This window comes from Stegodyphus dumicola, chromosome X2, assembly GCF_044657685.1.
Source record: "Stegodyphus dumicola isolate Sdum_Otavi_A_Nest chromosome X2, ASM4465768v1".
Taxonomy (NCBI): domain Eukaryota; kingdom Metazoa; phylum Arthropoda; class Arachnida; order Araneae; family Eresidae; genus Stegodyphus; species Stegodyphus dumicola.
In genome coordinates this window covers 87197003-87266947 of record NC_140781.1, presented here as the reverse complement: position 1 = coordinate 87266947, position 69945 = coordinate 87197003, and the positions used below count along the sequence as shown (strand labels likewise).

General features: G+C 33.1%; 1 long non-coding RNA gene across 1 annotated transcript; it reads right to left on the bottom strand.

The window, feature by feature from the left end:
• Positions 1 to 12565: 12565 nt before the first annotated feature.
• Positions 12566 to 67847, bottom strand: LOC118204993 (uncharacterized). The gene is made up of 4 exons (XR_015038889.1): positions 67765 to 67847; positions 65126 to 65215; positions 16048 to 16154; positions 12566 to 13987 (listed from the first exon to the last, which is right to left on the bottom strand). It is a non-coding gene; the product is annotated as an uncharacterized LOC118204993 (long non-coding RNA).
• Between the last annotated feature and the right edge of the window lie 2098 nt (positions 67848 to 69945).

Below are 69945 nucleotides of genomic sequence, written 5' to 3'. Positions count from 1 at the left end.
CGACCGTTTTTTAAGAGGTAATTTTTTTTCTTCCTCCTCATCTTCAATTGTGATGACTTCAATTTCATTCCGTTGCCGGGTCGATTTTGTTTCGGGAAATAACGGTTTGGTCCAGCTCCTCTTATCATCTAAGGAAGGGATGGGTAAAGGTGGCGGAGGGTTTTCTTCTTCTTTTTCTTGAAACATCATCGGCGATTGGAAAGAAATCTCCTCTTTCAATTGTTTCCAAAGCGAGTACGAGCACCGATCGACGAGAAAGAGACTCTTCTGGGTTGTAACGATGAGATATTGCGTTTTCGGGGGAACGACATAGTTTTGAAAAGGTCTTAGAATATATTTCTTATATTTCATCCTGTCGCTGACTTTAAAACTTCTTTCCTTCAGATTGAGGGACGATGATTCGTAATAGGCGAGAGGAGCGGCTGTGGTTTGAACAATATGAACTTCGTCCTCAGCCGTCGTTCTCACTCCAAACGTAAAATATCGTTTCGTGAGAAAAATATTCTTCCACCGAAAACTCGTGCGCGGATCTGTATATCGCCGGTCTGTTTGAATGGGCCGTCTCAAAGCTCGATCCATCCGATTCCAAGAGAAGGGAGATTCCTCTTTCGTTTGTTGCGATTCGAATAAATTTCTGTATATATTCTGAACGAGCAGGTTGGAGGATTCGACATCTTGGTTGAAAGAAACGATCGCTTGATGAGGTGGTAAATGCGGAATAAATGTCGCACAATGACACGCCAAAAAAATTTTCAAGTTGGAGATTTGCTTTAGCGTCTTCAAATCCTCCCCGTTCGAAATCCGTTGAGTTGGAAAAACGTCTAATAGCGACATGGCTCCCAATGGAAAAGAAATGATCTCGCCCAGTACTCTCGTCTTTTTATATATCTATATAGACACACACAGACACACATAGAGGCTCTATGACGTCCGTTTTATTTGTTTTTTTTTGTTTCTCTCTCTCTCTTCTTTGCAAGAAATCTTATCTCCATGACCTCTTTTTCTTTTCTTAAAAAGATGAATGTGTGTGGGAATGAGGAAGTGAAAGTAATAATTTAATAAACAAAAAATTATCCAACCATGACTTTTTTTTTTCTAAGTCACCCTTTCCAATCCAAGGACGTCCAGAGATAGAGGAAGCAGGGAGAGAAGAGGAGGAGGGAAGGGAAGGTCACACTCTCTTTCTTTCTATAAATAAAAGGGGAGAGCCCCAAAGTCATATTTTTGTCCAAGTGGATCATGAGGAGGCATCCCCGGCTCACTACGTGTATTCCTTTCAAATATAAATATGTTGATCTTTCCTTTTATATCATCCAAGGAGTCGTTTACCTGAAAGCCTCCGATTTTTCAAAATGTGCGGGTTATCATACCGTGTGGAGTTATCAAAAGATGCGGGACGAATTTTTATCCGACGAAAACGTGTTGATGGCTCGTGACATTCCACCTTTGGATGCACAAATTTTGTTAATGAAACGAGCCAAATATTTTTACACGTCCCACTTTCTAACCGTCTCGCAAATGAATAGGATTATGGATCGTCTTGAGAAGACAAAAGGGATTCTCGTTCATTTTAGTGAATGGTTGCACAAATGTCTGCACGAACCTCTCTCGATCGAGAAGACTGGGAAGAATACCTATTATATTCTTCTCGAGGACTCTCCTCCTTCGTCTCATCTTAAAGAGGCTACGACTTTTGAAAAAATCCTCGAGCAAGAAAAAATAGAATGGTGGAACAACTACCCCATCCCTCTCCCCGAGCATCAAGAGGAGCCTGTTCAGAAGAAAAAGAAAAAACCTTTCCAAAAGCCTATCCTCATCCTCCTCGATAATGATGGGGATGAGGAGAAGCCTGTTCAGATTCCTCTCAGTTTGTCAAAACCCGTCGAGGATGAAAAACCTCTCCCTTCCTCAAGACCCCGAGAAGGAGAAATCTCTCCCATTGTCAAACCTCCTCGAAGATGAAAAACCTCTCCCTTTCTCAAGACCCCTCGAGAAGGAGGGACCTCTTCCTTTATCAAACCCCCGCGAAGATGAAAAACCTCTCCATTTATCAAGACCCCTCGAAAATGAGGGACCTCTCGATTTGTCAAGACCCCTCGAGGATAAGGGAACCAAAACTTCTCTCTCTTTCGAAGAGGAGGGACCTCTCAATTTGTCAAGACCCCTCGAGAATAAGGGAACCAAAACTTCTCTCTCTTTCGAAAAGGAGGGACCTCTCAATTTGTCAAGACCCCTTGAGAATAAGGGAACCGAAAATCCTCTCCCTTTCTCAAGACTTTTCGAGGAGGAGGAGAGACCGCTCCATGTCTCAAGACAGGACCCCCCTCTATCTCTTGAGGATCCGAGGGAAACGATTCCTATTGAAAAACCATCTATCGACGATCCCCAGAAAAGGTCTTCGGAGGAGATTAGACTTCCATGTAGAAAACGAATCTGCCACAATCATCATCATCATAATAATAATAATAATAATAATAATATACCCCCTTCTCAACAACAGAATCCTACAACATTTGCAGATAAATGCATTCAAACCAATCCCTTTATAGTAACCCTTTTGATTGGAGAACCCGTGCATTAGCCTCGAACAAAAATGAGATTCTAGACTGTTTCTATGACCAGAATGTTAAGCCAATAGATAGGTCTAGCTCAGAATTTTTCTTTTAAAAGAAAATAAATAAATAATCCAAAAACTATTCGTAAATATAAATGGTAAAGTCTCGAGTCGGCTGGAAAAAAATTTTCACAGCTGAGAAAAATTCTCCAACTCAAAAAAAAAAAAAAAAAAAAAAACTTTTTGTTAATTTTTATCATGTCTTAGACATGATAAAAATTAACGACCCCCTTCCCTTTTCGTCTGGGAATGTTGCCTCACTCTTTTGAAAAACAAATCGTGATTCATTCATGGAATGATTGCCATTAGAGAAAGGATGAGTCATGATCTATTTTTAGAAAGGGTGAGACATCCTTCCCAGACAAAAAGGGAGGGTCATTAATTTTTATCATGTCTAAAGACATGATAAAAATTAACCAAAAGTTTTTTTTTTTTTTTTTTTTTTTTTTTTTTAGCTCTGAGAAATTTTTTTTTCCCAGCCGATTCGAGACTTTACCATTTTTTTTAAGAATGATTTCTCCCTGATCTATTATTTCAAAATTCCAAGTTTCGCTTCAGAACCATCTATGCTGTTGAAGAAGTAACGTGATATATGTATTTTTTTTTAATGAGTTCTGTCAAGATTGAATTGTGCAGGATCGACCTTGCGAATTTCTTCTCTGTGTCTTTAAATAATAATGATACCGAACTGCTTTAGTAGCCTCTTTAAGATGAGACGAAGGAGGAGAGTCCTCGAGAAGAATATAATAGGTATTCTTCCCAGTCTTCTCGATCGAGAGAGGTTCGTGCAGACATTTGTGCAACCATTCACTAAAATGAACGAGAATCCCTTTTGTCTTCTCAAGACGATCCATAATCCTATTCATTTGCGAGACGGTTAGAAAGTGGGACGTATAAAAATATTTGGCTCGTTTCATTAACAAAATTTGTGCATCCAAAGGTGGAATGTCACGAGCCATCAACACGTTTTCGTCGGATAAAAATTCGTCCCGCATCTTTTGATAACTCCCCACGGTATGATAACCCGCACATTTTGAAAAATCGGAGGCTTTCAGGTAAACGACTCCTTGGATGATATAAAAGGAAAGATCAACATATTTATATTTGAAAGGAATACACGTAGTGAGCCGGGGATGCCTCCTCATGATCCACTTGGACAAAAATATGACTTTGGGGCTCTCCCCTTTTATTTATAGAGAGAAAGAGAGTGTGACCTTCCCTTCCCTCCTCCTCCTCTCTCCCTGCTTCCTCTATCTCTGGACGTCCTTGGATTGGAAAGGGTGACTTTGAAAAAAAAAGAAGGTCATGGTTGGATAATTTTTTTGTTTATTAAATTATTACTTTCACTTCCTCATTCCCACACACATTCATCTTTTTAAGAAATAAAAAAGAGGTCATGGAGATAAGATTTCTTGGAAAGAAGAGAGAGAGAGAAACAAAAAAAAAACAAATAAAACGGACGTCATAGAGCCTCTATGTGTGTCTGTGTGTGTCTATATAGATATATAAAAAGACGAGAGTACTGGGCGAGATCATTTCTTTTCCATTGGGAGCCATGTCGCTATTAGACGTTTTTCCAACTCAACGGATTTCGAACGGGGAGGATTTGAAGACGCTAAAGCAAATCTCCAACTTGAAAATTTTTTTGGCGTGTCATTGTGCGACATTTATTCCGCATTTACCACCTCATCAAGCGATCGTTTCTTTCAACCAAGATGTCGAATCCTCCAACCTGCTCGTTCAGAATATATACAGAAATTTATTCGAATCGCAACAAACGAAAGAGGAATCTCCCTTCTCTTGGAATCGGATGGATCGAGCTTTGAGACGGCCCATTCAAACAGACCGGCGATATACAGATCCGCGCACGAGTTTTCGGTGGAAGAATATTTTTCTCACGAAACGATATTTTACGTTTGGAGTGAGAACGACGGCTGAGGACGAAGTTCATATTGTTCAAACCACAGCCGCTCCTCTCGCCTATTACGAATCATCGTCCCTCAATCTGAAGGAAAGAAGTTTTAAAGTGAGCGACAGGATGAAATATAAGAAATATATTCTAAGACCTTTTCAAAACTATGTCGTTCCCCCGAAAACGCAATATCTCATCGTCACAACCCAGAAGAGTCTCTTTCTCGTCGATCGGTGCTCGTACTCGCTTTGGAAACAATTGAAAGAGGAGATTTCTTTCCAATCGCCGATGATGTTTCAAGGAAAAGAAGAAGAAAACCCTCCGCCACCTTTACCCATCCCTTCCTTAGATGATAAGAGGAGCTGGACCAAACCGTTATTTCCCGAAACAAAATCGACCCGGCAACGGAATGAAATTGAAGTCATCACAATTGAAGATGAGAAGGAAGAAAAAAAAATTACCTCTTAAAAAACGGTCGACTTACCGGAACCTACCTGGCGTGCAAGATCCGCTTCAGAACCCAGAAGCTTCTTCTTCTTCTTCTTCTTCTTCCCCGACTTGTTCCAACAGGCAGCCTCTTTCGGACTCCTCACAGACAGAACCTCTTCCAGTATCCTCTTCTTCTTCTTCTTCTTCTCTAACCTGTCCCAACATCGTAGAGGTAGAATGTCAGACGGGTCCACAAGCTTCAAAAAGTCCCGACATCGTAGAGGTAGAATGTCAGCCGGGTCCACAAGTTCCAACGGGTCCAGAAATCATGGAGGTAGAATTTCAGCCGGGTTCACAAGTTCCAACGGGTCCAGAAATTATGGAGGTAGAATCGCAGCCGGGTCCAGACATCCTAGATCCCTCCACTCATCCCAAAGAGACTCCAAGTGTTTCAAGACAGCCTTGTGAGGATCCAGCCCTTCCCGTATGGAATGATTATATGGACTTACAAAATTTGGTGCAACAGGAAGGAGAAGAAAATAATCATACGGATGGGTGGGTCAAAGACTGTTTAGATCATTTAACCTCGAATGAAATTGAACTGTTATGGAATTGCATTTCTGAAATCACATCGGAAATGAGATAAAAACCAAAACAAAAAAAAAACTTTTTTAATAACAAATTGGAGGAGGATCATGATGTCAATTAAAAAATATATTATATAGAGTCCAATCTTGGTGGTTCACTTCAGTTTTCCAGCATGAGGTGATCCACGTTTCCCGAAATATGGATCCCATTCCAAGAGAGATTGTGTAGAGCCTTCACTTCAGTTCTTTTTTTTTCCTACCAAGAGGAGAGGGTCCCCAAAGGGCTACCCATGTCCAAAGAGAGAAAGTGTAGAGCGTTCATTTCAGTTTTTTTTTCAAGTTTAGGGGAGGGAGGTCTCAAAATGACACCCCCCATTTTCAAAGAGAGATGGTGTAGAGCGTTCATTTCTGTTTTTTTCCAAAGTTAGGGAGTTTTCAAATGACTACCCATTTCAGAGAAAGAGAGAAAGAGAGAGAGAAGGTGTAGAGCGTTCATTTCAGTTTTCCAAGGTTAGGATGGTGGTGGAGAATCCTCCAAAATGGCTACTCATCTCAAAGAGAGAGAGAGAGAAAGCGTAGAGCGTCCATTTCAGTTTTCCAACATTAGAAGGTCCCAAAATACCGTCTGAATTCAAAGAGAGATCGTGTAGAGCGTTCATTTCCAGTTCTCCGAGATCAGAAGAAGAGGGTCCGCTTTTCCCAAAATGGCTTTCCGCTTTTCAGAGACAGCGAAGTGTGGACTTCAGTTTTCTCCCTCCCCAAGAATAGAGGGTCCCAAAATGGCTTTCCATTTCAAAGAGAGAGGGAGAGGCGTTCATTTCCATTCTCCAAGATAGGGTCGTCTGCTTTTTCCCAAAATGGCTTCCCAATTCAAAGAGAGAGAGAGAGAGAGAGAGAGAGTGAAAGGGTGTGTAGAGCGGTCATGTTCATTCTCCAAGATAGGGTCGTCAGCGTTTTCTCAAAATGGCATCTCCCCATTCAAAAAGAGATCGTGACCAATTTTTTCCAGTTTTTTTCCAAGATGGGGGGGAGAAGAAAACCTAGGATGGAATAACACGACACACAGAGAGAAAGAGAAAAAAAAAAGCCATCTTGTCATTTTCTGATAGGGTACCGGTGTTCGAATACTTTTGTGACCGACTGTACATGATAGACATATTCTGCCACCTGGCATGTGAATTGATACATCATACTAGTTTTCTGCCACCTGACAGATACGATGCAATTACCTCAATTAGCGGTAATACGCCCGACATTTTGGCGTGTCCGCTTTCCTTACGTTCTGTAACGCAACTAACTTTTTGTGCGGTGCGCCCTCTGGGCACAAATCACCGAGGAGGCCAAAACATCCTCCCCCCCCCGATGAATTACATTCATCTTAATACAATCTTCAATATATGCAAACAAGTAAATGAAAAATACAGAAACTGAAAACATACAAAAACCTTCAAAAAGTATAAAATTACATATCACACTTACCAATCTTCTAGCAAAACATCTTATATCTTACTATATTGAAACGTTAACTATGAGGGTTAAACTAGAACAAACAAATAAAATTATTAGTACAATAAGAAATAAAAAAATAATAAAACATATTCAATATAAACCAAACACTTAAGTTAATGTTCTTCAACTGGTAAAAGACACAGTTTGGTAATAGGACGTTTAATGTCCCCGTGCACAGTTTTTAGTCTAACCACTCGGACATTATTGTCTCTTCCAGGAAACACTTCTATTACTCGCCCGAGTTTCCAACGTAATGAAGGCATATTATCTTCTTTAATGAGAACCAAGTCATTTAGACGAATATTTTTGCTAGGCTGTCTCCATTTGCTACGCTGCTGTAGTTGGCACAGGTACTCTTTAGACCACCGCTTCCAAAACCCTTGGAACATCTGCTGTGTTAGTTGCCATCTTTGCAATGGAGACACTCGTACTTCGGTTAAATCTTGTTCCGGAACAGCTGTTAAAGAAGTCTCTATAATAAAGTGTCCAGGAGTCAAAGCTATCAAATCATTGGGATCACTGGAGACCGGTGTTATTGGCCTCGAATTTAAGCATGCTTCAATTTGTGCAATTACAGTTAGAAACTCTTCATAAGTCAAAATTTGAGTTCCAACACATTTCTTTAGATGCAGCTTCATAGATCTAACAGCTGCCTCCCATATACCACCATGATGTGGAGCAGCAGGAGGGTTGACTATCCACCTTATGTTTTCATTTGCTAACCACCTTTGAAATTCTGAAGCCTTCCGTAACTCATAGGCGGTAAGCATACCAGATTGCATTTCACGAGCGGATTTACAGTTGTTCACGAAGCGCAGAACATAAGCCATTATTCCCAGTATTTTGTTTAAATTTCCGTACAGTTCAAGATTTAGTAACGGTTCTGTAGATTCCACAAGTGTTTTCAAAGTAACACATTTTCGTTCTTCACTAACGTTTTGCAAGTCAGCTTCGGTATTCATTTCGTTTATGTGATGTCGAATATCTACTTCTGAAAGCCAGGGTGGCCCACAAAACCAATCACTATCATTAATTAGAACTTCAGCATCCATGCCCCTCGTAAGTTTATCAGCAGGGTTTGTCTTCCCACTGCAAAAGTACCAGTTGTTTAAAATTGTTTTCTCTTTGATTTCTACCACACGATTTCTAACAAATTGTTTCCACTCGTTGGCAGATCCCTTGATCCAGTGAATGCAAATTTGGGAATCAGTCCAGTAAAATATATTTCCCTTATCCAACTGCGGAAATATCGATTGCAAATACGAACCTAATCTTGCAGAAATTAATGTTCCCAAAAGTTCAAGCCTAGGGAGTGTTACCCTTTTTAATGGAGCCAAACGGGATTTCGACACTATGAAACTTGTTTTACATTTATTTTCTTCTTAAATCTAAAATATGCTACGGCGCCATAACACTTGAGACTGGCATCAGAAAATATGTGAACTTCTATTAACTTCCAACACATATCACTGAAGTACCGTCTGGGAATTTCGAAAAACTTTATTTTTTCAACTTCTTTTAACCATTCCTGAAATATGAATTCTGTATCAAGGGAACACTTTCGTCCCATTGAATACCCTTTTCCCACATAGTTTGCATTAAGAGTTTAATTCGAACAGTAAATGGATTCATAATTCCTAAGGGATCAAACAGCATACCACATGCTGCTAAAATGATGCGTTTAGTTACTTTGAGATTTTGTAACTTCTCAAACTGAGATACATCTATTTTCAAATTATCATTGACATTGTCCCAGATAAGACCTAAAACTTTCAACGGTACCAAAGAGTCTTCAGATGTTTCACGAGAGTCAATTCCATTAAGTTTCCATAGTTCATTCAGCTCAGGTGAGTTTGAAACCCATCTACGTAAATTCATACTGGCCTCGCTAAGAATGAAAATCATGTCCTTGCTTAAATGTAAGGCCTTTGCTACATTGACTGTCCCAGAAATTAAATCATCTACGTAAAGCTCTTTTAACATACTGCATACTTGAAGAACTTGTAAGTTGGAATTACTGTGATCGAGATTTGACCCTTCTTCATTTATCCACAAAAACTTTAAATAACCCCTATCTTCCTTAGCTAAGCCTACCTCTAAAAATGCACGCTGAATATCGGCACAAAACGCAATTGAATGTACCCTGAATTTAATGATAATCTTTAGCAAATCAGGATTTAAATTAGGTCCGCTTTCCAAACAATCATTAAGTGATAAATTTCCCTTACTTTTAGAAGAAGCGTCAAAAACTATTCGAACCTTTGTAGAATCCTTCTGCTCGCGCACTACCGCGTGATGAGGCATGTAATACCCCGTTTTCAAACTACTATTTAAATACGTATCTACCCGTTCCACTATACCATCTCTCAAGTGTTCATTAATTATCTCATTATATTTTAAATATAGCTCGCTATTTTTCTGAAACTTATTATTTAAAAATTGTAAACGCTGTTTCGCGATTTCATAATTGTTATTTAAACCTTCAACACCCTCTTTCCACAATAATCGAGTTTCATACCTTTTATTCTTGTAAGTTGTATTTCGTTCAAATGACTCTAAAATTTCTTTATCTGATAGAGATATTTCTTTATCCGAACTTATCCCAATTGCTTCTAATTCCCATAATTTTTTAACTCTTTCATAACCTAAGTCCTCATTTACAACGGTTATATGATTAACTCTTGCGTCCTTACACTTTGATCCTTCGTCCTTGCCTTGAATCACAAAACCGAAAGTGCTTTCTGTTGCGACTAATTTTTTACAAATCTTCACGTTTCGTTCTCCTAAAATTTCCCAAATATAATCCGAACCTATTAATACTTGAATTTCGTCATTTGTACCAGCATCTGCTAATTCTATTCCCTTCTCAAACGCCATCTTTCATATCCACCGAGAAGGAACTTTTACTTGCCCTAGTGTTATAGAATCAATGACTATTGCGTTAATTTTTATCTTTTTATTGGGATGGTTTACATTTTGCAATACGATTTCTACGATATCATACAAGCGCTCTTTTGCATCTTTGCATCCAAATGTGAAAATAATAAGCGCTTCTTTATTAATAATTTTCAACCCCAGTGAATCAACCACTTCTCGTAAGATGAATGACTTTGTTGACCCTGAATCTAGCATACAACGTAATACCTTTTCGTTCCCCCCTTTACACCTAACTGCTGCCGAAAACGTCTGTAAAAGAACGGAAATCGGTGGTTTAATTTTGTTATTATTTTTATTACATAAGAGCCAAAGAGAAGGTTCAAGGATTGGCGTTTGTTTTGTCTGATTGGAAGTATCCGTCTCTAAATCTTTCGATGCGGCGTCACATATTAACGAATTATGTAAACCTTGGACATTGCACAGTCTGCATTTTTCATCTTTATGAGCACAGAAACGCCTTGGATGCCCTTTCGAAAAGCAAATAAAACATAAACCTCGATCCATTAATGCCTTTCGGCGAGTCTTTAAATCAAGTGCGCAATCATGATTCATATGACAAGCAGATAAACAAAATATGCAGACATTTTGATTCTCTTTCTTAGGCGGGGTAGAGAACTTTCGATTTGGATTAAAATGTGATTTTTGAAAGTATTTAGAGGGAGTTTCGCTTTGACTAGTTAATACCGAAGCACCTTGCTTATTCGTACTGTAATCATTTCTTTTAGAATGCATGTAAGATTTATTTTGATAACCTTGATGGGAACTTTTGTTTCGTATTGGTGTTTCATTTACATCAAAATTCTTAGAACGCGCTAACATTATTGATGTTTCCCTACATTCCACTTCAGTTTTCAAGAACGTTAGTAGTTCATTAACATCGAAATTTTGTTTATCACTTCTTTTCCTAGTGAATTCTAGAGTTAAATTCTCGGGTATTAACTTTAACAAAATAGGGGATAATAAATATCCATAAGAACCACTAGTAACATTTAAAGAATTTAAATTCCTTATTTGTATTTCTATATCGTCATAAAGCTTCCTCAAAGAAGCCGTATTTCCGGAATATTTTACAGGTTCTAAATTCAACAATTTATTCATATGCGCATTAATTAGCAGGTCATCTCTGCCGAAACGGTTTTTTAGTATATCAACAGCCACCGTATAGTTTTCACTAGTAAATGTTAATCCACTAATAGCATTTAAAGCTAAACCTCCCAAAAGCGATTTTAAATAACAAAACTTGTCAACCGAACTGAGACTTTCGTTTTGGTGAATGGAATTACTAAACTGATTCCAGAATTCAAGCCAAGAACAAGGATCACCGTAATATTTTGTAATCGTTAATTTTGGCAATTTTAAAATATTAACCACAAGTTTTCAACTTCGGAGATATAGTTTCCTCACTAGAATTTCTAGATTCAACTTTACACGCGTTTTTTCTTAATTTTTCCTGAATTTTACATTTAAAACTTATAATTCTTTCCTGATATTCCTGCGCGGAAATTACTTCTGTTTCCAACTCCTGTTCCGTAATTATAAGTTTTTCAATCTCAGAATCGTATTGTTTCAACAACTGCGATTTTTCAAGTAACATTTCGAGTAATTCTTTTAATTTCTCATCCGCGGTTTCACCCTCTTCTAATAATGCAGAATCTATTTTACTCATCAACTTAGTAGTTAAGCTACGCGTCACCGTACGCAACTCCTTTGCCTTATTCATAGCCTCCATTTTACCATTAGATTCTATCAACTATAATAATCACCAAGATTTTTATTCAACAATTCTATTAAAAACTGGAAAAATGAAAAGGGCCTACCTCGAATTTCTTCGCGTTAAATCCTGGCTTTTCAGTCATGAACTCACTAATTTTCTTCGTCCATTCTTCATCTCCACAAATCAAGTCCGGTGTCACCAGAAAAAATGTACGTATCCAAATGATCAGAAGGTTGTTGATGCTTGTTCCTTGATATATTGCACCAAGATATCTTACTGTACATTTATTTACAAGTCGTATGCCACCTGGCATATTTACAAGCGTTATGCCTCCTGGCATGTACATGATAGACATATTCTGCCACCTGGCATGTGAATTGATACATCATACTAGTTTTCTGCCACCTGACAGATACGATGCAATTACCTCAATTAGCGGTAATACGCCCGACATTTTGGCGTGTCCGCTTTCCTTACGTTCTGTAACGCAACTAACTTTTTGTGCGGTGCGCCCTCTGGGTACAAATCACCGCAATCACCGAGGAGGCCAAAACATATGTGTTATTTTGTTCCATTGGCTAATTCATTTTCACATTGGACTTGTAATTGAATTTTAAATTAAGAATGAATCTGTGTGCTTTTTCAGGGAAGGGAAGTTATGATTTATAAAATTATAAGTATGCAATATTTACAATTAAACAGAAAATGAGAGGTGTATGAAAAAATTACAAGAAAAAAAGGGAATTTTAAATTTTTTGACAGGATGAAATTTAAAATGCTTATCAGTCATGGTTAATAAAACTTAGCTGAATATTAAATATATGTATCAAATTTATTGAGAATAAAAATTGAAGCTAACAGAATGATAATAATAAATTAAAAAATTTATTTACATGCATACAATTTTATGTTAAATATACAGAAAATTTTCATACGAGAATACAAGAATAAAGAATTGTTTTATTAAAGAGTCTTGAAATAACTGTAGCTTTTTCTTTCACTTTTAAATTCAATAACTCTTAAAATTATAGTGATATTTATAAAAGCATAATAAAAATAATTTGATTAAACATTCCTTTTACATATTAGGCCAACTAATATTACATATTACAGCTCATGAAATGTTTCTGGTATGGAAAAAAGGATCCTTCTAAAAAATTTTCTTTACATATATATAACTATAAATGTATCAGTTCATTTTTTCTATAATTATGTTTTATGAAAATATTCTTAAACTATTGAAAAGAATAAAATTTCCTTCGTTTTCAAATGATTATGAGATATATTTTAATGTAATGCTGATAAAGAAGATATTTTTAACATTAAAACTGAAAAATCTAAAATAGCTAAAACATAGACACCTTGGATAAAAATTTGCGAGGAAAAATTATAAATATTAATGAAAATAAAATTTTCATAGCACATAATTTTAGCATTTTAGTAAAAAATTATAAAAATTGCACCATTATACTTTACATACAGCCACTTTACTGAGATATTTATTTCAATATTAAATATATAAATTTCATGTTTCATTTCCTATTTATCTATTTCACTATCTTCTAATTTGACAAATTTTGTCTCAAATCTGAGATAATGCATTAATTCTAGATTCAGCAGCAATTACTTTCACAAAACATATATGAAATTAACAAGATGCTATTAATTTTGCATGAAGGCTTTCCATATAAAATTAACTTCTCAGATTTTCTACATTTATATAGTTCTATATAAAAAGAGCATCTATTTTGGAACATAATGACCAATATGAAGTAATAATACATAAGTTATAATTTTAATAGTCACAGCATACTGAGATATTACATTTGGCTCATTGTAGAACCATAGCCTGCATACCCAGCAATGCAATCATTACCATAGTCTTCATATCCAATGATACAATCATTTTGCTTATCATATGATAAGCTTGCTTTAAATTGATTTCATTAAAGGGTACAATAGAATACCTGCCATAGCTTTTCAGTTTATTGCCATATAACTTTATCGCACTAAGCACAGCAACTGAAAAATTGGTCACAAGATTTGTGGCTTAATTGTCTGATTTTCCGAGATTTAGGTATTAAGTTTTTATTTTGACTGACATTCCTCTTTGGAATGTCACTGGGTTTGCTTGATGCAGCCACTTTCCCTGATTCCCTGAAGATGGTTAGCTTGGCTGTTCACAGCTTTAACGAAGCTTGCCGCAGGGTGGTGAATTCTACTGCATAACTAAGCAAATAGCTCCTTCACATTTACAAGTCTGCTGCTTCTGCACACCTAATCAGCTGGAAGGGATAAAAATTATAAACATAAATAATTACAAAATCGATTCACAATAAATTTTATATTTTAGTTAATTTATTTATTGAATAAAATAAATGTGAAAGTAAATAAAAAGCAGCACTGAATTAAAATATTACTAATACTCATAGTGTAACAACGCTGATACTGCAAATGCTAAATTAAACGAGTATTGGGACTTTAAAGCATTAGAAATGAGTGAGTGTTGCATACAAAGGTTAGCATTTTGGATGCATAAATTCATGTCACACATAGAGAAAATTATGAAAACTTCCATGCAGCCAGTCTATTTGGCAGGATACACAAGTAATAAACATGTTTAATAATGAAACATAATAAAAATATTAATAATTAATGAGGGAAAATTTATAGTTTTGTTCTTTTTATTTAAGTTAATATTTCTATTGTGAAAACTATCTGACTTAATACACTATTCACTTTCTCTTTGCCAGTACTAAACATTAATTCTGAATTATAATAAATTTTCTAACTGCTCTGTTATTCATTAACAATAGTAATGGCTTGAGTTAATTTCTTCTGCATTTATTTCATTTATAACCTCCCAAAGTTTTCAACTTTATTTTATCCTATAGTTCTAATCTGAGGTAATGTGCTGCAAATATCAAGTGTTAAACTGTCATAATAATAATACTATAGACAACTGAAGTTAACAATCACATATTGTAAAGCTTCAATCATATGCAGAAGTGATTTATATGCAAGTATATCTTTATCATTTGGCCAACTTGAATTCAACAAAATAATCTAATTTTCATAACTTTCTCAATTTTTATTGTCTGCAGATAATCAAAACCATTTTTAAAGAGGGACTACTGCACATTATTGTTAAGAAATATATCACATTGACATTCTTCAGCCTTATTACTTTTTAACTTTAACAAATTAATATTTAAGTACTAAAAATTAAATATAACACAGTTATAGCTCTGAAGCTATGTGACAGATGCAACGAGCGAAAGCTCTGAAGTCAGTCTGGGTCGTATTTATTTTGCATATAAAACAATACATGTGAATTCTAGTTAAATAGAACCAATGACTAAAAAGCACTTGTTTTAAAAAATACATAATAAAAATGTATTTTTCATATTACATATCAATACAAAATAGCATATTAAAATAAAATTGTAGCTGCCCGGATGGGATAGTGATTAGGGAAGCCTGAGTACAATACTGAGGGACCCGGGTTCGAATAATGAACAAGGCATGGATGTAAATTATCTGTCCCTTCATAGGAGGCAAAGGTGGCCTGCCTATTAGGTGCCTCCATAATAGATCACCATATCTGATTTTAGGAGTGGCCAATGCCGGCATAGGCAAGCATCCACCATTGGAAACAAAAAGTACATGTGCAAGAAATGGAGTTATTCTGATGCTAATGGTTTCATAAAATTAATTATTCTTTTCTGATAACTCGATTCATAATTATAATGTGGGGAAGAAATATAGAATATCAAATCCCATTTACTTTCCTGAACCAAAGTATGAAAGTAACAGCACAGTGTATAAAAATGTTGAACAACTGCATCGTTTGTTAACACAGTTATAACTGAAGTACTGTTTTGAAGAAGGGTATGGAGTTTTAGGGCAATTAGCATATACTTTGATGCTTCTTATTTCATTAAAGCTAATTCTTATATATAGGCATAGTAATGTTTTGCTCATCAGCATTTTATGAATTATTGACAATTTCAAAACAAGTATAAATATGCAAAATAAAATAAGGAGCTGTACGACTTAAAGCTCATATAAATTGGAATACCTTATGTTGGAGCATTGCTGAACTCATACTTAAAACAGAATAAAATGATAAATGAAAATCAAAACACTACTATATATGCACTGTATGTTACTTCCTTATTAAAGCAGACAGTCTGGATATATTTAAAAGTTACAAGTTACAAATTTGGTGATTCAATCAGCTTATTTTGTTATGGTGTCTTTATTAAACAATAATCAAATGTCACCTATGGATATTCTAATATATTTTAAGAACATTAGGCTTAAATAAAAAGTTAAACTTTACCTTTCTGGATTTTGGAAAGCCTAACAGATTTCAGTTCACAAAAGTCCCATTTATTGCTATTACAGGCCACACATCGAGCAAAAGCTTTCATTGAAGGGCAGTTCAACCTGAAAAAAGAAATTAAATCACCATTTAAAATTTCATGATCAGGGTAACAATACAAAGGTTTAGCACTTGGCTTATAAATAATCCTGCTCTTTCAGAAAAATTTAATTGCCATGGCAATAGGTTTAGGTTGGTAACTTATTTCTGTAAAAAAATGTTATGCCCTTTCCAGAAAAAACATGAGCACACATATTTACCATATAACATATTCCTCGAAGTATAACACAATGGTTTCAAATCACATTAATTAGAAAGTTTGATTTCATTTCTACTTTAACCAGGTTGCCTTCATGGCCATATGACATACAATATATTCTTTAAAATAAAGACTAATGTAACAGATTCAAATAACAAATTTAAAAGTTTTGCCCCATAAGTGAAAACATAACTTTGTGAAATAAATCTTGCATCCAATTTAAGGCCATGAGAACTGATGTTTGACAAATACTAAAGAAGGTTTATTTATATTTTTGATGCATTAGACATGAACCTGATTTAATCAAAAAAACTTTAATATGGGGGATAGGTTGGAATAGCTTTAACTTCTTTGATAAGCTGAAGCATGTTTAGAACAAAATGCTTTAATGACAGGTAAATTTCCATCATTTGCAAATCATTATATTATAAGAAAATATATTTTAATGAGATACTAACAACTATGACATTTTATGCATAAAAAGAGTAAAAATTAAGCCAGTTATTTGGCTTTGTGGTGTCATCGAAGCTTTGCTTCTTCTCCCAGCATAAATTCTTTGGTGGTACACTACTATACTGTCAACAATATTATTTTCATATTAGTTCCACAACAGTAAATTAGCATGTTCCAGTTCAGAGTTTGAATGCATCTGAAATGTTTTGTGCACAGTTTGAATTTAAGAAAAATCTCTTTCCTTCAGACTTATATTTTCAGCTTAATTCCCTTCTAATGATTTACTTTTTTTGAAATCGTATACTACAGCTATATCCATTTGACTTTGAAGGGAAGATTAATAATTTTTATCTTCTTATAGCCTACCCATATATCTTTCTTTCTGAGTAGCTATGTGCAGAGTTAAAAAATGTAAAGATATATAAAAATAATAAGGATAGCTTAATTATTTTTATTGAGAAAAATTAAATTGGCATAGCTATATATGTAAGAATACATAATTAAATTAGTCCAAATCATATTTAATGCATCTCCATATTTTAATATTTTCATTTAATATGTATTTAAATGCACTAATCATTTTATCATTAGAATTCTAGTAAAAGTAAGAAAAAAGCTATAATAAATTAAATGCTGTTGTTGTTGGTTTCATTTTAACTTTGCCCAGTTTGTCTTCATGGCAATAGCAATATTTATAACATATATAATACTTAAAAAAGGAACTTTTTGTTATGTTAATAATAATAATTTGCTTCATTTTTTAACTCCCAAAACCCCATAAACGTTTTGCGAAAATATAAAAAACTTTATTTTCTTTTACCGTAATGTTCGAAAAATAAACCCCATAAACGTTTTGCGAAAATATGAAATAATAATGATACTTCCAAAACCCCATAAACGTTTTGCGAAAATATAAAAAACTTTATTTTCTTTACCGTAATGTTCGAAAAGTAAACAGAAAATTTCCCTTTTCCTCCTTCAGGAAAATTCCCTGTGTGGGTTGCAACAATTACCAGGGTTACCATATTCTGGCGCACGTACGCTCACTTCCGATGTAAACAAATCCGCAATTTCGCCAAGTGCCGGTTATGGAAACATCCCCGATTTAAGCCAATATTTAATATTATGCACGATTTTGAAAAAAATATATGCTGCTGATCTTTGGAATATGATAACGGGTGATTTTTACAATGGTTGTTATGTGGATTAAGACTGCAAGTTGAGACTTTAAATATAAACAATAGTAATCTGAAAATTTGAAGTAGTAATTTTATATCCTACAATCTTTGCCAAATAACTTCCGTGTTTGAAGTAATTAAAAAATATATTTTTAACCACTTATTATTAATTTTATAAAGTACATTCAATAATTTAAATTTTATTTACTTTCATCTATTTTTAATGTTTGCCATTATAAATTTCATACTATGTACTTTTTTAAGATTTCATAGTTGCTAATTAAACTTTCTTTATAATTTATTTAGTTATTATATATATACATTTATATTTTAATGTAAGAAAGGGATTTATGTGCAACAGATATACAGTAAAAATCATTTAACACAAACTGAGGGGAGTGAAATATTTTTTCGTGTTAAAGAATACTGAAAAGAAAAAAAAAAGCATATATTCAAAAAAATTAAGCTTATTAGAGTACATTTTATTTACATAGATATGTATATATGCATGTATTTAATAAAAACCAATGAAACAAAAACATCCACAAGAACTTAATGGAATTTAATACAAAATTTTCAAGTTTTTGAAAAACAAAACATTTATTGAGTTTTGGGAAAATAATCTGATATTTTTCTTTGCATTGTCTTTTTTAGCATCAAATTGTTCAATGTCAAACATTTTGTTATTCATTTCACCATTGGAATGTGCGTCTAAGTAACTGTCCATACTTTTTATGATATTCCTCATTTCGGATGACGTGGGAACAGGAACTGCATTCATTTTATTTTCGTCATCAGAATCTGCATCAATGATATCTTTTTAGCTTTGAACAAACTCCAAAATAACTTTGTCTGCCATAATTGGGGCTGTACACACATTATCATAAACTACTGCAACGAATTCTTCCGATAGTACAGTAGAACAGTTCATTAATAAACTTTCTCAAACATTTCATTAAGTGTCAGCTCAGTTTCAATATCCTACTTCTGCATTTCTTTCGGCGCCAAAGAATCTGATACTTTTGAGAATTGTGTGTAATGAAGGTAATTTTCATTCATCCTTGGAGTCACTGAATTCTATGCAGTGCAACATATGAGCCAAACTCATTAATTTTTATTCACACTGCCATGTACTCATCGCTGAATTCCAAAGCTAACTGATGAGAGATGAGATGTTTGTGTGGCGTTTGTAGACGTGAAAGGCGAAAGTACCGTAGATAAACAAAACTGGCTCAGGTCACAGGCTATTCCGAGGGTATTTCAAAGCCAAATTAGCCTCTTTTCTACGAAACATGTGAAACCACCTCTCTTTCATTTCACACCCCGCTTAAATCTCGCCAGCAATGCCAGTGTTTTCTGTATTTTGTTCATTTCCAGAAAGGATTATCTTTTTGTGTTCAGCGATTTTTGTTTCGTGTTAAGAGAAACAAAATGCATGAAAATACATAGTAGTTTGTCGGGACCATTGCATTATTCCGTGTTAACTGATATTTCGCCTTAAGCATTTTCACGTTAAACGTATTCCACTGTATACAGATGTGTTTGGACTGTGTATATACAAATAATTTTTTAAAAGGAAAATTTATAATCCTTCCAAAAATTTTTGTGCATTATGCTGCTAAAAATTGATCAGTAAATATATAAAGAACGAAATTTAAAACCAATTTTTCAGAAAGAATAAAAATTGAAATTCAAATTGAAAAAATCCTGTTTAGACTAGTAAAATCTTTTTAAATTGGAAGATATTTTTAATGATTTTACTTCCCCCCCCCCCCCATTTTCCTTTGCTACTGCTGTTTGATAAGAGGTTCTAGTGAAGTTTTGTGTTAAAATTATTTTGAACTTTCAAAGATTTTCCAGTGCAGGATTTTAATTTTTTCTACATTTTTAAGGGCGTGTTTTCTTTCTTTCTTTCGTTTTAGATTAGAAAATATTTTTAAATCGGAAGATATTTTCAATGGTTTTCCTTCGCTTTGAGGAGGACTAGAATTTTTTGGTGAACTATTAAGATAAAAAATATATTGAAATGGTTCATCAGCTGATTCTGGATACAGAAAAGCAAGGATTTTGTTTTAGAAGGGGAAATGTAATTAAATTCGACATACCTCCACTTGACGATGACGATATTATGTTAAAGTTGGTTGGATTCGTCACCTTTCTTGTTCTTTTATACTACTTTTTGGTTTTTCTTGTGATGGTTTATTTTAACATGTTGACTGCCGTGGGGGTCACCGGTTACCTGCACTCGACTTGGCTACAGCGCCGTGGGTGCCACTGGCAACGCGACCAATAGTAAAATACATAATTAAAATAAATATTGATACTGATAAATTTTTAAATAGTACCATTGTTACTATAATGGTTTGAAGAATAATAAATCATAAAAATTTAAATTATAAATCACAAAAATAGTCTACAGATGTTTGGAGGTCGCTGGTGACCCCCAGCATGAAGCACAATTATATAACATCATGTTCTGTAGATAATATATATCTCATAATAAAAATTTCTATTAATTTTTACATTTTAAATTATTCTTGTTCCACATTTATAGGATTTTATGAAGATCATTTGAACTTCAATTTTTTAGTCTTTGTGAAACGTTGTTTCTAAATTTCTTTATATACTATATATAAGAACTCCTACACTCCTAGAAAAAACTAATTTATATATTTATTTATCCCAATTTTTCAATTTGAAACATTTTTGTACATGCTTTTCCTCAATATTATAAAAGTTGATTTTTTGTTGAACTGAAATATGTAATATGGAAAAATTCTATCAAAAAACATAACTCGATCAAAACAGGAGATAAATAGAGATAATAATAATGTGGGATATTTGATTCTCTTCCCCTAATAGTCATTTGAAACATTTTAGCGTGTTTTTCTATTCAGCTGAAACAGTAAAAATATAGAAAAATTCCCACAGAAACATTATTCGGCTGAGAAACAAAACAGGCAAAAAAATGGGTTGGCGTCAGGAAACTGATTGGTCTAAAACAGGCCTTCTTAAACTTTTTTTCAGTCGTGACCCATTTTTAACATAGATTTTTTCCACGACCCCAAAATATTTATGAAAATTTTGTGGGACCCCATAAGCATTGCAAAAATCTGACACACGCGCGAGTGAAACTGTCAATTTTTCCACTTGTATTGTAAGATAGTATTGCAGTTTTAGGTCATTATCTTTAATTTCTCATTTTAAGACATAGAACAATGTGAAAATTTTAAGTAACAGACGAAATGACAGTGTCACGTGCAAAGCAAGTAAAATGATCATTTATATTATAAACAGAATGCGTCGAAACATTTTTGTTTTTCTCTTTGTCTGTATTGTATTATCTTTATCTATTTTCAGATACATTGTGTAAAAATATTGGGTAATTGTAAAATTATTATACAGTCAAAAGTTGTTAATTCGGACGCCCATAATCCAGAATGATCTATAATCCGGACCTCAAAGCTAAAAACTTTCTGCGCATGCGCATAGGCGTTTAAGCGTGCGCGTAAGACCTTTACGACTGCGCATTTGCGTGTGCACAAGCGCAGAATACGTTTTCGCTGCGTGTTTAATGTATAACGGACGGTATAAGCTAAAATTATCTAATTGTCTATTTCAGTTAATGTTGATGATTGCGTTGTTCCTTAATCTTCGAATTGGATCCGGCTTATTATTTTTTGCAGACTGTAAGAGCAATTTTATAAAAGTAAGCTTGAACTTTCGATTATGTCAAATAGAATTTCCAATGCTGGAGCTCCCAAAGGATCTACGAAAACGAAAGTATGTTTCGATGTCCATCAAACAAAAAGTGGAATTGCTCCAAAAAATGGATAAAGGCATATCCTTTGTTTATCGCCCACCAGCGGCCGAGCAGTAAAGGCGCTGAACACTGGTAGTTCGGTCCGAGGTTCGAATCCCGCGAACGGGCTGGCTGCATGGGTGTTTTCGTGGTTTTCCCCGTGTGTAACGTGTATACGAGCCAGTTTCCCTTAGAAAGTCCTCCACGAAGGCATCCCTCCCCTTAGGCAGATAGCCCTAGTGTGCTTTGCCATAATTAAATACACCGTTTCACACCTTTGTTTATCTAACCGTTCCGAAATCTGTTTATCAATTTCACGCTGCTCGGCGCGGGGGGGAGCGGGAACGTGGCGGCGCGCAATGAACTGGAAGTTGATTTCTCAACACTATCCTTATCTTCAGGGCAGATGTTTTTATTTTATTCGGCTTATAATTCCTTATTAAATGTAGTATTTCATCTCGATGTACTTCGTCTTTGATATGATTTAAATCAAATTCCTCGTCATTATAAATATCACGAATACAGATAAAATAAGTGTAGTAACTGTAAGATTGCCTAATCAGCATTTGCTGAAACGAAATGTTCGAGATATATTTATACTTCCTGCAGAATGCTGGTTTATTTCTATTATAAACTGGTATTTGTTGTAATAATTTGAATGTATATTTTTCAATATTGTTATTTGTTATTGTGAAGTAATTTATTGTAGTGCCTTTATATTTACATTTATTTAAATAATAGTTTTGAAATTGTGAATTTCAACGCCGGGAGTGTTTTGTATTAGCTGAGAAATGCTTGGCGCCAGAGCGGAATGTTGGCTAATGGCGCATGCGCCGCCGGAATTGGCGTTGAAATGTATTCTGTGAAAAACTTGATTTGTGTGGTACATGGGAATTTGCTATTCATATGTTACGCTGTAAGGTGGAACCTAGCGCCTGAGTGTCGCTATGGAAAATAAAGGTATTTAAACTGTGTAATGTGTGTGGAGTTATTTTATTACGATATACAGCTATCGACAGGAAATAGAATAAGTCATTTCAGACTTGATGTTCCCTATAAAATAAACCGTCGGGTCCCACGATCACGTAACAATATCCACAATTAAGATGGTCGGCTACAGGGGTGGCAGATAACTTCGAAGGATCTGATAGACAGGTAAGCTTCGAAGTCGGCGTAGATAACATAAGGGACAGGAAGCTGAAACTGGTGCTTGTCAAATTTTAAACATTTATTTTCCGGCATTTTGATCTTTTAAGGCCCATGCACTTGACAGTCTTCTACATGCGCGTCGAGAGTCTCTTTCTTTGTGAATCAGTGAAGGCAATACTCACAATAAAATGTCGCGCCGTTATGTTTCGTAAGGCCAGCAAGAAGACGAGACATGTTCTTAATGAGACAATAATGTCTCTTCTCGTCATCGGAAATGAGCAGCAGATTGATATGGCGATCACCTAAAAAAGAAAAATATCATTCCATCAAATAATTTTCAAACTTAAAACATGTCTATTAAAGTTAACAAAATAAGAATAAATTACCTTTTCGACTCTTGGTAATCCGAAGAGGCAAAATCTCGTTGTTTTCCCAGCCGAACACGTTGATCGATAGGTTGTTCATTTTTTCGAACTTGTCGAGCTGGTAAATGGGGGTGGGAAAAGACAGACCGTCCGCATTGATTTCTCCTTCATAGCTTGCAATGAGATACTCTATATGCATGTTCCCCATGACCTTCGATGAAGTGAAGAGCTGCTAACACACTCCAGACGAGACACTTGTGGTCCTCATTCTGAATATTGAGAACAGCCATTTTACTAGCTAAGACTTTCGGCAGAGGTATGTAAGAAGATGCCGCCAGGGGTTTGTAGACAGCGGTCTTGAGCTCAAGGTATTGCACGGAGTCTAAAACCCATTCTGAACCTTTTTTCAGAAATTTGTCCATATAATCCAGAACCTGTTAAACTTTTCATGAGTATTACTAATTTTACACACATTTTAAAATAAATTAAAATTCATATAAAATAAATTTTCTTACCTTCTCAACACCTACCTCCATGTCGGGCATTTCTCCTGTAAGCGTAGTGCTGCATTTCGATCGAAAGTAAGGGGTGCATGTCTCCTCCTCGGTCTCTGACACTTTTCTCACCATCTTCACACAAGCATTCAAGTACTATTTGATACGTTGGAGCTGTGCTGCAGTTTCCTGAATCTCTCCCGCAACTTCAGTTTTTGACAACTCTAAAAACACTTGTAAGTCATTCTTGGTGTCTTCACTGGGATAAATGATTTCCGTAGCAAACGTACCAAGGCATGGTGGACGCTCTTGCCTCGGTCATTTAGGGGCAGACATGGTGGCAGGGGGAGCTGCTCGTTTCACTGCGTGAGATGGCATGGATGTCTGGGGTTTAGCATGAATCTTCATATGATTATTCAGATTATCAGAGCGTCGGAAGATCTTTTCGCATATGGAGCTAATGTATTTACCTACCGAATGTTGCACGTTAATATGCCTTATTAAATTCTTCCGTTGTGTAAAGGTTTTATTACACTCCGAGCAAATCAAATCTGGGGTGTCAGCGAAAGATGAATCCAACTGGAATGATGTAAGATCACCAAAGTCCATAATAGCGATGGTTGGATCGTCCAAAGACATGTCTTCATATTTCAAAAACGTATTCAGGCTCCATCTAAAAATACAAAAGAAAAAAAAATAAATATTATAACTCAAAAATTCTAGAACGTACAATTTTTGAAAAAGAAAGATACTTACGTTGGCATGTGACTGAGCAGCCTCATGATTTAAAAGCATAGCCTCAGATATATGTTCCATCTGAAAACGTAAAGAAAAAACTTGAATGTTCATGTAAAACTATTAAACAAGTAGAGGAAAGTTAAAATAATTATATTAACTTGACCTATTTACAATAATAAAAAGAAAACAAACTAATGAAGAAAAGATATTTGATTGTAATGCAACATATAAATCATCAGTTTAATAAATGCGATAATATTTACATGAAAACATGAAGTATCGTTAAAATTTAACTAATAAGAATTACACAAGGGAAAAGAAAGTATGCTACAGATAATTTCAGAAATGCGATAAAATTCACCTGAAAACACGAAGTATCGTTAATTTAGCTAAGAAGAATTACAATAGGAGTAAGTATTAATTGTCTAATAAAAATAAATATTAACTGCTATTGAAAATAAACTAAATATTATTATCTAATAAAAAATAAGTTAAATATTAACATAGAATCTATAAATACAGACACAATCTATGATAAAATACGTACCTCGAATAACACGTCTTGATTGAAACAGGAAGGGCAAAAGCAGGAGCGAAGGATACAGCACGAACAGAAATTATATGAAACATGTACGCAACGAGTGATGGTGTACCACTGGGGTGCCTGGGTCAAAGGACCCTACCTCCAATCGAAAATACGCTAGTTCGAACAGAATGCAAACTAAAAATATGCCCAAGATTTCTAATACATATTTTTTTCCTTTTTTTTTTTTTTTTTTTTTTTTTCAATTTTTATGTTCGCAATTTTTTTTAAGAATTTTTTTATATATATATGGGCTTAATAATGAAGTTAGGATGATTAATAATGAACAATGAGAGCGTACATGAGTCACATAGAGAAAATGCCGTCCAAGAAAGCCACTAGCAGGAACAGAAACAACAGTACATAGCAAAAAATAATGCAAAAATATTGGTAAGTGCAAGACTCAGTGTGCAATATTAAAAGAAAACATGAATACATCCATAGAATAATTTACAAATACAGTACAGGTAAGAAGTAACATTAATGCACAACACAAAACATGCCATACAGAGGTTAGTCAACAGCATCACTAAGAATGGCCATAGGCCTTTTGATGTTGCATTGATCATTGACATCATAATCATAAATTTTGATCACGGGATTACCAATGGACTCCATGTCTTCGTAAAATTTCTTGGCCAGTTGATAGTAAAAAGTTCTAATATGATCTATTTTCAGTTCAGTATGTAGTCTGCGATTTCGAACATACCATGGGGCATTAGCAATTTGTCTCAAAACCCCGTTCTGTGCAGTTTTCAGCCTTTTCCTTAAGGATCTGAATAAGCCCACACAGGGCAAGCATAACACAATAATGGACGTAGAAGGGACTTGTAAATGAGTAACTTGTTGTCTATAGAAAGAATGCTGTTTCGAGCAATTAAGGGGAATAGTGTATGTTTACGTACTCGAAACTTTCTGATAATAAATGTAATGTGTAGAGCCCATGACAGAGTTTTACTGAGGATCACCCCAAGATAAAGGACTTGCCTGCACCAGGGAATTGACACTCCATAAAACTGCAGGTTTTGGGTAAATTTCTTCTTTTTTGTGAACAGGATAGCCTGAGTTTTTTCCACATTAACCTTAATTTTCCATCTGATGAGCCAAGTCTATAATGCGTGGATGTGGTTTTGTAGCTGTTGTATAACTGGACTCAAAAATGCACTTTGTGTAAGGATCGCAGTGTCATCAGCATACATTGCGAGTGTTGTGTTGTTCAGAGTAGGTATGTCGTTCACGTAGATATTAAAAAGTAAGGGTCCTAGAAGACTTCCCTGCGGAACGCCCGCAAAGATAGGCCTAGATGCAGAAAGTGTTCCTGTGACGCGAACGACAAAGTGTCTACCTTCCAGGTAGGATTTAATTATGTGTGTAACTTGTAAATGAGAGTATCCAGCCAGACACGATCGAAAGCCTTAGCTATCTCGAGGAAAAGGCCACCAGTGACCCTTTTACGTAGCAAGCCTTCACTAATTAGTTCCACAACTCTATACAGTTGATGGGTCGTTGAGTGATGACATCGAAATCCAAATTGATACGGAATGAGTATATCGTTGCTTTCAATATGCTGTTTCCGTCTTGTAAGGATGACAGCCTCCACTATCTTGCTTAGTGCAGACAGCAGACTAATAGGTCTATAGGATTCCGGAACGTTCGCAGGTTTTTGAGGCTTAAGAATTGGTGTGATCACTGCAACCTTCCAGCATTCAGGAAAATGCTGCTATTTGATGATGATATTGATAATCTTGGTGAAACGTAGTATAATCTTCCTGGGGAAATTCTTGATCATCTAGTTCGTAATTTTGTCATATCCAGGGCTTTTATTTTTCTTCAGATTTTTGATGTAGCAACAGACTTCCGACGGTAAGACTGGAATGACGTTGTCTGTGCGTGGGTTTGCTACGTAATTGGCGTGAAAGTTATTAATTAACTGTTCTGTAGGAGTGTCGTGAATGTTGTTAGTGCGAAACTGAGATTCCAGATGCTGAGCTAAAAGTTCTGCCTTCTCAGTTTCGGTGTAGTGGATCCGTTGAGGGCCTTTAAGGGGCGGAATGGAATTGTGGCATTTTGTATACGTTTTAATACTAGTTTTCCACAGAGAATTGTCATCTGTGGAAAGTGATTCAAGGTACTGAGTCCAGCGGCGTTGTGCACAATAATTTGTGTGGGACTTGACTGCATCGCAGAGTCTACTGAACGTGGGTTTATCCATTGGGTGTCTTGTTCTTTGTTACTGCCTTCTGGCGACATTCCTCCTCTTAATTACCTGAATCAGCTCTTGAGACCTCTTAACTCTTTGGTTTTTAATTTCTTTTTGAGCACTGCTGTGCGCATTCTGAATTGCTGTGGTGAATTCCTTGACCAAGCTGTCAATATCATTCCTCGATTGAATTGTTGGAAGCGTGTACTGAATGTTGTCTAGAGCTTAGGCGAAAACACGCCAGTCATTTCTGAAGGCTCTTTTGTCTGATGTGGTACAGCTACTGATATCCAAAATTAGTCTAACTGGATTATGGTCAGAAGACAACTCAACTTATACCGTAACATCCAGTGGAACACTGGTGTTTTTGAGTAGATAGAAGTCTATAATTCCAGTGGAACCAGCAGTATACGGTGTTGGGGTGTTAGGAGCTGCTATGGGTAAAGGGGCTGTACGAGCCAAGTTGAGTATGATTCTGCCGTGTGTATTATAATTATAGCAGTTCTACGCGCGGTGTCTTGCGTTAAGGTCTCCACCTATAATAACGTTTGTACCAAGTGAGAGAAGAATATTGAGATCACTCTCAATGAAGTTCCTGTTGGGAGGGATATAGGTGGAGATAGGAGTGTATGTTGTATTAGTGTTTGTTGTGATGGAAATAGCTGTGTCTTCAACGGCTAAGAGCTGTGGAATTGTTATTTCATAATGAGGAATGCAGCGCTTGACAAGGAGTGCTGTTCCTCCTGCTCGAGTACTTTAAGTAATAGCTGGTCTGTTTGATCTGTACACACAATAATTTGCCACGTAAATTGGAGTGGAGGGGCCCAGGCGGTGTTCTTGTAGGAACAAAAATTCAGGGGCGTACTCATTTACGAAATCCCAACTCCATTCACGTTCCATGTAATGATATTTATATAGGTATTTACAACAGACATAATTACACATTGCTAGTTGAACTAAAACTTTCTTCGAACATTGAGAACAGTACAAATAACTTATCAATAGCATGCTCTGCACTTTGCAGTTACGGCATTTTTCCAGAAATCTTTTTTTAAATATTCATAACAGAGAATCCTTTAAATATATCACAAACCTCCTTAATCATTTTATAAATGTCAGTTAATGCATTAAAAGAGAATTCAGAACTTTTACCATTATTTAGTGAATTACCCTGGCCAACGGGTTTATTCGGTTGGCCTTTAATTACATTTGCATAACTTATACCAGGTGTTACATTAGTTGTATTCATAAAATTTTTTACAGTTGATTTAAACTGGCTATTAGCATCATTAGAAGGTTTAGCACTATTGACATCATTAACATTTTTTTGGTTAGAATTTTTGTACATTTTAGGAAATTTCAGACATCCACGATAATTCGCGGTATCTCCCGACTGGAGGCAGTTGCAACACATAACATTTTCTAGTCGCTTTGCAGAGCAATTTTGAGTTTTGTGCGACCCTGCACACTTAACACAGCGGGGCTTAAATTTGCACTGATCAGATGAGTGGTGGAAGTGTTGGCAGTTATGACACTGCACAACACTTCCACTTGACTTATACACAGAAATTTCAACATGAAAACACATAAGATAATTTAAGTCATAAATTGCATCAACTCCTGGAATATTTTCGATCTGCAATTGGAACAGTGGCATGGGTGCCTTTGAACGCATCCTACGCATTTGCGTGACCTTACGTATCCTATAACCCAATGTTTCTAACTCCTCTTTTATTTCATCGACAGGGCAGTCTATCGGGAGCCCTCGTATTACTGCTTTTATAGGCCGCTCTAATTTAGTGGTAATTATATAGTGATCAATTTCTTTTTCTTCTAAATATCTAGTAATTATCCTATGATCCTCCTCTGAACGGGGGAACACCTTTAAAAATTCACCATTAATTTTAACTGAGAATTCAATCTTAGTATCATCTTTTAATGTTTTAGCAAAATCTGAAAACTTAACATTTGGTTTAACCATTACTGGCTTAATTTTTGGGGGATTTACTGCAATCATCTCAGATTTCCCTGGCATTTCAACATCATTAACATTCTTTTCATTGTCATTATTCAAACTTTCAAACTTATTTTTAACTTCTATAATAGTATTACACTTAACAAGTTTCGCTGGCCTGGCCACGTTACGCGGCTGAATAAAGCCATCAGAGTCCTGTAACTCAGTAGCAGTACGTTTTCCTTTTTTGAACCCCTTTTGGGCTTAGATTTTTCAGAACATACACAAGGATTAGTTTTACATACATCAATTATAGAAATATCATCGACATTTTTCTCGATATTCTTACACATTGAACCATTAGGATTGCTAAGCAAAGATTTGGTATTATTTGACACATTTTCATTAACACTACTAGTCAAGGATTTTACATTATGATCCATTTTCCTCAACAACATTAACAGCATTTGCATTAAAATACACAGGATTTTGCACACGGAAAGTCTCGCACTTACCTTGGAACAGCTCGTTGAGTCTTTCAGCGCAGGCTATGTAACCCAGAAACTTCGCGAGGATAGCATCATTCTCCGGTTCCGAACTAGCACGATCCGTTTCTGCATTTAGCTGCATTACAAACGCCATACGAGAACATTGTACCAACTTAATTTGATCCAATAACATGCGATAGTCTTGTATCGTAGCACAGTCCATATCCAGTAGACTTGAACAATTTTCAGTCAGAACAGCGTCACCAAAAGCACGAACATCATCTGGCGTAACTGCCACATTTGGAAAAACTAACTCAGCAACGGTGACCAGGGGGACTTCATTTCCCTCCATGGCACGTGAAAACAGAGTCACTATATCACGATGAATTCAAACACTAAGCATTAACTTTAGGATAAACAAAGAGTCCACAAAAATAATCACATCACAGTCCACCGAATAATAAATCCGGATACGAAATCAAATGATATGAAAGGATCCAGCGTCCCTTTATATAGGCCTTGGTCAGGATCCACGAGAACCAATCACAAAGCGCTATGGATAAGACAACTGGCCTCTAGTGGTCGTTGCGGAACTAAATAGAATGTTCTAGAAATTCTAACATGTTGCAATCACGTGGCGGATTTGGGTTAATAGATAAGCGCCGACATGAAACCGGATTACAACACAAACAGGATGAAACATGTGGCTGATGTAACAATAGCAAAATAATCCGAGGTGACAATGCGTGATGACGTCACGAACAGGATGCAGCGCGTCCGTAGCATGAACCTTATAAGAAATAGACTAACCCAAACGGGTTTTCTCCTTCGTCTGAGGCGTTGCCGGCTGTCACCTTGATCACATCCGGAGGAGTAGGGACGACTTGCAGAAATTTAACACTGGTTGCCTATTGCAGCGTGTATAATTGTCAAGAAAAAGCTGGTTGTAGCGCCACATTTCACAAATTAGAATTTCTCCATATTTTTATTCTTGAAATTGAGATTGATTTTTAAAAATTTAGCATATTTATCAAGCATAATTAACGTTCTAAATAATTATAAAACTATTGCACGCTTTCAGGGCTGGATATTCCTTTAGCTTTTCTTATGCTGTAAGGTAATTTGTAACTAGTTCTTTTAGAAAATAATATTTTAAATCTGAACTATTAGAAAATTTCAAACAAGCAATTTTCTCTTGCAATTTTTATGCTTTTTATTCGTGTAAATAAATAAAAAACACTAAAATATTTAAAAATGAATTTTTGAAAGTTTTGTTTAAAATTCTAAATTGGGCTGCTTTTTTAAAATTACAGACGAGTATTATAGCACAGTTTCTATAAAGGAATTTTATTTCAATTATATTTCATAATACATCATAGTGATAAACACTTTTGACTCCTTAAAATTTTTTATACAGTTAAATCTAATATTAAAATTGTATTTAACCGTAATAATTAATTTTGTTTGTACTCGTATTTTATAGTGATTATTTTTTAAATTTATTTTTAGTTTTGTAAAAGATTTTTTTTATTTACTGTTAATTTAATTTATTAGCCCAAAGCGGCGGTAGCCTAAAAAGCTGCTAGTTTCGAAGCGGCATTTTGCGCTATTTTACTATAAATGTCCGTGTCTCCTTGCAAATTGTTCTTACCAAATATTATCACCCTGTATTACATTTAAAGAAATTAAATAATGAAGAATCTGCATGAATACATGTACGTCTCTCGCACTGTGACAAAAACAAGAATATCTAGAGCCATCAAATTTTGAATAATGTAATCCTCCACCCGAACATGGGCATCTGGACGGCCGAATTTCGAATTTGTTTTAATCTATTTCATATTTTGTAAAACTTTAACGAATTTTTGATTAACAAACTCAACGAGTTCAGAGTGAGCACTGTACAGAAAATAACTGTTTTATCTCCAGTGCTGAAATTCTAAAGATATGCTGTTTTCAAATGTATGTGGTTTACGGGCGAAGAACAGGATATTCAATAAATATAGGGTTACCTATATTATACAAACACATACACACAAAACTTTAAAAAAATGTTCCTTTTGGGCGTAATATAAAATCTGAGTACTTCTAGATTTTATTTTATCTTTTTTCTTTCCCTTCATTACGCTCAGAAAATTTTATGCTCCGAAATTTATGAATTATTAAAATAACTAATCCACTTTAATGTTAATAATTTAATGATCATATAATCAAATAAATATGAACGTTTTGTAATGTTATTATAGTTTGGAAAATCACTGCCTGAAAATGTTCATTAAATTTTTTAAAAAAATTATCAGATCTTGTTTAATTTTACCTTATTTAATTCAAAGCATCACGTACTATCAATCTTATTTAATTTTAGTTTATTTTTACGCAAAATTAAGTTCATAAATTTTTGTGCTTAGAGTTTTTACCGTTTTACTAAAGAAAAGATGTATGTACAAGAACTACGCGTGAAAAAAAATGGCGCGATATGCAGTAAAAAGTGCTTTAATGAGATATATAAAATCCTATTTGGAAAAAACTGTGGATTTTATAGTCTCATCACTATACAACGTATCACATTTAATAATTTAAAAGAGTTATGTGATACAAACGCCATAGGTTTCAGTGTTAAAGTAAACCAGACCGTCCCTACACTTTCTTGCCGACATGTCGGTGACGCGCGTCCCGCCCACTGGGTTAGTCTATCTCTTATAAGGTCCATGGACCGTAGTTGGTGACGTAGTTAATGACGTACTCCTCGGTAAATTCCCTCCCCCCTGTCAGCGCCACGCAGCCCCGTCATCTGGGAGCGCCTCAGTAAGCTCCGCCCATCTGCTCCCTGTGGGCCCCAAACTCTCATATTCTATCTACTAGTATATGTCCATGACCAACAGTTGTGAAAATAAAGGCCAGATAAGGACTTTCGAGGACTAAATATTTGTTGATGATTTCTGTGAACTTTTTGCATATAGTCTGTGAGAAATAATTAATATCTCTGTTCTCAATCTTCATGAATGTTTAAATGTACAAAAGAATCATTGCATTTCCCTATACAGTATAATGATTAGGAAGTTCAGCTAACGACTGTAAGATCTGTGGTTCGAATCTTGGCGACGGCACTGTTGATATTCATGTTTCTTTGGTTAGGCATGTCTATTGATCTCTAAACTGACCCATTAACTTAGCTGTTCTAAGCGTATTAAAAAAAAAAAAACTTCCTTCCCAATTTAAATTTCAACCTCCATCATCTTAATCAATCACATAATGTTACACTTGATATTATTCGTTTCAACTTTCTAATATTTTTTTCCCAAATTCCCAACAAGGTAAATAAGTTGTTATCTATAGCAGATTTTCTAAACCGTGTTGGGAATTCTGGTTAAAAACCTTAAATTCGGTAAAGGTTCTATCCTCATTTGCGTTAAAACATTAAATATTTCGCAATGGAAAATGCTTATTTCGTATTTAGTTCTTAATATTATTTTATGAAAATAGTTTTAAGATCGGTATTCTGTACAGAGGAAATATTTCAGGAAAAGTTGGATGATTTGGATAACATTCGGAATTTTCCTCTTGGAAAAAACTAATGTTTAGCAACATTAATTAAATTACAATTCTCGAAAATGCGTAGAAAGTTCCTATAATGCAAACTTGTATATACAATTATAAGAAAATGAACCAATTATTTGGATGTGATTTTGTATTGAAAAGGAGTTATTCGCCTTTAAATGGGTATAAGTAAGGAATAATTAACTGATATAATGAGTATTTTATGAAACAACTTCTGTATTCGAGATGAAGAAGGTTAAAATATTCGAAAATATAGAGGAGAGTTTGGTAAAATGTCTCTTATCGTTTCTTTCTTTGGTTCCTTCTGTAAATATAGGTATATTGGTAATGATATATATATATATATATTGCGTAAAGGTATGGCAGTGATTTGCAAGATTTCGTTCATAAGAAAATTAATCTGTAAGTAAATTAATGAAAACTGACATTCACGAAAGAAAATCCTAGTCTAAAAAATTACAGAATAGTCTATAAAATTGTTTAATGAATTAAGTTGGAACTGAACTAAGTTCGAATATGTTTTAACATTGTGCGTCAGAAATAAAACAAAATTTCAAGAAATGAAATGGTAATCAATGGATAAATCAATGGGTAAAATCATTGAATGCTGTGTAATTCACCTCTGATTCAATACTGGAAATTTTTATCTTACGAATTTCTTTTATACATGTACCATAAATAATCGTTAATTTCACATGAAAGTTGTCCATGAAGGCAGAAATATCCGTATTTAGTGTAGGAAGAAAGTAATAAAGTAAATATTTGCATAACCGGGACATTTAAAGCTTAAAAATAACGATATGAATGCAGTCAATTAGCAAAATATACTGAATTAGAGGGTATTAAGCGTTCAATTTAATAAGAAAGTTTTCTGGGTGTGTACATGAAACAGTGAATATGGTTCTAAAATTAAAGATGAAAGTTAGGATTTCATTCAAAAATTCGGAATCTATCAAGTTAGCTTAATGACAATCGAAGTTCAAAACTGAATGTTGGTAACGTTGAAGAGTTAAATGCATGCATTCAGATATAAACGATGTAAAAGAATATAAGGAAATACCAGAATATGCAGGAAATATTAGAGTCTGAAAATTCAATGGAAGTTAATAATCAAATAAAATAGCAGCGTTATTCATGGTAAGAGTACTACAGAAGGATAAATGGTAGAGTTGGCAAATTAAAATAGCATTATAAAATATAGACTAAGTAGGCGTTATGCAACGAATTGGAAATGAATAATAGTTAACGGTTATAAAATGAAATGCTTAATTGAAAACTATCTGTATGTTTAAGAAATTTAAACATGTAAATTTATTTGAAATGGTAAAATAAGTGAAATCAAAAAGCGTGATTACAATCGAAAGTTATATAAAAAAAAAAAAAGAGTTAAAATTTAGAATACATTCGAAATTTACATCTAAAATAAAATAAAGTTGATGTGTAATGTGGAAAAATATAATAAACAAGTTCAATATTAGAGTACTTTAAAGCTTAAGAAAGCTTAAAATGTAAAAAACAAGTTAAAAATACCGTGTAAAATTAAATAAAGCTCATATATATGGTTAGAAAATATAGGAATAAAGCGAAATTTAAGAGCATGTCTGGAAACAACGAAGGTTAAAACGTAGGTAAGTAGTTATAAATTAAAATGAAAGTCATGTACATAGTGTGAAAATATAATGAATTTGGTAAAATTGTGAGTACGTTAGAAACTAAAATCGTTAAAAAGTAGAAAAGAAATGAAAATTTACATCTAAAATTAAATAAAAGTCAGGTATATTATCTGAAAATATAGGAATTATGTTAAAATTAACACTATATTAGAAATTATGGAGGTTAAAACGTGTGAAAGAAATTAAATAATAAGTATCGAACTAATTCTAGGTAAAATGAAATTAGTAATAAAAATGAGTAATGCATTTAAGATTACGGAAAGTAAAGATGGTATTATGAACAAAAGATTTAAGAAATAAGGTAAAATTCTGAGTATATAGGCTTATTCTGAGTGTATAAGGCTTAAAACATACGGAAAAATTAAAAATTTACATCTAAAATTAAGGCCTTTTGAATCAATGCAAAAAGTCAGTTTTCAGAGGGTGCCACGTTAAAAGTATAGCACCCTTTGTCCTGAACAGTCATTCAAATCAAACCAAACAGACACTCTCTTACCACGATCCCATGCCAAAATAATTCTATCTGTCAAACAGTTTGTCACAGGGGGAAAAAAATTCCCCGAATTCGAGAGAGCAAAGTAACAAGTAATAATCTTCGTCCCCCATATTTGCTTATATGATTTTAAAAAGTCTGATGGTGCTCTTTCCTGTAAGAAGAAACTAGCATTGTCATTTATATAGTGATGTCATTTATATAGTGATGTCATTTATATAGTGATGTCATTTATATAGTGTGAAAATATAAATTAGTTAAAAATTAGAGTATATTAAATATTTTGAAGCTTAAAATGTACAACACAAGCTAAAACTTTTACATCTAAAATTAAGTAAAGGTCAGCTATATGATCAGAAAATATAAGAAATAAGTTAAATTTCAGAATATGTTGAAGACCACAAACGTTAAAAACCACGAAAAAAGTTTAAAATTACATTTAAAATTAAATAATATAATAAATAAAAACGCGTGCTTTAGTAATTACACTCGTAACATATAACAAGTAAGCTAATATTAATAAGTATCGAACTAATTCTAGGTAAAATGAAATTAGTAATAAAAATGAGTAATGCATTTAAGATTACGGAAAGTAAAGATGGTATTATGAACAAAAGATTTAAGAAATAAGGTAAAATTCTGAGTATATAGGCTTATTCTGAGTGTATAAGGCTTAAAACATACGGAAAAATTAAAAATTTACATCTAAAATTAAGGCCTTTTGAATCAATGCAAAAAGTCAGTTTTCAGAGGGTGCCATGTTAAAAGTATAGCACCCTTTGTCCTGAACAGTCATTCAAATCAAACCAAACAGACACTCTCTTACCATGATCCCATGCCAAAATAATTCTATCTGTCAAACAGTTTGTCACAGGGGGAAAAAAATTCCCCGAATTCGAGAGAGCAAAGTAACAAGTAATAATCTTCGTCCCCCATATTTGCTTATATGACTTTAAAAAGTCTGATGGTGCTCTTTCCTGTAAGAAGAAACTAGCATTGAACGAAAGTTTAACTGCTGTCATAAATGCATTGCAATTCTTAGACTTTTGACATGTGGGTAAAGACTTTCTTGCCGTTAAAAATCCTCCATTTAAGGGTGTTTTCCCACAGCATGCATTCAAAAAAGAATCGATTTTTAATTTAAATGGTAAAAGTTTTATTTATTATTAAAAATAAAATTTCCGAGATCAAAGGATTTTTAGTTGAAATTGTGGTTAAGTTACACAAGAGAAGAGCCAGAGCTCTCTTATTTAGGATTCGAATGTGCTCCAGCTATTCACCTAAAAGATTAAGAAGATTAATCTAAACAATTAAAGAGGTAATGGAGCTGGGTTCTGGCACAATTTAAGCTCTGATTTTAATTAAATTTCAAGATTTTTATATGATATCCCCAAATATGTTCTGTGGGAAGTTCATGGTCAAAGAAAATTACAGATTTACATATTTCCAACCTCGTTTTGACGTCAAAAATATTTTGCGAAATAGGAATAAGCATTTGCTCGTTTCGAAAAATTCAAACTAATTTCTCTTTTTTTTCCTTTTAAATAGTAAAAATTTTACTTAAAACGAAACTCAGTTTTTTTTTTTTTTTTTTTTTTTTTTTTTAACGATAAAAATGGTGATCATCCTTTTATACTGAGTTTAAGGTCTGCACGATTTGCAATATTTTTTTAGCTTTATTTCATAGATTACATGAATTTCCTTAAAGTAAAAATAGGTTAGAAAATTATGCAAATATAGCTCTCCTTTTTCTAAACAAAAATTATATTCGTTCTTGCCATCTAACAACCAGACTTTTATGATTTAAATAAAATCAAAAAGAGTACGCAAATAAACGATTTTCTGGAGCGTCTAAGAGCTTAAAAACTTTATTTTATGATTAAAATAAAAACATTTGCAGTTTTGCTTATGTATGGCAGTCAAATTCTGCATACTAAATGTCTCGCTGTACTTCTGTATACTAAATATCTCTCTGTGATTCTGTATACTAAATATCGCTCTGTGATTACCATCCAGAAGCAATAAGTTAACATTCCAACTACATATTGTACATGCTCGAGTAATGATCGCACATTTTATCCAAAAATTTGAATGCGAAATTTTCTAATGCTAACATTACATGGGTAGTAGAGTTCCTGAACCTGCTACTACCTCTATCTTAGAAAATCCACAGCTACACTTGAAGGTCAAAACCTATAATGCCAAATGATCCTAAAGTCGCACGTCTTTAAAAAATCGTGGAAATTTCGAAATGGATATTAATGGCAAATTATTTCAACGGATGATTCTCCTAAACTGTTACGAGTAATATAGCACTCAAAATTTCGCGTTTTCATCCGCAGAGAACCCGTTGGCGCTTCTGGAAAGAACCCGTTGGCGCCGTTTCATTTTTACTCGCCAAGCTCGCGGTTCATCGACGATGAGCCGAGCCGTAAGCGTGATATTTATTATTTTGTAAACGTGATTTTTAGTGCATGTAAATTCAAGTTAGCAGACAAAACAATATATTAAGCATATGGTAGTAAAAATTCACAGATAATATGCATGTAGATGTAAAACTAACCGGTTAAACGTGATATACGGATATAAATTTGTATTAAATTCAAGTTAGCACAGAAAAGAATATATTAAGCATAAGACAATATATAAGCATTTATAACGGAAATAAAAAATATAAATTAGTATTAATACTCTGAAATTACCCGGTTAAACGTGATAAACGAAAAAAAAAATTGTCTTAAATTCCAGTTAACACGGAAAACAATATAATCCTTACATTAGCAGTGGTTTGCTAATTTTGATGACCATGGTGATGCATCAAACTATTCTGTCATCTTAGATAATCAATCATATTTTTTATTTCAATTTAATGATCTATTTATGTCACACCTGCAATCCTCTGAAAGGTTATTGTTAGAAAAGCGCCATAAAAATTGATTTATTCTCATAATTTTAGATGACAATAACGTATAATAAAAATAAAAGCATTACTTAAAATGCACATGCATATTTTTGCGGCCTACGAAAACAAATTATTTTACGGGTTAAAAACCTCATAGTTCTGCATGCTTACACCTGTTAATAATTAAGAACACAACGTCAACAGCCGTGTTACAAATTAGCATTCACCTCTCCCGCCGTATTTTCCTTTCATCCCGAACCGAGAACCGGCATTTATCTACCAAAATATTTCTATCTATTCGTTGTTAAAAAAATTCAGAAAAAATAATAATAAATAAGAGAAGAATAATATAAATCTGCAAATGCGAACAACGACAGTGATAATTCAACAAAGTGAACACAAGAGGAATGGTTGCAAACTTCGAACAAGTGAATAGGATAAATCTGCGGGGTTACCAGGTTTGAACTATTATCGCCAAAGTTGGCGATGTTTACATTTACCGGGTTCTCTGCGGAAGTGCTTCCAAAATTTCAGTTGCATTTTATAGCCCCGTTCACAAGAGCAGATTCGACCGGTAGCGAAAACCGGTTCTTCCAACATATCCCGTTCACATGGGAATAGCATTAACTACCTCGCCGAATTGGAGGTAGAACTTGGTTGAATGTTTCTTACCTCTCGGGAGCAGGGCAAATGGGGAGATTTCCCGTACTATACTGCGCGGTTCACTTAATTTTAGTTACTGCTCGCTGGACTGTCAGCGAAACAATCGCGCTGATAGATGTCTGGGGATCCCCCCCCCCAAATTAGATAGAACTGTACAAGATACGGAAATTATAGGCAAATACAGACAAGGTTATCTGATGCTAGGTAATCCAGAAATATCGTTCAAATTAAAACTAAAGTTAAAACAAATGCATATCGGCTTCAACGCAAAAAGGGACTCGGTACCTTTTGAATGATTTTTTTTTTTAATTTAAGCATTTTCATCTACTTAATAATTATGAATCATCCATTTAATAATTATGAATATTATTAAATGGTTTTGTGAGACAAAATAATTTTAAGCTGAAAAAAAGTTTTTGCTAGCATTTTTTTTAATTTAAATTTTTGAAGAAAAATTTTACAATTAAAATGTCTTTCTTCTCCTACAATTTTCAATGTCTCCCCCCCCAGTTTTTTTATTGCATTTATTAGAGTGTTCGTAATAACTTCAAGGAATGATTTTGCAATTAATGAATTAGTTTCTGAGGGAAAAAAATACACTTTTATCTAAAATCTTTAAAACAAATATGATCTCAGTCACATTTTCATTTCAAATAATTTTTTCCGAAAGTATTTTGCAAAATCCATCCTTGTTCCTATAAAGTATATAATTTTATATAAGCAGTAAAAATAATAAAAAATTTAATCCATATGTGTATATGTTTTAGGAGTAAAAGGATTTATTGAAAAAAGTGCAAACGTTTCTCAGTTTGCATTTGCAGTTTAAAGAATTCAAACTGTCTAAATAGACATTTAATAATTTCAAATCTTTAAAATTTTATTACTGAATTTCAATATACACATATGTATATAAATCAAACCTAGTTCTATTTATTCAATTGGTAAATATAAACATAAATTACAATCCTTTTTTTAAAACCTTATGTGGCCAGAAAAATTGCAAAAACTAATAAAACGCAAGCAGAATTTTTCTTTACCTGTTTTTGTTTTGTAAAACACGTTCAAAACAATTTTAATACATTAATTACTTATAATATTGCTTCTTGCGTACGGGTTTGTAATAGATTGATAATAGTTCGTAAATGATTGTCATTGCACTCAAATCCGATGATAGCTTAATTAAGTTTATTTTATCAACATAAACACTTCAAAGTTCTGGAATTTTCCACAGAAATACTCGTAAAAGTGTTTAGCATATCACTAAGTATAATCAGTAGTTATGCTTCAATCTAAAGAACGTTAAACACAACGGAATGCAAAACGCATCTTAAGAGAAAGTTAACTCAGAAATATCTCCACTCTCACGCTGAACTAACAACTGGTAACAATAACAACTTATATAGCGTAAATAATGTCATAAAAATAATGTGGTATAATGAAATTATTACTTTGAAACCGATGTTTTGAATTGATGCCCAAGAAGAACTAATATTTTCCATTCTGCTGCATTGCATATCTTTCAAAAAAGTACAAAATCATCCAATTAATTTTCTTTATCATTTTTTTTAAATGCGAAAAGTTTGTTTTATAAACTTTGAAAATGTCGGAAGTTTGTAACCGATATATTTTTAGATATGAAATTTTAAAATTAATGGGCATCAAAAAGTCTAAAAATATGAACGATTTTCAAAAATTCTCCCAAAATATTTTTAAAAAAAATTACGCTAAAATTTCATTTAATTTCTTTTTTCTTTCACAGTGTGTTATGGTGCAAACTATAATATTCTGAGATTCTCAGTTTATCTGTTAATATTTGCAAAAAGTCGTTTCAACTTTAAATTTGAAAAAAAAATCTAATCCTCTAAAAATCAAAAGCCTGACACCACATCCACAAGCAGTGTATGTACAAAGTTTGAGTTCTATATCTTATCGGGAAGCAGCTTAAAAATCCATTACCATCTTTTAACCATAGCGACAAGCACCAAGAGTGAACTAAATAACAGCTTATAAAATAATAATAATAATTAAAAAGCATATATTTTTCAGGAACCATTACGAAAGTTCAGGTACCAGTTGCGAAAGTACAGATTACAAAATTAACAACAGTAAACCACGTTAAAAATGTGTAAACAGTATTAGAAATCTGCCAAATCGGAGACGTGATTGTTCACAGAGGCTTTAGGTGTAAAGGGGAAGGAAGACGGTGGTCTTCTGAACGGGTCCTAAAGACGAAACTCTTTCATGTCTCCTTTTTCTCCCCTTGCTAACGGCAGCTGTGCGAAGGAGCGTTGCATGTGAACTGGGCTTATGTTGTTACCTTTAAAATCCATTTGTTTAGTGTAAGATGGAGACAGTTTTCCTCATGCAGAACACACTTTTATGAATGAGCACTACTTTAGCGCTGCATAAATTTCATTACAATACCATCTTTCTCAAACGTTTTTTGGTCACTGCAATATTTTATTCCTGACTTTGTCCATTTTCTTCTAACCAGAACAGATGGGCAGTCACAACATCAATTATGGAGAATGAATGCTTCCAGTTTCTCGAAATCAAGTTACCAAGCTAGTAATCATCGTCTTGTTATGTTCATGAATATTTCAGGTCTCTTGCTTACAAATTACTTGTAAGAATGCACAGTGAAGTAATACTCAAAATTCGTTCTGTCACCCAGAACCATAAAGGTCATTCCCTACTCTTTATTTATACATTACATAAAAGTTCTGTGTGTTCTATAAAAGGAAAACGATACAGTAAATTTCTTTGAGAAATAATGATACATACAATGGTCACACAATTTTATCATTAGCTTTCAGGTGATAGTATAAAAGTGGAAAATTCTAGTAAAGCTTCATTTATATGATGTGCAAAACATCATTTCTTAATTTAACTAATGCTTTAAATGTTAATAACCTTTTTTTAAAATAATTATATGAAGATATTAATTATTTATATATATCTTATTTTGACATGAATATCCTGCTGCAATACAAATAATATCAACAATAAATGAAAAATCATAAATGCTGTAAATAGCTGACATTTTAACTTATTCTACATTGGCTTCAGTGACAGGATGTTCTCTAATGTGATTATTTCCACAGATTTCCAAAACGATTTGATTAGTAAGTGACTGTCTTAAAACAATTTCCACAGATTATTTCTGATGTCAGAAAAAAAATAATGAGAAGAGAAATGTGAAAAAATTATAGGTATCATTTCTTCCTTGATATGCTATTTCTTGCATGCAAAATACATTAATGAATTTATGTATCTGCACTATTTATAATGAACTATCTGCTTCATTATATATCTTTAATTAAAAAAAAAAAAAAAAAAAATCTCTTTTACCAAATGAATGTCTGACCATGTGACTAGGGAACCATGGCATTCGCCAGCCACTTAAACTGCCTTTAAAAACACTTAGCATTTAGTACTAGTCTTTTAGCTTAAACAAGATGCATTGTTGTTGACTTAACTTTATGTGGTTTATATATTTATAGCTTCAACAACCGAAGCAGCTTATTCACTTTAATATTTCTTTAATACCATAACCTAGATCTTGTGCATGAATTTAAAAGAAGTTCTTTTTAGCTACATTAACTCAACCAAGACTGGCATACCAGAAAAAGCAAGTTATGTCTCCAATATCAACTTTTGAAAGACATTCTATTAATATATGTAGTTATATTAATAAATCCAGAGCTATGGACAATTTATTTTTAAACAAATTTTAAAAAAGACTAAATTACTTAATAATCTAACTGTATAATATCAAATGTAAATCAAAGAATACATTTTTCTGCATTTTTTATTTATATCAAAAAGTTTAAATATATGTATACATACATTTTCACAAAAATTTCATAACAAAAAAATTTTCCAAATACTCACAATGAGTTTAAAAAAAAAAAAAAAAGCAAATAAACAAATAGCTCTAAAAAAATAGTCACTGTAAAAAAAAAAATGAGCTATAAAAAATACAGCTTTTATGCTAAAAGATATTGCTACATTACACACACAAAAAAAAAAAAAAAAAAAAAGAGAATACATGTTTCATACAAAAACAAAATTATCATATTGATAATCAAGGTAAACAGAGCAGCCATTCTTGATGCACTGAAAATTCAAATGTTTTAAATTCTTATTTGTTATTTGAATGACCACAGAAACATCCGGTAACCACAGCATTTAAAATTTCACTATAATGTAAGGTGCTAATTTGCAGCAATACTACACCAACTAATTTTTAAATTACTCTCACTTCAATAATAGTGTTCAAATATGAACAAGCTATTCAGAATGTATACTTTTATTTCCAATATGTCACATAAAAATACTAGCAAAATAGTACCAAAATGACATTTAAAATAAAATTAGCATAACAATTTCATAAATTTTATAATCAACCATAATATGTGTAGCAAAACATATATGTGTACTCACATGAATACAGTTTTTATCCATAAGTGTATGATTAAAAAAATATTATTAACCTTCATCTCTTAAATTAAACCTTTCTAAGTTATTCACAGAAAAATGTTGGAACAATTTTACAACTGATTAATAATAAGTGTAAAATAGAAATATTTGTCAAGATATAATTCTAACAATATCAACTATTGTAAGAAATACTTTGGAAAATATATTTCATACACAGAGAACTCGCCAAAAACAAAACTATAAGCATTTAATTTCTACTCAGAAAAAAAGAGTGTTTCCTTAAAGTATTTAATACATAAATCATATTTCTACAATTTTAAAATGTCACGAGTAACAAGATACACCCTTTGATATTACTACTACCAACAGAAAAAAACCTTTGATTCTAAGAAAGTAAAACACTAAGATCCTAAAATAAATCCAGAAAAGGCTTTTCAAAAATTGGCTTTAGCTGAATATAGTCACTGCACACAGTCACCAAAACTGAGAAATTTAATGCATGAATTTCAAATGTCGCCTGTAAGTAGCCCCGCTTTAACAAGGAAGTAATGGGAACTAACTTACAGGTAATTCAAATTGTTACCGGACATGCTTATCTGGCCAAGCATCACCACAAATGTGGTCTTGTTGAATCTCCTCTCTGCCCAGCTTATGGAGAAAAAGAGGGAACACCTATTCACTTCCTGGGACAATGTCCGGTGTTTTCTGTTCCTAGAAACAAATTCCTTGGGTTTCCCTACATCAGCTTCAAGCCCTTCTATACAAAGGGCTATCAGGCATAATAGGGTTCCTAATGTATACTAAACACCTACAGGTAAAGTGAATTTGAAACCACAAGAAACAAGCAATGAGATGCCCTGCGAGTCTTTTTTTGGGGGGGGGTAAAAAAAACTATGCAGAGAATTCCCTTTCACAGCTGTGTTTTGGGATATAAATATTGATATCAAATCTATATACACCACCTGGCCTGAGGAAGTACCTCTGTCCTCTTTAATTTATTTTTCAGACTCACCATCGCACCCTTGTTTGGTCAAGAGTTTGCGTTCGGTGGTTTGGGAGAGATTGAATCTGCTCTTCATCCAATTGGGATATCTTAACGATTTAACCGACCCCCTGAATTTAGAGATGGGATCTTTTACTAATACTATATATTTGGTGGCAGTTTAGGATCTTATCTACTCATTTACTATTTACCTTGCACGGGAATAACCATTTAAAGTCTTTGTTTTAAATGTTCAAATGGTGAAAAGAGCAATGGGCAACATTGCCTAAGCTCTTTTCCTTCTTTTTATAAGAAGGAAGTACCACCATTGTTAATGTTAATAATTCAGAGAATCAGATTCAAGATGCACCTACGCTGAGCAAGGTTTATATGAAAAGAAAGGGTGCATTTTAGAATCAAAGAAATAAGGTTCCTTAAATGGGGAGGGGAAATATTTTATAGTGCAGATATTTTAAATAGACAAGGGCTTATTTTCTCATATATATGTTTGTGATAAAATGTTTTCTTTCAGATATTTAATATTAATGGTTTGTAAATGAATTGTGAATATTTTTAATTTATATCGTTAAGTTTTCGGTGGGCCATATTAAGAAAACAAGTTAAAACTCTTACACTGAAACCACAGAGTGACATTAGTTTGGAAAGTCATGTAGATACCCTAAAACCATTATGCTTCGAAACAGAAAATATTCACAATCGTTTTTTAAGTATTTATGAAAATGTAGAAACAGATAATTAAAATGCCACTGGTTTATTATAAAAATAAAACAATTTAAGTTTTTATCTTCAATCGTCATTTGGTATAAAATTTTGAATCGTACTAATCTGATATGTAAACTACTTCAATCAAAAAATTTTATTTTATACTAAGCTACCAATTTATTAAATAGCTCATTAATTTTTTAAAGAATTAAGATCAGATGAATCCATTGACATCATCTTAGACACTGAAAAATTAACTAACGAAATAGCCATAGAAAAAACTTTGAATTGATGACACCACATCATCGTATTCTATCTAAAAAACAAAATTTTTCATATGAAAGTGTAGATGAACCTATACAAGATTCGAAAGAGAGATATAAAACATAATTTTTTTCTTTACATCAGACGATCAGTGCACTGAAGCTGAGATTCAACCTTACACAATAGCCATAATGACTCTTTTAAGTTTTCATACCCTCTGTGGAAACTTAAAGGCATGTAAAAATGAATTACTAGCATATTGTAAAGATCTGGAAAAAGTCTTAACAAATGGTGGTCCCTCCGATCTTAATGCTTTAGAATTGGATGAATAAATAGAGCTTGTTTCTTCACTTTCAAAAAAGAAAGAAAATCCATCTGACATTCTTAAATTCATTACCTCTCTTAACCTTGGCCCAAATTTTAGCATTGCTTTAGAAATTTTGCTAAACTTGACCATAACTGTTGCTACTGGCAAACAATCTTTTTCTAAACTAAAAATTAATACAAAATTACTTAAGATCCATTACTCTGTTCAAAATCATCTTAATGGGTGGGCAATGTTGGCCTTTGTACATGAAATGTGTAATAAATTAGATGTGAAAGAAGTTGTTCATGTTTTTGAAAAAAAGGTTCAAAAGAGATTACTGTAATTTGCGTTTCAACTTTGTATAACGTACTAGCATTCTTTATTCTTTGTTGTTGTAAAAGTATTGGTTGTACTAGTTTTAGTTACAGTATTTGTGTGTTTTTAATAAAAAAAAACTTTCATAAATATTACATGAATGCAATATTTATGTCTTAGTTCAATTAGATTAGATTGCATTTTTCTGGTTATCATGTTTTTTTTTATAAATCTGTTTTCTTTTAATTTTAAAGTTTTTAAAACTTGAGGGATATCACTTATGAGGTTTGCCTATGGCAGCAAAACACTAGGGCTAGCCATGCGAATATGAAACTGAAAAATGCAATTGGGTTAAATTGATTATTTTTTCCCATTTAATTGAACAAACTGAAACATTTAAATAAGCAATGTTCATGAAAATTAAGAACATAATTTTATACCACAGATGCATAAAATCATATACTCTATTTCTGTTCTGAATAAAACAATTTTTACCTTTACTTTTATAAAAGCATTTTTGAAAGTGTTATTTAAAACTGAAACAATTAGTAACAGATTAATATAACATATATTTCCTCATTTAAATACACAGAATAGTAGCATTTAAATAAAGAACGTTCATGAAAATCAAGGATGTAATATTATACCACGGATGCATAAAATAAATAGTTTACTTTTTCTTTACTTTTGTAAAAACATTTTAAAAGTGATTATTTAAGACTGAGAGAATTACTAACAGATTAAGAAGAATATTACAAAATATGAAACTTACGTTGAACAGATAAGCTCAGAATTTTGGATTTTATGAATTTAGGCAGTAATACAAACCACATTATTAACTAGAATTAATGTATATAATGTTATTTTTCTATTAAGTTTTCTAAGTACAAGATTATCCTAATAACATAATTTAAAAAAGAAGTTATATATATCTGCTGTTAAAATTTGGCCTGTAAAAGATCCTTTAATTTTCTTTTCGAACTTTGAACAATGGGCTTGGCTTACAAGTTTGGAAAAAAAGATGAAATCTTTCAAACATTGAACGTTCATGAATATGTCCTGAAGAAAATGAATGTTGCTTTTCATTAAAATTTCCAAATAACACTAATTTATTGAAACCCAGTCTCAATGGCTGAAGAATTTCTAATTCTGAACATTTTGTAGCGTCATCTACGATACAACATGTAAAACACGTTTCTGAATGAGGACCGAATGCAGACATCAACATAGGCTGGGTAGAACTTCCCAATGTTGATAAAACAACATTAGAATCATTCAAAACAGATAATTTATATTTCATATGAGCAGAATGACTCAGAAAATTCTCGGAATTAATATTTTGTTTCAGGCACTCGTACTGGTTAGTTAGAAACTGTAACTTTTGCTCAATATTACGGTCAGGAACATTAGTTTGTTTCTTTTTAAGCTCATCAATAGATGCTTGCAATAAATTAAGCTCTTTTTTCTCAAACTCCACTTCATTTTTCATAGTTTCCTGGTACAACTGAGTAGCTTTTGAATCAAGTGAATGTGGTAATAGACGGAAGTGCATAGATTTTGAAAGTCCTAATCTAACAAATTTTATACAACTGTTTGAAGCACCACTCTCGTTTGCCTCAATCAATTCCCATCCTATTCTATCAATTGCTGCATTGGATGGTGCTGTAACCAAAACTTTTACTTTATTGTTATTATTAGAAAGCAAATTTTGAAGTAATCCAACAATTGTTTGTGTTTTATCTCTGGAAGACATATGAAGCATAATAATTTTAGGCTCCAGAGTTGCTTTATTTAGCACGTCACTGATTGCTAATATAGCTTGGTTTGGAGAATAGCTAAAAGGAGGTTTGCTGGAAAGCCCAGAAGGATTACTTAAGAAAAACGTTTCCTCCCTAGGGTACAAAATATCCTTGCACAGTGGTGATAACTGAAGATAATTAAATGTATCTGCCAATATTAATTTACTTTTTATATGACAGATAGCATTTGCTATTAATAATTTTCTACATAACGGATATGTTCGCTGCACCTTCATATAAACAGTGAAGTTTATAATACTAGCCTCTTCCATATATTTATGACCCAAACATTTCCATTCCTGAGTTAAAGTCTGTAGATCCAGTCTTCTACTATAATGTTTCTGAATGTAACCAATCATGTAATTATCCTGAGTCTCATCTTTACAATGTAATAATATGACAGATCCTTCGCATGGGCAGAAAGATGATTTATCTATAACCGATTCACAGTCCAATTCCATAATGTAATTATTCATTTTATATGATAAAACACGCATGTAAAACTTTCTCAGATCTTTCTCAGAACGTTGTATTATATCTTTGACTTCATGACATATTGAATCCCAAAGTTTCGCTAAAAGAGCTTGGTGAAATGAAGAAACATAAGAATCTAAGGACTCAAAAGAGAGTGGTAAAGATGCAACATCTCCAAATGGAAAAGATTCATGAACCTTATTTATCATGGAAGATACATCAAATCCAAGTACTTCTTTTAAAACAGAATAAAAGTTTATCATTTGTGCAGGCGATAAAGGATCCTTTAGTTCCAAATTACTATTTTTATGGGAATATGGAAAAATGTTACTTGTATTTCTAGTCAACACTAAATTTGTTTTGCTGAAAGGCATGTAAGAACTGCATGGCTCTTCTGTTATTTTTCTAGTACCCAGTGGAGCAAATTTTAATTCTGTTTTATTATCTCTATACATAACTTTTAAACCAACTTTACTTAAATTATTGCTGGCAGAACCAACTTGCAACTTAACAGATGATACACTTGATTGACACTCAGACTGGGTATTAAATGAGTTTTGGGCATACGTTTTACCTCGAGGTTCATTGTGGATATTTTTCATGTTAGTTTCCATTACCTGAACTGGTTCAGAATGATTTCTTTTTCTTCCAACTTGATAATTAATATTCTTTTGCACGGTTTTTCTTGCAAATGCTTTTTTGCCACATACCATAGTTTCTACTAAATTTGACATACGAGAACCATAATTCTCACGCCTATGTGCAACAGCAGGTGATTTCGATACTCCTTTGTTTTCGACCGAGCTCTGATCCAATACATTTGCATTAATGTAGTTAGATTCTTTGACTTTAAAAGAAATACAACTTGGATTTATTTCTAATTTAGATATTTCTTGCATATCATTATTTTGCTCACATTTAGATTCCACATTCGAATTTCTATCAGAATTTTTTTTCACCAATGCCTCATATGCTTTCCAAGATGATGAAATCATTCCAACATTATTCCTTTCTTTAATATTTATATTCTCATAATTGTTCTGCGCTTTAAATGATTCTCCCTTGTTTCTTATACTCAAATTCTGATAATGCACTGGCAAAGGCTCAATTAACAGCATCTTTCCACGTGATTTAGCAATTTCTTTCCTTTCAAAGTCATTTTTATTTAATGTATTGGGAAAATAAACCTCTCTCATCCTTATAGGTTGCTTATCTGCTTTTGAAAATACCAGCTGAGAGCATTTAATAGGAATTTGCTCCATTTGTAAATTTTCTTCTTTGCCCTTTTCCACATTCTCTTTGCTTCTTTCAAAAGCATTACCAAATGCTGTCTGATTGTTTTTATCATCATCTGAAATAGAAATAATTTCTTCTGCTTCAGTAAAAGGTACTTTTCTAATATCATGAACTTGATGTAATGGTTTTATAAAAGCTCTTTCAGTTTCTACCATCAGCAAATTATTTTTTTCAGTTAAACCCACCTCTTTAATAATGCATGGTATGTTAGAAACTATTGCATGCTTTGTATCAGTTCCAGAATGAGAACAGCCTGATAAGTATACTTCATTTTCTAACCCTTTAAACAATTTGACTTCAGTTTGACACACAGAATTTCCAATTCTAGCAGCCTGACTTGCCTCAAATGTCTTGTTAATAAGTTTAGTATCGGCTGAATCATTTATCTTACTTTCTTCCTCATCTGAATGCCTTGAACTCAGAAATATACCTGACTGATCACTCCCCATTCTGGAAGTTTCTTCAAAATTTGAAGGAACATATTGGTCGAAGATATGTTTGTTTAATTTATCAGATGATTCATTCACTGAAAAAAATGAAATATTCTTTAAATTATCTTCAGTGTCTACAATTTCTTGTTTAATTTTCATAAGATTACTCCCATCACTTTCTGAGTGTTCTAATTCCTGTAATTTATTGCCGATCACAGATTCCTTTTCTAGTAGAACTTTATTTGCTTCAGGCTCAAGTTCTTTACTTTCTAGTTTTATTTTCTTCTGAGGGTTTTCCTCAAGCTCTTGAAGTGGAGATTTTTCGCGCTTTACCGCACCACAAGATGTGACCTTTGCACTGAATGTGCAAGCAAAACCCCCATCATTAAATGAAGGTGCGCCAAATCCAATATAATCTCCAATTTCTAACTTATGCAATTCTTTACCTATTTTAATACCATTGACATAAACACCATTCAAACTTCCTAAATCTCGAATATGAAATTCAGTTCCTCGTTTCTTAATATAACCATGCATGCGAGAAACTTTAATATATTTAGTTAATTCTTTAATCATTTGACGACCTATAAAATTTTCTTCTTCATTCAAATGTATTATAAGCGGATCGGCAAGTCCAGGTTCAACTTGCCTTAATATATAGTCGACATTCATTTTTTAGAACTACAAGTATTTGTTTAAAAACTTCATCTTGAAAACGAAAATCAGAAAAACACCACAAAAATATATGATTTTGTTTCGCTGCATCTGTAGCTAAGTCTTAAGACCCGTTGAAGTAAAATAATATTGTTGGTTATTAGCGTCTCAAAACAGGGATGACTGTGAACGGCTCCCAAGAGGCCCATTAAATATTAAAGAACCTTGATTAATATTAAAGAACCTTGATCTCATCCGGTAGCGTAATGGCAGACCGCACACTGAGTTGAACAGTGTTAAACGAATGTCGCATAAGAAAAAAAATTTGGCGTAATTACTATATTGGCGCGATTTGAAAAGAAAATAAATACGGTATATGGTAGATGTACCGCCATTTGATTGTAAACAAATCTGGCGTTTAAATCTTCCTAGAGTGTAATCTAAATGTATAATGTTTTACTGTGTAAAATACGATTTTTTTTGCTGTACGGCTCCAACAACTGGAAACCTGAACGATCAAGTATAAATTCGATTGAAGAGTGCAAAAAATGGGTAAAGGAAGTCAGCCTAAATATAAATGCACCAATGGATAGCGCAAGAGCTTAAAACCAAATGCTATTGCAAAATTGCTTTCAGGTATATACGTAGGTTGATCCAAAAAAAGTTTACAAGCAGAAGCATTTGAAACGTCATAATTGTAGAGCGAATATTTCCACCCAGGGTTGTTGACAGATGGCGCTAGTTGTCCTACAGCGGTTCTACGAGTAAGTAGCGCAGTACGCAGACACTTAAGAGCGACAGTAATTGCACGACGTCTAGAAAAGTGGTCTTGCATAGAGGTGCGAGCCTTAATTCGGTTCTTATGGGCCAAGAATGTGGCCACATCCGAAATTCACAGACAAATCGTTGAGGTATACGGGAACAAAGCAATGAGTAGACAACAGGTAGCGAAATGGTGTCGTTCTTATCAAGCGGGCAGGGAGCATGTGGAAAACCGCAATATGGAAGCGAGCGGCCATCCAAGTTCTTCAAGGACGGATATCAACACGGGGCCTTGAAGAAATCATCCAAAGGGATCGACGAGTAACCGTGCGTGAGATTGCCTCAGAGTTGGACCTGAGTTATTTACCATAACGTTCAGCGTATCGTAACCGATGAGTTGCGATATTCCAAAGTTTGTGCCCGCTGGGTTCCACGTGCGCTGTCCGCGGAGCATAAGGCCACTCGAATGATGTGCAGCCTCACATTTCTTCAGAGATACCATTCAGACGGCCAACACTTCATTGATCGCATCGTTACCGGTGATGAAACGTGGCTTCATCACTTCAGCCCCACATCCGAAACAGCCACGATGGAGTGGAAACACGCTGGATCACCGACGAGGAAGAAGTTTAAGGTCATCCTCTTCCGGATATCAACACGGCGCGTCTTGAAGTGATGGCAACCGTTTTCTGGGATACGACTGGTGTTATCCTAATTGAGTATTTGGAGCGTGGCCATACCATTAAGGCCGATCGTTATTGTGCCACCTTAACGAAATTGCATAAAGCCATCCGACGCAAACGGCCTGGATTACTGAGCAAAGGCGTCATTCTTCTGCATGACAATTCCAGGCCCCATACAGCTCGCCAGACTCAGGAATTGCTGCAAAGGTTCAAGTGGGAGGTCTGGAATCACCCCCCATACAGCCCCTATTTGGCTCCAAGTGACTATTTCCTTTTTCCGGCGTTGAAGCAATACTTATCCGGAACACGGTTCACCTCAGACGATGCAGTGAAAACAGCTGCCGAGAAATGGCCCAATGAGAAGGATCAAGGAAGTGCAATTTACGGAGTTCATAGGCAATTAGGCCTTTACCTCCACATCTTCAAAGGAAATTAAATCATCCGAAAGAGGGGATTGTCAAATAGGGTAAAATTTTGATAAGCCGAATGACTTGGAGTAAGTGCCTTCACACTGAGTCAAAAAACGGCAAAAAACTCAGAAGGTCTTAATTTTGCGCCAAAAAAAGGGCCAGAATAATTTAGATAGGGGCAGCCATAAAAATTTTGACTAGAAAAATAAAAGGTGAAGTTTCCTTGAACCTTGATAATCATTTTTAGCATACGTCAGATGAAGAATACGCAGGGGAATTCCGATGCGCGTTCTTCGAGGTGGGAGGGAGGGGGGAACCTGTTTACAGGTCGAAAAAGTAGTTCTGCCAGTGATCAGCTGGGAGGGAGAAGTTTCATTTTTGACCGCTATTCAATGCGGTTTTTAAAGGCCAAAAAGGACACTGTTGAGCGCCTAAGAAAGTTCCTTTTTAAAGGAAGAGAGAAGCTATAATTTAAAAATCTTTTACAGTTTTATTTCATTTGATAGGTTAAAGTATTTTAAATCAGTCCTATTTGACTGTGATGTTTCTTATTAAAGAAACGTTAAAGGAGGTTCCTCGAGTTAATGCCGTGTGCATTAAAGAACTTTAGAGGCGGGGGGGGTTAAGGAACGAGAGGTAGTTATTCACGTGGCTATCAGTGTGCTCATATCTAGCCCGTTTAAATGTTAAATGGCAGAGCTGAATATTCCCTGTTAAGAACCGCTCTGGGTCTTTTCCGGGAAGAAGCAACAGCAGGATCGTATACGGGTAGCATATGAAGCACAAGATTTGCAACACGTTGAATATTTTTGAAAAAATTTTCCGAAAGTCGCTGTATATAGCGATTAATGGGCATAATTTTGAGGTCGTTATGAATCTCTTCGTTCCGTACAAACCACGGAGCTTTTAAAATTTGCCGAAGCATTTTAGATTGAAAAATTTGGACATGTTTTCTGTTAGTCAGTGCACATGGGCCCCATAAGGGACACGCATACGTAAGAACCAGCCTAATCATTGATTTGTAGAGCAAGATTTTGTTATCAGTTGACAGGTCGCTATTACTAGCTAAAAGGGGGCGTAGGGCGGTTTTGACAGCTGTCGCACCCGCTATGATTTTGCGGATGTGAGGCTGGCCAGTTAATTTTGAATCTAGTAAAACACCTAGATATTTGTAAGAAGAGACCCAGGGAATGGGTTCACCGAAGAGCATTAAATTAGGTAAACTTGGGATGTTTCTTTGGATGAACATAGTGGCAGCACATTTTGCGACATTGATTTTGATTTTATACAGACCGAGCCAGAGTTCTAAGGTCGAAAGGTAACTCTGCAATTGTGAGATTACCTGGAGGGTGTTGGAGTGTTGTGAAATGATGGCTGTATCGTCTGCGTATAACGCAAGACCAATGAGCAGGGCTCTGATTACTACCAAGACGGGATAAACAAGTTGGTCGAACGTTCTGACAAATGCCTAAACAGGTTTGGCGACTATGTGGAAAAGTGAAGGCCAGATGTGTCTCTTGATTCCCATTTGTATCTTGTTTCTATTGTTAATAAATACTTTTTCATTTGCCTTGTAACCTTTTTTTGGATCACCCCTCGCATATATTTTCCCATTTCAGTAAGTTTGATATGTTATTTTTAAGTGCAAGTATGTTTATGTATTATGTCATAGTATCATTTTTCTTAACACACAGTTCATTAACCTTTTTGTAACGTTTCCTAAATTTCTATATAATGTAACATTAAGAAAAAAGTTTTAAGGAATGACTTGTTTCCTTAATGTTCTAATTCTTTCGAAAAGAAACATCATTTTCAAGAAATTTCAAAAAGAAAACTATTAGTATTTACACCGTAATTTTATCACAGCTAAAACTGATGCAAGGTACTTGGGTCTTTTATCTCAAAATATGCTGAAATGTTTTGGTTGAAGTTAATATGATATAAAATAATGTAATGAACTCGCAATGTAATGAATTGTGGTATAACTGTAAAGAATTGGTAAAAATAAAATATGATTGGTTTAAATTTACTTAACTCGTTATATTATCAAATATCTATTCAATAGGAAAACCTGATGAAATATTAAATGTAACAAGTTCTATTTTTAAAGTTAGGTTAGGTTCGGTTATTTAATTACGGCAAAGCCTCGAGAGCTATCTCTGTAAAGGGAGGGATGCCTTCGGAGGGCTTTCTAAGGGAAACTGGCCCGTATACACATTACACATGGGGAAAACCACGAAAACATCCATGCAGCCAGACCGTTCGCGGGATTCGAACATCGGACCGAAGTACCAGTGTTCAGCGACTTTACCGCTCGGCAGCTGGTGGGCCATTCTATTTTTTAAAAGGCAGATGATTGTACAGAATGTAGGAGTTGATGATAATTTTTAATAATCCTAAAGTAATATTAAAGTCAACAATAAAGTATATTTTGATGTATGTAATTTTTCGTCAATGATTACATAACATTGCACTTAACCCATTAACGAGCCCGCCCCTCGGAACGAAATGCTTTGAAAATGGCCGTGTTGTCTGTTAACAAACCCCTCCAAAAAATCGCTTTCGTTTTCTGAAATCTCTCTAAGATGGCCCAGCCTAGGGCAGTATATTTGCTTCCCCTTAGTGTGATGGATAAGCCATAAAATTGCCTCCCCGCTATTGAATGGCTAGAAGTACTTGTTGCGTTAGTTTCGTCTCTCCTCTTTCTTTGTACTTGTAGCTTGTAGACTTGTTTCTTTTAATATGTGACGTCCGAATTTTCCTAAATCTTTTTAGAATTTTAGCTTTCAAGCTTGTAAACTTTCAATTCTTCGACATGTTTTATTGGGCAGTATTTTAAGAAAGATCATTATTTATTTTGTTACACATTTTTTTTACTATTTACTTATCTATTTTATTTAGTTTTAGTAGGCCAATTTATTTTGGGAAATTAAATTTTAATCCATTTTTTACCGACGCAGTTTTCTTCACATTATAGGTCCATATATATTTACGATTAGAGTACAATGTTTATCAGGAATTTTGGGGAAATTTGGCATACGTATTTATATTTTAGCGTTCAATTTTTTCCACAAGTTGTTCGTTAACAGTCGAGCTCATCCTCGTAAACGCTTGATCTTTCCAGCATGGAGTTGGCAAGCAATAATCTTCCTAATGTTTTTCGGGATTTTACAGCAATTTCTAGAATTTTTGCGGTCAAATATTTTGGTAAGTTTAGCTATTATACAGTTGCCACTTATGAATTTAAAACAAAAAATGTATTCCTTCTTTGATTTGAGAGATCGCATTTCGAATTTAAACGGAAGTTTAAATGAATTTGATACAATCTAGAAAGAATTATTTCTCTGTGTTGGATGGATTTTCTCACTTTTCCGAATTTTATACATTAAATGCATAAAGCAGACACGCACAAAAATTTAAAATCGTGGGACTTCCACTTACAAATTGTATGACTAAATTGCAGTATTTAAGTTAATAACTGAAATGACATAGAATATAAGAATAATTATAGTCAATTTAAATAAATTTGTATTCTTTTGTAGTCTATTTAAATAAATTTCTATTTTCATTTAAAATTTGTCATTATTAACACCTCCCACAGTTTTATGCAATTATAGAATTTTCCGAATTCTATTAGGTGCTTAACATAATTTCAAGGCCTAATAGAAAAGTTATAATATGGAAAGACTATTTCTTAAGTACCAATAGCCAAGTATTTGTAATTAAATAATTAAATAAAAATAAATAGTGAATACCAGCCGCTTTTTTATTTATATAACAAAAGATAAACAAGAATACTATTACATATAACAAAAGATAAACAAGAATCATATAACAAAAGATAAACAAGAATTCTGTTACATCTAAAATTTATTTAGTAAATTATTTTGCTAATTTTATATGAATGAGGAAACACGATAAAAATGTTTTAATGATTGAATTCACCGTTAAAAATAAAAAACAAAATAAAAATTCCTTTTTCCCAAAACTGCGTAAAATGCTTTGATTAAATATGGTTTGAATGAATTTTCCAATTCTGTTTCGGGTGATATAAATTAGGATATAAATATTATTAAATTAGGATATAAATATTAGGATATAAATTATTATTGCTAATAATATTTATATTATATCTTAGCAGAATATCGTTTACCGTTAAAAATTATATCTAAAAAAAATTAAATTTTGTAAAAGAACAAAAAATATAATTAACTGTTCCATTTTGTCCTTTATGCATCTATTTATATAAAAATGGAATCTGGCTAGGGAATTTACGACTTTTATATGAACTAAAAATTGGTATCTTGACAAAACTTGTCAGAGCATAAAAAGCGTATATTCTGTGATATTAGTGTATTAATCATACTTCTGTATACGTAAATGCAGTTTATAATTACCAGCATAAGTATCATAATGGATTTTATTACAACGACGAAAACTGAATGCATGATCTTAGCATTATCAAACTACGGCTTTTTATCCCGTTAAGTATTGCTTGGGTCGTAACCAATACGAGTTTTATTTCTGAAATATTATTTTAAACTAGCAGCTTCGCTGCCAGCCTTCGTCTGGCTTTTAAATGTACCGGAAAAATGGCTGAAGGGAACACCAAACGTTAAATTTAAAAACTGCGTAGAATTTTACTCTACAGAACAACTTCATAAAAAAAAGTTATTACGTATAACAAAATTACAATGAAATAAGCAATAACCCTTAATAGAAATATTAATTATCCTAAAAAATAAATTAACCAACTTCCCTTTGCAAAATCTTAAGAATTCAAATGCTATAAAGGAGGTTAAGAACTTTGTTTCCTAAAAAAATCGCTAAAAACTTTTCAATATCTTAAAAACAGTCAAATGAGCAATAAATAACATAAAAGAAAACAAAAAACAAAAAATTCTGAAAAGCAAAGTATAATTAATGATATTTTATTTCAGATTTTCAAGAGAAAAAAATTACAATGAAATAAGTTATATCCCATAATACAAATATTAATTATCCTAATAAAAAATTCACCAATTTTCCGTTCCAGAAAAAAAATCACGCAAAACTTTTCAATATCTTACAAACAGTGAAATAAGCAAAAAATAACATGAAAGCAACTCAAGTAGGTATAATATGCCGGTTTGGGGCCACAGGGCTCTGGGGCGCTGAGACTGCGCGGCGCTCACAGGGCGGGAGGGAATTGAGCACGCGAGAATTGCTACGTCATCAACTAGGCGGCTTAACATGGACCTTATAAGAAATAGACTAACCCAAATGGGTTTTCTCCCTTGTCTGAGGTGTTCCCGGCTGTCACCTTGATCACATCCGAAGGAGTAGGGACGACTTGCAGAAATTTAACAGTGGTTGCCTATTGCAGCGTGTATAATTGTGAAGAAAAAGCTGGTTGTAGCGCCTCACTTCACTTTAATTTTAAATCTGAACTCATAGAAAATTTCAAGCAAGCAATTTTCTCTTGCAATTTTATTGGTGTAAATAAGTAAAAAATACTAAAATATTTAAAAACAAATTTTTTGAAAGTTTTGTTTAAAATTCTAAAATTGTGCTGCTTTTTTAATATTATAGATGAATATTATAGCACAATTCCTATAAAGGAATTTTATTTCAATTATATTTCCTAATGCATCATAGTGATAATAAACACTTTTGACTCCTTAATCATTTTTATACATTTAATTCTAATAGTAAAATTGCATTTAACCGTAACAAATAATTTTGCTTGTATTTTATAGTGATTATTTTTTAAATTTATTTTTAGTTCTGCATACGATTTTTTTTATTTACTGCTAATTTAATTTATTAGCTCAAAGGGGCGGTAGCCTAGAAAGGCTGTTACTTTCGAAGCGGCATTTTGCGCTGGTTTAGTATAAATGTCCGTGTCTCCTTGCAAATTGTTGTTACCAAATATTATCGCCCTGTATTATATTTAAAGAAATTAAATAATGAAGAATCCGCATGAATACATGTATGTTTCTCGCACTGTGACAAAAACGACAGTATCTAGAGCTATCAAATTTTGAATAATGTAATCCTCCACCCGAACATGGGCATCTGGACGGCCGAATTCCGAATTTGCTTTAATCTATTTCATATTTTGTAAAACTTTAACGAATTTTTGATTAACAAACTCAACGAGTTCAGAGAGAGCACTGTATGGAAAATAACAGTTTTATCTCCAGTGCGGAAATTCTGAAGATATGCTGTTTTCAAATGTATGTGGTTTACGGGCGAAGAACATGATATTCAATAAATATAGGTAACACACAAAACGTTAAAAGAAAGGTTCCTTTTGGGCGTAATATAAAATCTGAATGCTTCTAGATTTTATTTTACCTTTTCTTTTTTCCCCTTCATTACACTCAGAAAATTTTATGCTCCGAATTTTATAAATTACTAAAATAAATATTCCACTTTAATGTTAATAAGTTATTGATGATATGATCAAATAAATGATTGTGTTGTAATGCTACTATAGGTTTGAAAATCACCGCCTGAAAATGGTCATTAAACTAAAAAAAAAAAAAAAAGTCATCAGATCTTGTTTAATTTTACCTTATTTATTTCAAAGGACCACGTACTATCAATCTTATTTAATTTTACGTTGTTTGTACGCAAAATTCAGTTCATAAATTTTGTGCCTAGAGTTTTTACCGTTTTACCAAAGCAAAGATGTTTGTACAAGAATTATGCGTGAAAACAATGCGCGAAATGCAGTAAAAAGGGCCTAATGCCCACATAGCACAAAAACATCCTTGGGATATCCCAAGGATGTTGCTCGCGGGATATGCGGACATCCCGGAATATCCCGCGAACCTCCTAAACACCTCCCGAGTGCTTAATGTCACATCCCGGGATATCCTCAGGACATCCTAACCAAGTCCCATCGACAGCGTGCGGGATGTTATTAGGATATGAACTACTTACTACATCCTCAGGACATCCCACAAACCTCCTAAGCACATCCCATTATATCCTAAAAACATCCTATCTATGTCCCATCGACAGCATATGGGATGTTATTAGGATTTAAAGTCCTACTCACTACATCCTCAGGACATCCCGTAATATCCCAATTTCCTCCTAAACTCATCCTCCTGAGCGCTTAATGTCACATCCCAGTATATCCTTAGGACATCCTATCTAAGTCCCACCGACAGCGTATGGGATGTTATCAGGATTTGAAACACTAGTTACAATATCCTTTTAACCTCTTAAATACATACTCTCAACTGCTTAGTGTCACATCCCAGTATATATACAGAGGAAAATTCCAGTGAAAGTATGTGAAGGTGCGATGATCTAAAACCTACTTTTTTTTACACAGATAGTCTCAAATCGTTCTCCAATGGTTACTATGGAAAAATCAGAAATGTTGAAAATATTTATACAACTTATTTTGTTTTTAAATCTGAATTTGTGAATATATTAAAACTGAGCAAGGAAATTAAAATGAATTATTAATACAAAATATTAAAACTGAAAATTTTGCTTTTATTTTTAAGATATTAAAAATCTTTTGATCATTTTTAAACATCCAATAGCCCCCAAATTGAATTATTTATAATTAAATTATTTTACAAAATCAGTTTCTAATTTCAGTTAATTTGTATTAAAAATTGAATAATAAAATTACCCATTTAATAATCTTTACATAAATGAATCATCTTTCTTTAAAACATGTAAGGAATTTATAGTGTTTTGATGACACTGTTGGGAAATTGTTAAAAGGAATAAATTGTATTTTTAAAACTAAATCAATTCCTAGCCTCAGAATAAATAAATATGTTTTCGTAACATGAGAATGCTGCAGGCTTTTTTATATATTTAATATTTAGTTGTAAAAATTTGACATTATGTTAACAATTCTTTATATCATTCAAAAGGTAACTCAAGAAGCTCTTCTAAAATTCTATCTTTCTGCTCACACAATTAAAAAAAAAATCTGAAAGGCCTCAGATTTTAGCAGTCACTCAAAGAGGCTAAAAGTTTATGAATGCATAGATTATCAATACAGATGGGGCAGTAGAAATAGCAAAACATTTTATAAGATACGGACACCAGAAAGTTATATATCTTCTATATATTTGAAAAATGAAGAAATATATCATGTAATTATGTAGAAATATTAAAATGTTTTCAATTAGATATATCATGAATTAAATGCATTTTAAATCAATCAGATTAAAAATTAAAAAAAGCATTGTTAAGAGCTGTGTGTAATGCTTTTAAATAGCTTGACTTGTTAGTCAATAATATATTAGATTTTAAAGGTAAATATGTTAAATTTTGCCAAATGGAAAGACTTGAATGAAAAGCGAAACAAGTTTACGACTGACAATATGAAGTCACATTTCAAAACTAATAGCCCTTTTAGATTAAAAAAAAAAGTTCTGAAAATAATTTGCAATGTTTCATTGGTATTATTTTACGCAAAATTCAGTAAAATGAAATTTACCCGTTGAAATCAGCACCAAATTAAACTTTGTAAATTCTAGCGCATGTTAAAGGTTGTCTCATCCAGAATTTTATTACTAACCATTCATTTCAGAGCAAAATAAAACATAAATTGCCCTTTATATGACAATCAATATCAAAAATTTAAATCTGCATTTTACGCAACATAGAAAAACTTCAAAAGATCTACTGTTTACCATGCAATTAAGGCATTTTATTCTGCTATCAACTCTACCAATTATTAATTCCATTAAGTATATTCAGTTTACTCTTTCTGCTCAATATATGCAATGTAAAATTTTCCATAAATTTATTAATTCATTTTATTTTGAGGTGAGCTTTTATTCAACTCTCAATGTCAACGAGAATGTTTAGTTCATTTTTTATTCGGTCTCAAAAGAGAAATCAAAATACGTGGATTTATGTACGTGTATTTATGAATCAAAATACATGAGAAATCACAGTGAGAAAAGCACTGCTACCTTAAACTGTGATTATATATAACAAATGCAGTGAATTATAGTTAAAAAATAGTGAAAATATTTATATTTCTGAACTATTTCATATATAACATTTTCAGTTTCGCATATGTGGCAATTTAAGAACTTTTTTACGTATACCAATTTTTTGAAATATCTGCAAATTTTTGTATCTTCAAGGAAAGCTTATTCTTTCACCTTTAGTATATAAGTAATGGTAATTTACCAGATAAAATTACTTATTGGGGAATACAGAAAAATATCTAACCACTTACCTTTGTGACTTCATCTGCAAAGAGACTAAAAAAGTAGTTCAGCTAAATCTGCTATAATAAATATTTATAATAATGCTAAATTATACAATATCTATTAATATGACAAATTTTTGTAAAGCTATTTATTTGGATGAAAAATAAACACATTCAGAAATTTATGGCACTTTATTATGATTAACAGAGGAAAAACACTTTTCAAAATTCAAAATAGTTTTTATTAATCCAATTTATCACATTTTATTTGAATTCATGAAAAACAATCTTATATCCATGTATTCTTATGTATATAAGAACTCTTGATAAATTGGATCTCTGTCATTGCCTTTCACAGCACCTAAAATAATAAAACACGCACAATTACTATATGTGAATATAATTCATAATTAAATTTAAACAAATGACTATTAGAATGCAAATTAAAGGAAGCATTTAAAATATTTTAACATTTAGTACCTATAAACAAAGTAGCAATTATTTGATTTTTCGATTATAGTAAAATAAACATGGGGGATGCCTTTTAAAATTTTTTATGTCAGAAAATAAACCACCAGCTGAACATATGAGCAGTTTTATCAATCAGCCACTGGTAGGTAACCTGGATACTGAATCAACATATAAAGTTGCCAAGATAAAGAGAGAAACAAAATTATGATAATCACATCTTACCTATTCATAAAACTATTTTAAATTTAATGTGTAGGCAAGTCCAAAAAGAGTGAGAATGAATTTATTTTGCAACACAAAGTAAAGTCTTGCAGGAGCAAAAAAAACTTGTCTCATGAGATTGGCAAGTAAAAAATAATTAACTGCATCTGGTAACATTTATCTGACAACACATAAGTAATTGTTAGCTACGTGCAGAAAATAAAATCTGATCAGGGGCGTAGCTAGAGGGGGGCAAGGGGGGCATCTGTCCCCGGGTGCAGAATCCAAGGGGCACCAAACTGATGTTAGAACATTTTAGAATTAAATGTTTTCCATCCTTGGCAAGCAGTAGGGGGCACGAAATCTTCAGTTGTCCCTAAGCGCTGAAAACCCTAGCTATGACTCTGAATCTGATCATGTTAATGCAATTTTAAACTTTTGAATTTAACCGCAGAAATTTACCAAAGAAGTTCTTGTAACAGTAGTAAATGAAGATGTGGCTAATCTTTACTGTATGGTACACCTTAATTTCTGTCTGAAAAAAAATCGCAAAGTGGTATTGGTTGTTTGTGAAATGTGGAAGCCCATTGCGTCAAATAAGTTTTTCGGTAACCCTAATGTTGATAATGTTGACGAAAGTAGCCTTTGAGAAAAAAAACTTTTTTGGTCAATAAAAAGGAGTTATTTCTGCAAATATTGCCAACGTGCTGTGATAAATTTAGTTTTGGGCTACTTTTTTTAATAGTAAACCTTTTGTACGGTCCCAGGTTTTTGGTTCTTACCATTCTTTTCAATTGCTGTGTTTGGTTGCACGTAAGTGGTATGGTCTTGTATTTTGAACATGCTATTTATTATTTTGGTGTGGGTACCATCGTTTGAGTATGTCTGAGGTGACTAAGAGACGAAAAATTTAATTGAATTGCTTACCTGGAGGATGGTGGTGGGAAGCCTAAACATATGCATGTGAAAAAAAGGTATGTTAAAAAAATGACGTTTCATTTATTTTTTTGTCTCTGTGTGTTAATTTTTGTTAGAAGATTTGTTGTTTAATGTTTTTATGTTAGGAAATATGTATTTTTGGTAACTTATTCCTCTCTGTTTGTGTATTTTTGGTTGTCTGTGTGTTAAGACAGTGGCGAATTTTTTCTGGTAACTATGATATTTTTAACTTTCTGATTTTCTTAAAGTGAAAATAGATCAATGTGTACATGGACAAAATTAAGGCAGTGCACAATGCCCAGTTTGTGCAGTTCTCTGTTTTAATAGGTCGATGTGTGCATGGACACAGAGTTTGTGTATGTCTTTGACTTCTTATTTTGGTTTTGTGTAGCGGCCACTTTGAAATTGGTGCCGATCCTCTCAGGTGACGATCTTGATATAAAAAAAAGAAACGATTCGCCAAGGGTTACAGTAGAGTAAATTTTTACCAAAGATGTTCTACCATAATCACCATTTCAGTGGTTTAAACACTAGTGGAGCAGTATGCAGAGATGAAGATTTGAGTTTTGTTTACACAGCATGATGGTTTAGGCACTCCAGCCATTACAGTGAACAAAATTATAATAAACATAGCCACAATAATTGTCTATAAATATTGATGTATAACACTGCATTAACTAATATATTTCTTATGCTAGTATATACAGAATCCTTAATCGAAGGGAAAATCAGAAGACTGTGCATGCATTTTCCTTTAACTGAAACATGGATTTGACCATACAAATCTCAGTCTTACGGGACATGCCACACTATGCAGATAGACAGTAAAAAGTGCTTGTGTTGTTTTTATTTGTTAGAGGTATGAAATAAATATACTTCTAGATTTTAATTTTTTCTTTTCTTGTTTTACATTTGGATTACCTATCAAAAAGTAAGGAATTTTGATATTATTACAATATTGGAGTTAAAATAACAATTATTGGACATGTTAAAGTAATGAAAATTTTAAATTAGGTTAAAAAGTAACCCTTAATGTGGCATATTTTTGAATTAAACTCTATCGACATTAAAAACAACAAAATGTCCCTCTTTATTAAGGAATTTAATTAACTAATTTTAAATACGGAGCTATGAATGAATTTTTTCCTTTGCATGTTATAATAAGTGAAACAAAATTACTCTGATACAGTCAAAATTCCTAAATGCAAGTACATAAAATTTACTTTAGTAATTTAAAGAGATGAGATACACTGAACACATTAATAAATTTCTATCAAAGAATAATTTATTAAATTTGGCCCATTCCATAGTAAACTTTAACCATTAGATTACATTATTACACCATGTTATCAGTTTGAAAAGCAAGTCATATGCCAGATCTTGGTTGTAAAAGAAATGCACAAAATAATATATAGATTATTGAAAAATGATGTATACCAGTGTTTATAGATATGATTAAATGTAACAGAAAATTTACTGTCACAACCACATTTTTAAGTGAAATGTATTATTTTAACATTTTACAATATTTAAGGTATGGCACTAAATGCAACATTATGTGCCTGGATATAAGTTAGTAAATTAAAAAAAAAATAATAATAATAATCAAAGAATGAATGTCATGAAAAATTTTAAAAACAAGCAGAATTTAATTTAGAAGACCTTTAGACACTTATGATAAATAAATTTGAGAATTCTTCACCCAAAATTAAATTATAATTAACTAAAACCAGTTTGACTGACCTTCTACAAAATCCTTCAGCTGCAATTTTTTCTAGCTTGAAAACCAAATTCTTCTCCACATGGTAATAACATCTTAACCAGTTGAAATTCCTGCAGAAAGTTTGATAACACAGTAATAGAATTAATAGAATAGAAAAATTAACACAAAAGTATAGAACATCTTTAAACTTAACATTATTACAAATTTTGGTGCTTTCTGACTATCTGCAAAGCTGTGAAAATTGGCAAAATGGTTAGTTTATGGTTCATATCTACTGCTCTGTTCACAAGTAGTAATTCAAATAAGCACTTTATAAGAAACAAGAAATTTTAGGATGCACACACACAAAAATATATACATTGGGTCAATATTCACATATTTTTCATCCAATGGAATACTATTCAGAAATAAAGATTAAATATAAAGCATGTAAATACATGTGTGTGGTATGCATATTCATAGTTTGCTATTATGGTGTGCATACTCTTGCTGTTTTAGCATAAGTTGAAGCTGTGAGGGCAGATGATAAGAAAGTATCAGAATTTTTCATGTATAAGAAAAGATTGCCCTGACAATAGTATCTCAATTGTTTAGCACTGACATTTACATAGTGCATTAGAAATATATAGTAATATATGTATAATAAAAAGATAATTGCATATTATTAATTCATTTTTTTAATTGCCAAACTTTAACAATTCTTTCACATATAATTAAACAGAATTCTTTCACATGAACATCTAAAATCCATTCTTAACTAAAGAATAAATAATGAAACCATGTAAATTTCTTATCAAGCCCATCATTTCCGAAATGTTTACTTCTGAAAGTTCCCAGCATTTCTCAATATATTATTAAATTACTAAACTAAGCATCAATGATTGTCATGTTCGCTAATGTGGCAATATCTTTCACACTTCTTTGTTACCACAAGTAATAAGTAGGCTTCAATAAATCTTTAACTGTTACATGCTACTTTTGTCTAAAATTTGTACAAATAATAAAATTAAATGAACTCTTTATAATATGCTAAAAGAAATAATTTTGTATGAAAATTTGTATGTTGTATATTGGCCTGATTAATGATTCTGGAAATAATGCGGGTTTTCAAAGTGCTTCCAATAATTCAAATTTCAGCTTGTGTCAAAATAAAATCTATAACACAAAGATAAGCAAATTTCCTTATGAACAATGCATTTTAACATTATTCAATCACTGGCAATCACACAGTACTGATTGCTTCAATAAACATTACTGTAACTGTGTTATTTAAAAGACTGTAATGTTTTAATTATTTCCTTAATTAAAACATTACAGTCTTTTCCTCCTTCTAACACCAAAAGAAAACCCAGATAAGAAATATAAAAATATCAGTAAAAATAAATTATATTATTGAATGACACTTTACATTAATTACACTTATGCATATATTATTTTATTATAAATTATTTCAAAATCAAAGAAGAGAAGGGGAGAAACTTTAATATTGACATTTCTAAAATGATATAAACATTAATCATTTAGTACAGTTTGTTATTTCAGGCAAAAAGAATTCACTTTTCTGGATAGCATTTATATTTCCATCTCACTTTCAATGAAACATTAAGAGAAATGCATATAATTTAAACACCAGTTTATTTTATTTATCAGACAGATTATGTCAACTCGAAAAAAACCTATCAGTAAAATTCGGTAGTAATAATGGGATAATTCTGAATGTTAGGCAACTTGCAAGATTCAACAAAAATTATCAATACTTTTATTATAATGACAATACTACAGTAACATGAACATAAAATTAAACTGCATATAACTATAAAATAAGCCAGCATATAATAATGGTGCATTGGTTTCTAAAACAATGGGCTTGATGAAAAAATGCATGTATTATGGTAGCTATTCATATTCTTCAGCTTTCCTAATATTCTCATGTTCACTTTACATAACTAAAGTATCTAAAATACAATAAAAATGCAAACAATATTTATGAGAAAATGTTAAAAGCAATCATATGCATTTGATTGAATGACCATATTTTGTCTTCCTGCAAGTCGAATCTTAAAATGATATGCAGTTTGAAAAATGCTTAATCCTTTTATAAAATATTCAAAAAAGATTAAAAAAAGGTACTGTTCTGTTATCAGGACCAGGTTCAGAATTGTATTTATGTATGCTTGTATATTTGTATGTTTGTGTGTCTACATATACACATCTATGCACATACTTACGAACACAGGTTCATACATTTCCGATTCTGGTCCAATAACAGAACAGTACCCCCAAAAAAACTTGAATTACAAACTAGATTAAGATAATGTTTCAACCATACATATTTTGGACAAAACAATGCAAACTCTTATTTTTATACATTTGTTCAAACTATTTAACATAAATTTATTGCTGCAATAAAATAATAAGCAATCTGATCACACATATTATTTTGAAACTGAATGCATAAACTAGACTAAAAAAAATTCAGTCATAAACATTTGGATAGCAGGGCAAAGTAGATATTTGAAAAGACAGCCAGCCATTGAGATACACGTAATTCACGACAGAATGGTAACAATTCATAAAGCTGTGAAACATTTAACTGTCAAAATGACATAAATTCGAAAAGCAAAAAAAGTAAACATACAAGTATTGCAATTGAACTTACCTTTCATGCAACAAAAAATATCCATACAAGTTAACCTCAAGCACAGCCATTTTGGATTTCGTTTCAAATCAGACAGATGTTTACGGATTTGCGGAAGAATACGAGGAACTAGTAGTTTGCCGGATACAATGTGCAATGACGCGAAAGAATATAGTTCTGTAGAACTTCCTACATTATTCCGTAATAAACAGTACTATTTCCTAATTTTTTCTTTATCTAATTAATTAATTAAAAGGGAAATAGTTAAATAATGCCGAATTCATTTTTAATGAAATGTAAAATTTTGCATGTATGGGACGATCACCTTCCGTCCAATATTTCTGAGAATATAAACAAATTTTGGAATCTGAGAGTATCAGTAAATAAATATATAGAATATCGCCTCTCAAACGACCACTTCTGAAAGTGACCAATAGTTCTGAGATTATAAATAAATATTGATATTAAGCATTATTTCTATAAGACGACCATCTCTATATAAGACCAAAGTTTCTAGAATTTTGGATAGTCATCAGAGGTGTATCTTTACTGCGAAATTATCGCACGACTGTAATTCAATATCAATAACAGATCGCGCGATTGAAAAACATTTTCTGTCCTGTAATTAGAGGAAAAAAAATTTCCTTATGAGGTATTTCTCCCGCTTTCCTAGCGTGCCTTCGGAGTGTAATAGTTCTGCACGCTGGGCCGGTATTTCAGAGGTCCGTGGTTCGATTCACGGCGAAGGCGGTTGCTAATTTTTCATCTCTACGGCTTCCCAAAAAAAATCCTAATGTCTCTACAGTGGCGCCCGAATTAAAAAGGTGTTGAATGAGGTATATCCACACCCAGGATTTAGTGATTGGATCCCCTTAAAAAAAAGTCGGCCTTTAAAAAGAGAAGTAATATAAGGTATTTCTCCTAGTGTGTCTTCGGGCCACCAGCGGCCGAGCGGTAAAGTCGCTGAACCCTGGTAGTGCGATCCGAGGTTCGAATCCCGCGAACGGGCTGGCTGCATGGATGTTTTCGTGGTTTTCCCCACGTGTAACGTGTATACGAGCCAGTTTCCCTTAGAAAGTCCTCCACGAAGACATCCCTCCCCTTAGGCAGATAGCCCTAGTGTGCTTTGCCATAATTAAATACACCACCACCACACCTAGCGTGTCTTCGTGGTGTAGTGGTTCTGCACACTGGGCCGGTATTCCAGAGGTCCGTCCTTCGATTCCCGGCGAAGGCAGTTGCTAATTTTTCATGTTTCCTGCTTCCAAAAAAATACCTAATGTCTCTATACCCAAATTAAAAAAAAAAAAAAAAAAATTCGTTTCCGTAATTAAATATATATATATATCTAATTTTACCTATATTTGTAGTAGGGTTTGTAATCTGTAAGTAATTATACATGTAATTTATACATTTTTTATAAAAAAAATATATGTTATTTAGAATTTTGCAAATATTCTAGAAAATGCTAATCCATTGAAAAAAATCTTTTCCATGACTAAATAAATTTTTAAAAACGTCAGAAAAAATAGCAGTTAAAATTCATAACAAAATAACAAGAATAAATCATCAATCATATCAATATTTTTAATGTACAGCATTTAGAAACAACTTAGTAAAATACATATGAAAAATAAAATAATGTGCAAGTTTCAGATGTGCAATGTCAAAAAATTAAAACTGGTAAATTTGAGAACAAATATCCTCAAAATGTTTGACAAGGAAAGTCCTCCGGACAATGCAAAATGAATGTCCTCAGGATGTGAAATTGGTGAACTCCTCAGGACATCTGAGAATCAACATCTTCAGGACATCCTGTCATATCCCGGGACATAGCGACTTAAATAAAACATCCTCAGGATGTTAAATTACGATCTCCTCAGGACATCTGAGAATCAACATCCTTAGGACATCCTAAGTATGTCCCGGGATATTGCGACTTAAATGGGACATCCTGAGGATGTTTTGTGCTATGGGGGTGAGATATATTAAATCCTATTTGGAAAAAACTGTGGCTTTCATAATATCATCACTATACAATGTATCACATTTAATAATTAAAAAGAGTTATGTGATACAAACCCCATAGGTTTTTCAGTGTTAAAGTAAACCAGATCGTCTCTACCCTTTCTTGCCGACATGTCCGTGACGCGCGCCCCGCCCACTGGGTTAGTCTATCTCTTATAAGGTCCATGCGGCTTA